Source organism: Scyliorhinus canicula, chromosome 6, assembly GCF_902713615.1.
Source record: "Scyliorhinus canicula chromosome 6, sScyCan1.1, whole genome shotgun sequence".
NCBI classification, from domain to species: Eukaryota; Metazoa; Chordata; class Chondrichthyes; order Carcharhiniformes; family Scyliorhinidae; genus Scyliorhinus; species Scyliorhinus canicula.
The window spans coordinates 210,194,858-210,257,880 of NC_052151.1; the positions used below are offsets into that span (position 1 = coordinate 210,194,858).

The window sequence follows — 63,023 nt, forward strand, 5'->3', positions numbered from 1 at the left end:
TGGCAGATGCAGTATAATTTGGATGTATTGTAGAGATTTTATATCAGTGTCGCTATACAAGGGGTCAATGTAGATGCAATACAACTGAGCAAGCACTAGAGGGAGCATGGGAGAGGGAGAATGAGAGACAAACAGGAAGTCAGCCTGACTTGACAGGAAGGGGAGCTGGGGAGCAGAACACAGATAGACAGCTCAGATGTAACATAGTAGAAGGACTGGAGAATGAATGAACTGAAAATAAAGCATCTACTTCAACTGTAAGACTACAAGCTTTATTCAGACACAAGGAATAACACATGGTACCAGGCAAGTGCAGAACATTTACTATAATATTACCCATGATGCCGACAAAGAAAGACCAAAGTGGCAAGAAAACTCCAACCGGACATTTGACGTGGGAAGACTTCGCTAATTCGATGATATTTGTTGGAACCCCACCGCAGCTGAACACAAATGGTAATTTAAGTAACAACTGGAAATATTTTAAACAAATGTTCGAGATATGTCTAGTTGCAAATGATTTGAACGCAGTCTCTGACGCAACGAAAATAGCGCTGCTACTAGCAACAGTGGGTCATGAAGCTAGAGAAATTTATAATTGCTTTAGATACTTCAACGGTGAAGACAGCACCAAATTCGAAGTAATACTGAAAAAAATTGAAGATTACTGTATGCTCAGAGACCAAATTGCACAGGGAATGAGTGATGCAAAACTCAAACAATCATTACCAGAACACAAAGAGTTAACTCTGGAAATCACGATTGAAAAGTCCAGATCGAAAGAAAAAAGTAACTTTAACTTCTAACAAAGAAACATGCGCTGAAATCCACTTTAAAATGGCATCTGAGCATATTTTACAGTCTCTGGGGAACAAAAGACAAAAATCTGTGTCTGTGCATGCGCAGGAAACTGAAGCCGCACATGCACAGTTGAAATCAGTTGTTTTACGCGAAAACCGTTCTGCGCATGCGAAGCGGTCAGTGAAGGAAAATCGGTTTGCGCATGCGCAATCGATTCCTACACTTTATGTCACGATCATATGATGTCAGAAGATCCGGACCGTGCCCACTTAAAAGGGAAATGCCTGAAAATTGAAAAAAAGAGTTTTACAGCTACAAAATCCAATTTTCTTACCTCGAAAGTCATAACAATGTCTGGTGTTGTAAGACTTCTTACTGAACTTATACCATCAGTTGTAAATAACTTTCATAGCAGCCTTAAACAAGCAGTCTGCACCACCCAAAGTGAAGAGCACGATAACAACTCCAAAACAAAAAGAGGTGATTTGTCTATCGAACAATGCTACTCAGACATGGCTGAGTTGGCTCAGTTATTCGGATATGCTGATCACAGCATCAGTAACACTGTTGCAAAGTTCAACACGACTCTACTCATGGTAGATGAATCCAATACCGTGATGCAGTGGCAGATCGACGATACTACATTGGATGACAGCAACCTGTCAAATAGCCAAGAAGAAAACAATGCCACATAGAAAGCACAGAACGACTCCGTTGAGAGCACAGATCGACTCCACAGAGAGAACGCTGCACTACTCCACAGAGAGAGCGACGCATCCCTCCACAGACAGCTCATTGACAGACTCCAAAATGGAAGCAAGCAAAAACTCCATAGCGAACGCCATGCATGAACAAGGTCTACCCAGGCAGCACGGTGGCACAGTGGTTAGCATTGCTGCCTCACGGCGCTGAGGACCCGGGTTCGAATCCCGGCCCTGGGTCACTGTCCGTGTGGAGTTTGCACGTTCTCCCTGTGTTTGCGTGGGTTTCACCCCCACAACCCAAAACATGTGCTGGATAGGTGGATTGGCCACGCTAAATTGCCCCTTAAATTGGAAAAAATAATTGGCTAATCTAAATTTAGAACAAGGTCTACCCACCGCATCTGAGCAACCAGAAGCAAACTATGAAAGTCTACCAAGCTCACACAGTCAAGAAGAAGACAATGTAAGTCTACCCACTGTATGCAAAAACAGTGACAATGTGATCTTAATCGACATACAGGGTGTGCATGATAACAGCGTGACTGACAGATCTCAGCTTATCTGTACAGAAGCACTCAACAATCAGAGTAGGGCCACTCTTGAGTCCAGAGAGACCACGTCAATTGAAACCTCACCCCCTCTAAACTACCCACAACAAAATGGAATCTTCAAGATTTTGACTCCAGAAGAGGAGCACCAAGACCCACAAGAGAATGAAATCTTGAAGATTTTGACTCCAGAAGACGAGCACAAAGAGATCACAGATGAAGCAAATAAACCAGAAATGACTCCAGAAGAAAAGCACCAAGGAAGCAAAGAAGAGGAATCAAATCCACCACAAGTGACTGATGGCACTGATAATACTAAATTTTTGCAGTCCAGAGGTAATCATCAGTCGAACACCAGATAACTTAAAAGAGCCGTTTTTATTCACCGTGGGGCTGCAACACAGCTGTAACTCAGAGTTACAGCAAGTGAGAAAGCAAACTTCTCTCAGCTACAGTTGACTATATATTCTTACAAAACCCATCAAGCTTTCAATCATTAGTGATGCAATTAGCTCATTACGCCCCTCCTTTAAGTAATTTTTTTCTGCCCATGATTAGTAATACAGTTAGTCTCATAGCATAGTAACTCTTTATCAAAAAGTCCTAAGGAGTGAATCTTCCCCCGGCTGTGTTTCGTTCCCATCACAGATTCGCACAGACAATCAAGGTTGTGATAACGCCTTCTCACAGGAACAATTCATTTCACAAAGCTGGTATACAAATCTGACATTTCATTACCCATCAAGCTCTGATTTAACTTGACCAAACTCTCATTCAATTTCCCATCATGCTCTGATTCTAACTTGAGCCAAACTCTCATTCCCCCCTTTTATCATTTCATGATAACTTCTAATCCATAGCCACTTGTCTCGGTCTTTCCCATTCTATCTGCACTTCTATAATTTTCCTCCTTCCCTCTGCATCTCCTTTCTCATCCATTAGGCTCACTTCATGTTGCTGTATTAACTGTTGGGGAATTACTGCTTCACTGACACTTTTACACAAGCATTTCATTACGAAGCTAAATATGATTATTACAAGTATTACAACTCCCAGGACCCTAATCCATTCACCAGGTAAGACCCCCATGATCCGCCCAGATACGTGCTTATATGTAATTCCCTTTTCTGCCTTGCGTTTACGTTACACCTTGTCCATTGAAGGGTTAATGTTTGATCCTTTTCACTTTCCTGCCTATAAGGGTTGTTCTTCACTAACACATCTCTCCCTTATACTTTTGTCTTGGCGGTACTATTTTATGCCTGTTTTTGCAATTATAGTCCCAACTACATCCAATCCGATGGCAGGGCAATCTTCCTTCAGTTCTTCTATCAAGGAGCAGGGTTTGGTGCGGTCGTCAAACGTAGGCCGAACATCCGTCCATCGGGGTCATGTTCCTGGATCCTCCTTCCTCAGGGTCGTTGTTGATGCAGTATAAAGTGTCCCGACACAGGTGATGGACACGTTTTCTGCTGCCTCCACAGGTTCTTTGCTTGGCCTCCCCATTTGTCTCCAAGAGTCCCATCAGGATCATGGTGATAAGTAGGTACTTCATCCTACAGGTTGGGTGGAGCTGTAACTAGGGCTTGGAAACAAAAAGGTTACTTTTCATTTTACTTTAAGGCCTTACAATGATGGATGTGGGTTCAGGCATTTTTCCCCAGTCCTTTCCTAATCCAATTACGTGTCAGGACATACTCTCCTGGATTAATAGTGACAGAAGGGAGGTATTTCCTCATAAGCGGCTAGCACCCGTGAATGGAGGCCTTTCAACACCTTAGTTAAGGATATCACATAGTTGGCCATTTCAGTAGTCATTGTTTTCTTGATCCCAGGGGTGCGAAAGGTCTGCCGTATAGAATTCCGGCGGGACTCAGTCGTGTCTTTCCGGCCGGGGTTGCACGTATCTGGAAGCGGCAATAATTTGAGCCAAGTGGCTCCAGTCTCTAGTCGCTGCCTGTAGTTTTGCCAGTTTCGTTTTCAATGTCTGATTAGCTCTTTCTACCATTCTCGCTGCCTGAGGTCAGTACGCGCAATGTAATTGTTGTTTTATTCCCAGCTGAGTACAAAATTCCTTATTGATCAGTCCCACAAAATGAGGTCCGTTATCAGAGTTTAATCAATGTGGAATCCCAAATCTAGGAACAATTTCTCGCGTCAAAACTTTTACCACCATGGAAGCTTTGTTATCAAGAGTGGGGTAAACTTCTATCCACTTACAAAATATATCAACAATAACCAATACATGTTTATAACATTGGCATCTTTCCAACTCAATGTAATCCCTACCCTATCCCTGTAACCCAATAACACCCCCCCCCAACCTTTTTGGACACTAAGGGCAATTTAGCATGGCCAATCCACCTAACCTGCACGTCTTTGGACTGTGGGAGGAAACCGGAGCACCCAGAGGAAATCCACACAGACACGGGGAGAACGTGCAGGCTCCGCACAGGCAGTGACCCAGCAGGGAATATCAATATTGTTGATTTCTCATGTTGACTTTGAGAGTGCAAATTAAAATATTCATCATCACTGGGGTCTTGAAACTGTAAAAATTGCAGTTATTTCTGAAAGTTATTAATTTCTAGCAGTTCTGCAGGGAAGAAGTAAACAAACAAGTAAACAAATATTATGCAAATTGGGAAGTGATTAAACATGACCATAGAACATATAGAACATAGAACGATACAGCGCAGTACAGGCCCTTCGGCCCTCGATGTTGCACCGACATGAAAAAAAAACTAAAGGCCATCTAACCTACACTATGCCCTTATCATCCATATGCTTATCCAATAAATTTTTAAATGCCCTCAATGTTGGCGAGTTCACTACTGTTGCAGGTAGGGCATTCCACGGCCTCACCACTCTTTGCGTAAAAAACCCACCTCTGACCTCTGTCCTATATCTATTACCCCTCAATTTAAGGCTATGTCCCCTCGTGCTAGCCACCTCCATCCGCGGGAGAAGGCTCTCGCTGTCCACCCTATCTAACCCTCTGATCATTTTGTATGCCTCTATTAAGTCACCTCTTAACCTTCTTCTCTCTAACGAAAACAACATCAAGTCCATCAGCCTTTCCTCATAAGATTTTCCCTCCATACCAGGCAACATCCTGGTAAATCTCCTCTGCACCCGTTCCAAAGCTTCCACGTCCTTCCTATAATGAGGCGACCAGAACTGTACGCAATACTCCAAATGCGGCCGTACCAGAGTTTGGTACAGCTGCATCATGACCTCATGGCTCCGGAACTCAATCCCTCTACCAATAAAGGCCAACACGCCATAGGCCTTCTTCACAACCCTATCAACCTGGGTGGCAACTTTCAGGGATCTATGTACATGGACACCAAGATCCCTCTGCTCATCCACACTACCAAGAATTTTACCATTAGCCAAATATTCCGCATTCCTGTTATTCTTTCCAAAGTGAATCACCTCACACTTCTCCACATTAAACTCCATTTGCCACCTCTCAGCCCAGCTCTGCAGCTTATCTATGTCCCTCTGTAACCTGCAACATCCTTCCGCACTGTCTACAACTCCACTGACTTTAGTGTCGTCTGCAAATTTACTCACCCATCCTTCTGCGCCCTCCTCTAGGTCATTTATAAAAATGATAAACAGCAACGGCCCCAGAACAGATCCTTGTGGTACGCCACTCGTAACTGAACTCCATTCTGAACATTTCCCATCAACTACCACTCTCTGTCTTCTTTCAACTAGCCAATTTCTGATCCACATCTCTAAATCACCCTCAATCCCCAGCCTCCGTATTTTCTGCAATAGCCGACCGTGGGGAACCTTATCAAACGCTTTACTGAAATCCATATACACCACATCAACTGCTCTACCCTCGTCTACCTGTTCAGTCACCTTCTCAAAGAACTCGATAAGGTTTGTGAGGCATGACCTACCCTTCACAAAACCATGCTGACTATCCCTAATCATATTATTCCTATCTAGATGATTATAAATCGTATCTTTTATAATCCTCTCCAAGACTTTACCCACCACAGACGTTAGGCTCACCGGCCTATAGTTACCGGGGTTATCTCTACTCCCCTTCTTGAACAAAGGGACCACATTTGCTATCCTCCAGTCCTCTGGCACTATTCCTGTAGCCAATGATGACCTAAAAATCAAAGCCAAAGGCTCAGCAATCTCTTCCCTGGCTTCCCAGAGAATCCTAGGATAAATCCCATCCGGCCCCGGGGACTTATCTATTTTCACCTTGTCCAGAATTGCCAACACTTCTTCCCTACGCACCTCAATGCCATCTATTCTAATAGCCTGGGTCTCAGCATTCTCCTCCTCAATATTATCTTTTTCTTTTGTGCCTTTTGTGGGATAATGCAGGACAAGACCAGGAAACAGTATTTACATTAACTGAAACTTTGGCACAAATTCTTGAAAAGTCTCGACAGCTGTTGCAATTTGGCAAACACAACATTGTTACAGTTCTTCCATTTTCCCTGAAGCATCCTACATTCTTTATTCTTGTCTAACAATGGGAAGCAAACACCTTGAGCTGAAATTGAACACCCTAACAAGGACTTGAACCCAGCACTCCCCGATTAAAAGTCTGAAGTTCTACCAACAGAGCTACCAGGGTCCATTCAGAAAACATTCTCAAAGCTCACTTCAAACTCTCATATTGTAACTTCTAAATTACTGCGGATGTGAAATCTGAAAGAAAAACAGGAAATTATGGAAAATCTCAGTGGGTCTGGCAGCATCTATGAAGAGAGAACCGAGTTAACATTTCGAGTCTGGGTCACTCTTCATCAGAGTAAATCATTCAATCGTTGCTCACAGATATCGCTGACAAATATTCAAAATGTTATGGTTACACCGTGCCACTAGGTTCTCTATCTCCCTCCTGTACTCTGACTCATCGTTGTTGGAGGTCCAACCCACTACGGTCGTGTCATCAGAAAACTTGTCGATGGAGTTGGAGCCAGAGTCGTGTGTGTTATGGGGTATAGTAGGGGGCTAAGTACACAGCCTTTTGGGGCCTCAGTATTGAGGACTATCGCGCAGGAGGTGTTGTTGTTTATCCTTAATGATTGTGGTCTATGTATCAGGACGTTGAGGATCCAATTAGGGAGGGAGAAGCCAAGTCCTAGGTTTTGGAGTTTTGATCTAAGTTTGTTGGGATTATGGTGTTGGAGATAGAGTTGCAGTCAATGAATAGGAGTCCTTGTTTTCGAGGTAATCCAGGGAGATAGTGTCTTTTGTGGACCAGTTGTGGTAGTCTGCGAATTGCAGTGGATCAAGGCATTCTGGGAGTATTGAGTTGATTTGTCTCATGGCCAACCTCTGAAGGCAATTCATAATGATCGATGTCAAGGCCACTGGATGTTAGTTGTTGAGGCACGTTGCCTGTTTGTCACCGGTATGATGCAAGTGGGAATGTTGGGAATGTTGGAACGCAGTAGGGAGAGGTTAAAGATGTCTACAAACAAACCCACCAGTTGGTCCATGCAGGATCTGAGTGAATGACCAGAGAGTCCGTCAGAACCCCCTGCTTTCAAGGAGGCTAATCCGAGTTCGGAGGCTGTGGCGGAGGATTGGGCATGCCCGTGGCTGCTGGGGCAGTTGACAACGGTTTGTTTATGTCCTGCTCGAAACGAGCATAGAATGCATTGAGTTCATGGGGAGGGGTGCGTTGTTGTTGGAGATTTAACTTGTCTTTGCTTGGTAGCCCGTTATGTCTTTTTAAGCCTTACCACAACTGACAAGAGTCCATGTAATTAGTCTGTGACACCAACTTTGTCTGTCTTGTCTCTTGGCATGTCTGATGGTTTGTGGAGGTCGTATCTAGATTTCTTGTATCGGTCAGGGTCGCCTGTCTTGAATGCCTCAGACCTGGCCTTCAGTAGGGAGTGAATCTCCCAGTTGAACAATGCTTTCCAATTGTGGAACACACCAACTATATTCTTTGGCATGCAATTTTCTCCACATTTGCAGATGAAGTCTGTGACGGTGGTGGCACACTTAGGTTGGCCGCTGTGTTCTGGCACGCAGAATAAGTAATCAATTTAAGAAATAATTGTTTGAACCTCGTCATAACTGTTAGATGCCTCCTCCAACAGGGAAACATAACCTTCCTATGCCTGCTTCGTTAAATTACTTTGCATGGGTAATGTTCACTTTTCTTTGGACACTCCCAACAAGATTGCTACTTCTTTCTTTTCGAAATTTCGGACGACCTGTATGAATTCAAATATATCGTCACTGGATTCCGTTCTAAGATTATGCTCCCCTCTAGTTTCTGGCTGCTCTCCTCTAATTTCCAGTGCCTTACCTGGAACTCCCTCTCTTGTGATTTTTCCTTTCCCGCTCTTGCTTTTTTCTCTCTCTGTAATTCCAACCTCTTCATTTCCATCTCCATTTATTTTCCTTTTTGCTGAATCTCTATCTCTTTTTGCTGCATTTCGAATTGTTTCATTTGTAACTGGATATTAGCTAATTCTCCTGATGGTTGCCATGGCCCAGGCTGTGTTTCTGGTATTTCTTTGAAATTTAAATATTGAACAATTACTTCAGTTATCTCTATCTTCCTAACTTTAGCTGGTACCGCTATTTTAAGTTCATCTGCCAATTCAACCAGCTTGTCTTTCCGAAGCCCCTTTCAATTAAACCAAAGACAATTCATCCACTTGAAGAAAAATGTCAGCAGCCTCCACCAGGAGCCATTCTGTTATATTGGTATCAACGTGGTGTCTCTTCTTAATTCATACTGTAAACCAAACTTGGTCATCTACAGTTACAAAGAACCCAGAACCAACACCCAAAATAATGTTGTGACACTCTGGACTACAGCATCATCAATTGGAGCTCCCCCCCCACCCGCCCTTTGACCCAGAATCACAACACAATTGAATTCACAGAAAAATACCCAAAGTCTTTAGCACTTCGTCACTAGGTTTGTAAATATAAATAATTACCTTTCATTTATAACAAGAACTATTATTAAGTATGCAGCATATACAACTGGTTAACTATTAATTCATTCCTAATCCCCCACTTTAACTTTCCCCTTCCCCACCCTCTGCTCACACAAGACAGAAAAACACATAGAGGAGAATACAGGGATAAAAATAACAATGGAACTGATAAAACTCACAGCCTTAATTGGAAACCAAAAAGAGAAAAGAGAGTGTTAAGAAAGTGGTTTAGCTGTTTAGAGGAGCAAAAGGAAGGACTGGTCTTACAGTTCCAAGTCAGGATGATGTGTGTCTCGGAAGGGAATTACAGGTGGCGGTTTCCACATACAATTGCTTCCCTTCTCCTTCTAGATCGTAGAGATCGGGGTTCTGAAGGGATTGTTGAAGGCGCTTTGGCGGGTTGTTGCTGTCACCTTGTACATGGTACACACTGCTGTCAACGTGTGTCGATGGTGTGGAGTGAATGTTTATTGTGATGATGGAGGTGATGCCAAGAAGCTTTCTGTTCCAGAATGACACCCAGCTTGTATCATTGGAGCTTCCCTCATCCCAATATATTCCATATGATTACCTCTGAGGAAAGGATGTGCTTTTACTTCTGAATGTGAACAAGTTAATTTTTTTGGAAGATGATTCTTGGAAACAAAGGGAAGAGTTACTTATGGATTGTGTGCAGGGGAGGGGGCAGGAATTTGATTCAAAACTGATGAAATGGTGACGTTTGTAAAGGAAGAAGCAATTGGCACAATGACTATTCTCTATGTATAGGACAAAGAAAGGAAGCAGGGAACCAGAGTAGCTCAGAGCCTGTGAGGGCGAGGCAGAGATTTCAAATCATATTCATTGTGTCCTGGTCTGGGCACCATCCTCGCAGAACGAGGTGAGCACTTTGGGAAGGATGCAGATAAGGGGGAAGAGGATTTTCATTGGTCCATTGATACAGGTATTCTCTTGCGCAGATAGATTGAGAAGCTGGGGTTGCTCTCCTTACAGAGGTTTGATAGGAAATATGATGGAGGTGATCAAAATCCTGGGGTGATTTTATGAAAGAAAGAGGATGGAGAGAAATTGTTCCCATTGCCAGGCAGATCGAAACTTAAAGGACACAAGTAAAAGCTGATTGGCAATACAGTCAACCGTGAGATGAGAGGAAACTTACTTTACATAGTCTGTGGTCCGGGTCTCAAATGCACCTCATGTAGGTCCGATTCACTCAGCCGTAAACTGACTGAGCAACTGAGGAGAGGTGTTGGAGGGAAATGATGAGGAGATTGGTGCGTGCCATTAGCTGGCAAGGAACAGAGACTGACAGAGCAGTCCAAATGGACAACTGCAGCTTTAATTCTGTGAATTCTTGGACTGGATTGTCCCAGATAAAGAGAGCAGCCAGATCTCAGGGGAAGAAGCTTGAGAGGGCACTCTGAGGTTAGAAATGTAATTACTGAATGGTTCTGAAGGTTGAAGTCAATCACTGAAACGGTGTGAGATCTGGAGGTCGGACTCACGATGTTTGAAGGAACATGTCCATTGCTGTTTAACACAGATTGTAATTCTGACTTGTTATTCTATGGAATCAGAATTTTCCAGCCATGTGGTAGAGAACGTGGATCGAAGTAAATCTCAGAGCTTCGTACAATCCCTCAACAGGGAATTAACACAGCTGCCGTAATGTAGTTTATCAAATATTGAGATAAACAGTTTGAACAATTTTGCAATCTCTAATCCGTGTGCAGATCCAGGAGGGGGAATATATAACTGCCAGATATAATTCAGAGACATATTCTGCAAACGGGAAAAATTCACTTCACACAGAAAATGCATCGACTAATTCAATGGGTCAGGAAAATATTCCAAATGATCCTTGCCGTTCTTGGTGTTCCTGGTAAGCATCTGAAGCCAATGTGGCTGCGTTAATCTCGGTATGATTTGGTTTCTGCTGTTACACTGTGAAAGATAATGTTACATTTGATAGATTGGTCACAGTTGTTCAGAGTTTCCTGAGTTTTTGGTGAATTATCTACTTTGTTGTTCCAACTGTTTCTGAAGCACTCAGTAATATAAAGGTGTTGCATTGATTATCTGTCCTGTTGAGTAAAAAGCTTAAAGCAAGAAACTCTCTGAGAGGAAGGTTTTACAAGGATAATCTGTCCATGTACAATAATGCTGAGTATGGTCACTAACTGGAGTTACCCAGAATTATTTTACCCAATCAATATGCTCACTACAAAGGCTGTTTTGGTGATGTGAAGACCAGAGTTGTACACAGTGAGCTTTGACCTAGCGTTCACTGTAGGTTAAAAGAGCCACTCATCATGTAGATCATGTAGTGATCTTCCCGTAAATTTCGGTCACTGTTGCATTGTCATCGGAAACGTCATTTGTGCATCTGCAGCATGGTACACAAACCACAGGGAGTGATCTGAACTGAATCCAATTCTTCTATGTGGTGGCTCTGTGGCGGGAGAAAGATCTCCTATTGCAGAATGTAATGCAAGTCCACGATGGGTTCCTACCAAAGGACTAGTCAGAGAGTAGGGATAAGTCTCTAAACTATCGCTTTCCAGCGAAAATATTTTACATTACCATCTGCCTGTTAGGAAAGGTCTAGTTGCCCCCTCTCACATAAGCCAGCTGGAGGCAGGTTGAGAGCGTAGTTGAGGTGGTTTATGCTGTGACCCGATCCCAACCCAGACTTTTGTGATGCTGTTTTCCTTACTGTTGGGTTAATGAACAGAGATTTCCATCAGTAATGTCCAGTCTCTTTTCCCCTTCTGTCTATTACAGTTAATGTAGTGGCCATTGCGATCCTGTCTCGGGGAAAGTGTGACCTCTCCATCTGCACCACTCGCTACCTGGTGGCTATGGCATCGGCAGATCTCCTGGTAATTATTACTGAAGTTATACTAAACCGAATCGAGGATTATTATTTGCCATTAACTTTCTTGAGAATCACCCCTGTGTGCAGTGTCCGCTACGTCCTGCTCCGTATAGCCACAGACTGTTCTGTCTGGTTCACCATCACTTTCACTTTTGATCGATTTGTCACCATTTGTTGTCAGAAGCTAAAATCTAAATATTGCACCAAGAGAACCGCGTCTGTGGTCCTAGGAACAACCGGCACTTTGCTCTGTTTGAAAAACATCCCCATTTACTTTAGATTTGAACCTAGCAGGATTATTGACAATGTACCCTGGCGATGTAGTAATAAACTGAGCTATTTCAGGGACCCCAGATGGATTGGATTCAGATATTTTGAAAAGATTTTAACCCCATTGGTACCATTTGGGTTAATTCTGTTGCTCAATGCTCTGACAGTCAGACACATTTTAGTGGCCAGTCGTGTCCGTGAGGGATTAAGGGGTCAGAGAAGGGGGGAGAGTCAGAGTGACTCAGAAATTCAGAGCAGAAGGAAGTCTGTCATTTTACTCTTCACCATATCTGGCAGCTTCATACTCCTGTGGTTTGTGTATATTTTGTATTATTTTAATGTTGATGATTACTGGGATGACGGTGCTAAATACACCTTTGAAAAAGTTACATACATGCTGCGGAATTTAAGCTGCTGCACAAACACATTGATTTATGTGGCGACTCAGTCCAAGTTCAGAGAGAAGTTAAAGTGCGCGGTGAAATATCCGCTTACAGCAATTATTAAATTAATAACGAGAAGAACTGGGCGCAGCTCAAATATCCCGTGTTCAGGGCAAGAGGAGAGAACAGGAGGAGGGGAAAGAAAAGGCATGGAGATGTAGGAAACAATGAAGAGCTGTTACCAACGGGTAAGAAGGAACAGAGAGAGACAATGGGGAGAAAATTAGCAGCAGATATCTTATACCGAGTAGAGAAGTGAGCCAGGAAAAGGGGCAGACATCGGCGGACCTGGAAAAATGAGCAGCAACAAACAGACAGAACAATAAGGTGCGGGACAAGAATAGATGACAGTATCTGATGAGCTGTAGTAACTATGCAGGCGGAGTCATAGAGCCAAAGGGCAACAGGACAATGGCGAGAGGTGGAATGAGCTGGAAATTCCCAGGACGAGCCATGTGGGCAGGAAAGTAGTGAAAAAAAGACAAGAGCTGACATCCGGAGGAGCGGATTTAAAGGAGCCAGGAGCAGAGACAGAACAACCCCAGAAGAACGGGAAGTGAAGCAGCAGAAACTTCCTCTCTTACACCTCCTCTCTATTCCCAACTCCTCAAATCTTCTGAAAAATAAAGTAAAACAATTTCTGACACAAGCAAAATGTCGAAGATGCTGGACGTCATGGTTTGTTAATATATGTTTGTGAATCTATTTAGTAACTAATAGTAACAGTTTAGTGAATCAGTGTCCTCTGTGTTTGTCCCACCTGATCACTGGATGTCTCTCTTTCTCATCCCCCTCACTCTAGAAGCAGGCCGTGTTTGGGTGACTTTGTGAGGAGGCCGGACAAGCCCAGTTGAGGGCCACAGGTGGGGCAGCTGAGAGCTGGTGCAGAGTTTGGGTTTGGGTGGGAGGAACTCTTTGGGGGCTGGATGCTCGTCAATTCCACCCCTCTTCTTAATTCATTAGAATTTAGTGTAGAAGGGGGCCACCCTGCCCATCGAATCCACACCGGCCCTTGGAAAGAGCACCCCACTTAAGCCCACACCTCCACTTTATCCGTGCAACCCAGTAACCATTTTGGACACAAGGGCAACTTAGAATGGCCAATCCACCTAACCTGCACATCTTTGGACTGAAAACCCACACAGACAAGGGGAGAACATGTAGACTCCACACAGACAGTGACCCAAGCCGGAAATCGAATCTGGGACCCTGGTGCTGTGAAACAACTGTGCTAACCACAGTGCTACCGTGCCGCCCCTGAAAAATGTTTCTGATTAACTGGTCTGCAGGCTGCTGGGATTTGACCCCGGGATGACTTTCTGACAACATATTCACACTGCCATCTTTTCTCACCTTTATTTAGTTGCCTGACTGCCTCCCTGTCTCTGAGTATTCGCTGCTCCCACTCGCATTCATTCCATTCTTTAATGCAGATTCGACTACCCCAAAACAATTCTTCCCAGCCTCGGCACTCTTCCCCCACCATCCCCCCACACCCCATAACCTCAAAGTCATCAAACCCATTCCAATGTTGAAGGATAGGGTCCATCAAAGACACTTGTGAATGCGTTATCCTTAGCTTATATTCCTTTCCCTTTACTATTATTGTATGATTAATTTATTAATTGATTTATTTTATTAAGTTTAAAATAATAAAAGGGGGGAGATGTTGGATTCAACAATTTTAGAGAGGGGGTCCTTTAAAATATTAGCCAAAATATCCTGGAAAATAAAATGATACTTGAAAATTATTGAATTTGTAGAAATATGAGTAAGTTATAAAATTGGCTAATCTTTTGGCTAATATTGTCCATGACTGTCTCAAATGTTAAGAATAATATACTGCAAGTACTCTTACTGATGAGGGTACATTCAACGAGTTTGAAACAACTTTGTAACTGAGACCAGACGTGATGTAGGGAGTTTGAATGTGGGACAATAGTCGTGGAAAGGTAATTAATTTGGAGTAATTGATTAAAGTCTAATTAACCAATCGCCTGTTAAGTGACTGACACTTCCTGAACAGGTCAAGGGGGTCTCAGCTCAGAATTAGAACCAATGAAACTAAGTAAGGGGCTAAACCCAGATAAGGATTTCCTTAAGAATGTGATCCGTTTGACTGATTAGAGAGAAGAATTTTAGCCGGAGAATCCTTGAAGCATTCATGAAAATCACTTTCAAAAAGGCCTTTTGTTGAAATGACTTTTAATTTGTAAATCTGGAGTCACTTTTATCTTGAAGGTTTTGATTTCACTCGTTGGTGTCTCAAGGACATTTCCAGACATGCAGGAAAAAGTCTTTCGATTTAATTTTGTATGAATATACTAAAATGTGTTCTTAAAGAAATAAACATTGTTTTATATTTATTCAACCGGTCTGAGACCTTATCTATGAACGAGAGATAAGGGGAATCTTACTGATGGTATAATTGATCTTCTCCAGGTGGAGTAATTCCGATAGGCCAGACAGCCAGTCTGCTGCTTTGGGTGGTGCTGCTGATCGCCAGCCGAGCAAGATTCTCCGGCATGCGATTAAGGAAGCAAAGGCAAGGGCGTCAGCCCTCTTCCCCATATGAAGTTCTGGCTGGTCCGATACCCTGAAAACTGCCACTCTTGGGCACGGCTCCGCCCTCACCCCCACAACCCTGGACTTTGCCGCAAAGAAGACTGTTCAGAACCTGACAAGTCTGAGGCAGGCCCAGAACATGTGGGGATGGCTGGCCGGGCCTCCCTGGCACCATTCATATTTATCCTCCACCTCCGGAAAGAACCTCATTCAGGTTCTCGTCAGGTGTGCTCTGTGCACAAACTTAAAGTTGCATGAGGCTGAATCTTGCGCAGGAGGTGGAGATGGCCCTGCTCAGTGCTTCACTCCACAGTTATCACCCTACTTCCGTTCCTAATTCTTCCTCCCATTTCTCCCTTGATCCTTCCAGTGAGAAGCACTTTCCTTTTACAAGTCGTCCGTACATGTGCCCATAGTTCCCCTTTCCCAGACTGTCTGTGTCCAGTATCTCCTCCAACATCTCTCAGGGCCCTCGTGTACTTCATTGTCTCTTTGCAGAGAAAGTTTTTAAATTTACAAATGTCGGAGTTCCTGTCCGTTCGGTAGTACCAGTCTCTCTGTCAGCACATCTCGGGTCACAAGTCTGTCCCCTGTGTAGAAGTCCCAAACCGTCAGTGTCCCCTCCCCCATCCTGTCTCCACCTCATGAAGGTGGCATCTCGCGTGGCTGGTGGAAACCTGTGGAAGCTGTAGATGGGGGCCAATGTGGACACCTCGGTTAGACCAAAGTGCTGCCTCATTTGGTTCCAGGTTCTCAGTGTTGCAACTACCATTGGGCTGGTTGAGTGTTTTGCCAGCGGTGATGGGAGCGCTGTTGTGGTGAGGGCTCATATCGTTCCTGTGCAGGAGGACTCCTCTATCCTCACCCATCCCCTCATTCTCGCGCCCGCGGCTGTTGCAAGTTTGCCTCTTTTTTGCATACCCTTCCAGCCTCTCGCAGGATAATCGGCAACGGTTCAATGGCCAGGGCAAACAGGAGTGGAACTGGAAGTAGTCAGATCTGGACGCTCGCCTTGGGGGCGTAATGAGGTGAATCCCGCCCTTAGCCCAAAATGCTCCAGTACCTATGTGGTATTTCCATTCGACTCTGTCAAAGGTCTTTTCTGTGTCCAAGGAAATGATCACCTCTGGTGTTCACTCCCCAGATGGGGTCAGTACCACATTCAGCAGCTATCTGATGTTCGAAGTTAGCTATCTGCCCTTGAGGAAGCCGGTCTCGTCACTTTGCGACCACCTCAAGTACGCAGTTCTCCAGTCTCTGGGACAGGATTTTTAACGAGCATGTTTGCATCCACATTAAGCAGAGAAATGGACCTGCAAGATCCGCATTGCCTTGGATCTTTGTCTTTTTTGTGCAACAGCGATATGGTTGCTTGTGTTAGCGTCGGAGGCAGAGTACACCTCGCTAGCGAGTCTGCGAACATCTCCCGCAGGTGTGGGGCAAGAGCTGGCGCAAATATTTCATGGAAGTCTGCCGGGAACGTGCTGGGTCCCGGTGCCTTTCACGCCTGCATGGAGCTGATGCTCTCCATCACCTCTCCCATTCAGATTGATGCTTCCAGCTCCCTCAGTCTATCATCCCCCACGACTGGCATGTCAAGAAGCCGTTTCATCTCAGAGTCCTTGTTGGGGGTTTGGAGGTGTACAGTCCCCTGTATAAGACCTCGAAAACTTTGTTGACCTGTTTTTGTCCAGCCACCAGTCTGCCTGCGCTATTTCCCTTGTGGCTGCCTGATTTCTCAGCTAGTGAACCAGCAGGTGGCTAGCTTTGTTTCCATGTTCATAAAATGTCTCCAGTGTCTGGTGTAGTTGGTGCACTGCCTGGAAAGCAGGTTAAAGGCCATTTGTAGCCTTCTCCTCTCGGCCTGAAGCTCTACGGTTGGGGCGTTGGGGTATCTTCTGTCGACCTCCAGGATGGAGTTGATCTGCTGTTGCTTAGCCACCCTCTCTTCCCCATCTCTGCGTGCCTTATAGGCTATAATTTCTCCCCTAATCACCGCCTTCAGTGCCCCACAGAATGTGGAAGATGAGAGACTTCCCCGTTCTGGTTGTTAGCACGGTACTCACTTATGGTCGGTGATGTTTTCTGTTCAACGTCCAGAAGGGGCGTTGGGCATGACCTGTCTCCAACCTTACATCCATGTAACATGGAGATTAGAGTCGCAGAGTATGCTGCTCTGTCTATTTCTGGAAGCACCGATTTCCCCACCACAAAGAAGTCTATGCAGGTGTGGACCTTGTCAACTGGTGCGAAGAACGAGAATTGCTTCTCACCTGGGTGCATGAACCGCCATGGGCCCACTTCCCCCATCTGCTCATCGACCTCAGGAAGTGTAGGGGCAGCAGGGTAGCATGGTGGTTAGCATAAATGCTTCACAGCTCCAGGGTCCCAGGTTCGATTCCCGGCTGGGTCACTGTCTGTGTGGAGTCTGCACGTCCTCCCCCTGTGTGCGTGGGTTTCCTCCGGGTGCTCCGGTTTCCTCCCACAGTCCAAAGATGTGCGGGTTAGGTGGATTGGCCATGCTAAATTGCCCGTAGTGTCCTAATAAAAAAAGTAAGGTTAAGGGGGGGGGGTTGTTGGGTTACGGGTACAGGGTGGATACGTGGGTTTGAGTAGGGTGATCATGGCTCGGCACAACATTGAGGGCCGAAGGGCCTGTTCTGTGCTGTGCTGTTCTATGTTCTACGTGTAGTCAGACAATCATCCCCGTTTACTTTGATGGCTCCAAAGTGGAGATGGTCGATAGCTTTCAGTTTCTGGGGTGGGGGGGGGGGGGTGTGGACCACCATCATCAAACAGACTGTCCTGGTCCATTCACGTTGATGCAACAGTTAAGAAAGCCCAACAATGTCTCTACTTCCTGCGGAAGCTAAGTTCAGCATGTCTGCATTGACTGTCACAAATGTCTACAGATGTGCCACAGAGAGCATCCTATCTGGCTGCATCGCAGCTTGGTATGGCAACTGCTCGGCCCAAGATCGCAAGAAACTGCAGAGTGGTGAACTCACACAAGCTTGCCACACTCCAATTGTTTCTGTCTTCACCTCCCGCTGCCTCAGTAAGGTAGGCAGTATTATCATAGACCCCCCCCACCCAGGCATTGCCTTCTTCCAGACCCTTCCATCAGGCAGAAGGTACAGAAGTCTGAAGACCCGCACATCCAAACATAGGAACAACTTCTTCCCCAGTTACCAGACTCCTTAACAACTCCCCCTCAGACTGACCTGTAAGAACACTATTCACGATGCTCTTGCTTATGTCATATTTGCTCTTGTTTTTGCCCTTGTTTCATACTGTAATTAATTGCTTATTTGCCGATGTACTGGAGAGCGCTGGGAGTGTGACGAGGAGTGAGCCTCCAGTGCCGGAAAAGGTCAATGATCTACACCGGGCAGCATGAGAGAGCAGACACCAATGCCCCCCCTCCCGCCCCACCCACTCTCCATGCGACCCCAAATGCCCCTCCACTCTCCTTCTCTCTTCAGCACCCCCCCCCAAACTCTTCCTGCATACCCCTCCCTCCCACCACTGAGCCACGCATGCGGCTAACAATTGCCTCTCTGTCACCGCAAGAGCTCTCCCGCAATCGCCGGGAAAGGGCCCACAGTGACGGAGGCATGTCGGACATAATAAAGAATCCTTACCACCTTCGAGGAATGGGCCCCAGAGGTGACGGGGGCGGCCAGGGACAGAGCGGTCACCAACAAGGATGCTGGCAGACACCGCAGAGGTGAGGAACCACTGGGCTTCATCTATCAGACGCGAATTGTTATTGCTTTACTGACTGACCCATCCCTCCTCCCACTGACCCTCCAGCTAACGGCGCCAGCCCAAGCGGGATGGCCCCCTCTCCAATCTCCCATGAGACCACCTGGCAGGAGAGCTCCGAGGAAGACACAATTGAGGCGTCACAGCTGTCATCCTCAACCGCCATCAGCCGACATACATGCACCTCGGTGGGAAATTTTAGTGGTCAGGCTTCTGGGGTACAATCTGGTGAGCACCACACTGCCTCTGGTGTAAATCAGATGGAGGCAGTAACCCCCAGGTGAGACAGCAGTCGGAAGTCTGCTGGATCCCAGGACCCAGCTGGGTTCCAGCCTGAAGCTGAGCCTGTAGAAGCGGTTTCTCCCGGAGCTGATGGAGATGTTAGGGAGCGGCTGGAACATTCAGAGGGAAATATCAGCCACACTCCAGCAGGTCTATAGGCGCTTAGAGGAGTCCCAGAGGCTACCGGCGCAGGGGACGTCGGCGGCAATGTGTGGCACTGAGGCCAATACTGCCAGGGTGCCGACCGCAGTGGAAAGCATGATGTCATGTCAGCATCATTGGTGAAGGTGTCCAAGGCATGGCGCAGTTGGTGACAGCCATGGCTGAGGGTCTCGACAGACTTGTTGGGGGGGGGGGGGGGGGTTGTTACCAACTCCAAGCTGACATTGATGAGGTGCTGCGGGACATGCCCTGCTCTCAGATGGGAATGGCCGAGGTACTGCAGAGCATGCCGCGATCACTAAGGAGCATCGGCGAGGGCGTCAACACGATGGGGAGCCGCCAGAACCAGATGATACAGGGGCAGCCGGGACATGAACTAGCCATCCCTCCCTCCCAAGGTGAACCCAGGCACCCTATGAGCACCGAGCGAGGGGGCACTGGGTGCCAACCCAGACCCATCCCAAGGAGTGGCGATGGTGGTCACCAGCTCCTGAGTTTCACCCCGCTGATGTGGCATGGCTGTGCATGTGCCGCCAAGTCAGCAGGGGCATTCTAGTCCCAGTGGACACCCGCCAGGTGCATTGAAGGCCACGGGACGTGTTAAGCAGCTGACTGCTTCCACCTCGGATGTGGATCCTGGGGACAGCACGGCAGCACGGTGGTTAGCATAAATGCTTCACAGCTCCAGGGTCCCAGGTTCGGTTCCCGGCTGGGTCACTGTCTGTGCGGAGTCTGCACATCCTCCCCGTGTGTGCGTGGGTTTCCTCCGGGTGCTCCGGTTTCCTCCCACAGTCCAATGATGTGCGGGTTAGGTGGATTGCCCGTAGTGTTCTAAAAAGTAAGGTTAGGGAGGGGAGGGGTTGAGTTACGGGTATAGGGTAGATACATGGGTTTGAGTAGGGTGATCATTGCTCGGCACAACATTGAGGGCTGAAGGGCCTGTTCTGTGCTGTTCTATGACACACCTTGATGTAGTGGTAGAGCTGGGAGGGCAAAGAACGAGGATCATGGAGTGCACTGGCGGAGGATTGTCACACACAATAAACACTCAGGTGCACAACCAGTATGATGCTTTTGTCACTTTCTTCCACACTGTCGGCTGACCTCTGAACCCATGGCCCATCACTGAAGGCATCTCCCGCTCCCAGTGGCACTCACCCACCCTCCAGCCGTAGACATGTCCCTGGAGCGGTGTCCCATCCCCCGGGTATCCAGATGCCGGCTGCTGCATGTGGTGTTGCCTCCTGCTGTGTTCAAGCACAGTGTCCATGTGTCAAGGTGTGATTGGGATGCTAGGCAATGACTCCCACATGCTACATGGCCCGCCTACCCATCGGAATCCACTTGATTGTGTGAAGCGCTCACTTAACCATGATTGCCAATTTCCTATTAGCAAAGCTTTCAGCTGCACAGCCAGAGGCCACAGCAGTTGATGGGGGTGATGGGGTAGGGATTGCCCACGGAACAGGTACTCAGTCCAGGGTTGGCATGATTTTGCCTCAGGTGGTTGCCCCCCCTAGTGCCTGCACCCCCTCCCCCCCCCCCCCCCCTTGGCGTCCCACCCCTGCGGATCATCCTCTTTGCCTGCGAGCAAAGATGGCTACTCACCTCTCCACAGAAGCCCTTCCGCCAGGTTCACTCGGCGCCCACATGACCACTTGCTGGGGAGGCCATTGGTTGTGGGGTGGCTCTCATTAATTGTATGGAAATTGAGCTTAAGTGGTGATAATTGGTTTCAGGCCACGGCAAGATCCCGGTTTTGCTTAAGGGAGCGGGCCAGTTGCATCACAAACTGTTTGGCGCCTGCCGCAATTCTCATTTTTGGCCTCTCCCGCTTTTCACTAGCCTCATTTCAAGAGCACAAAAAAGCCAGAGAATCACACCCATTATTTTCATTTGGCATTTGGATTCGCTGTTTTTGAGATCGACCGTGTTTGTAGGTATGTCAAGTTACACAAGAGGTGTATTCATTTGCATAAGAGATGCATTCATGTAGGAATGGGATGTCTTCAGCCAACATGAAGCTCCGCTTAACTCAAATTTGTGGGTAAATCCCCTGGGATTCAAATCATTGGAATTTTGGTGCACCCCATTAACTGAACATTTATCTTGTAATTTCTGCTTTACAAGTGCTAATTGTGTGCCTAGTTTCAACATGGCAATAGAATGCACTGCAAAATAGTTAAGAGCTCTTAGAAAATGTGTTTTTGTTGCAACTAACTCTTCCACTACTGAATATGTATTATTTTCCAACAACTATGCAGTGATTAATGTCATTTCTGAATTGTGATTTAAGGGCCAGGTCCTTCTCGCCCTTGAACCGTCTGTCTATCATCCCAGGAGATATCCAACACTGGCATATAATTCTGTGCTTGTCGTCTTAATCTGATGACAGCTGATTACAATGGATTACCACTTCGCATTTCTTTATTTCTAATGTCCACTGAATACAATAAAACTTCATTCTTTCTTACACCAAAGTGAGAGGAGAATAAAAAGACTGCATATAATCAGAAATATGAAGTAATTTCCACTACAGATTGTCATTTTGAGTTCAGAGAATTCTTATAAGCCGTTCTCCTATGTAATGGTTTCGTTCATGTCCGTTGAGGGCTCTTGAGCATTGGAGAGCTTCGGGCAGGCTTTTTCAGTCTGCAAGAGTGTCTGTAAGCAAGGCCTGTTTTACTACTGCTGCTTCTGTTTTCATAATTATTACTGTTACCACTGTTCTGCTGTTCCTGTTATTGCTAAGCTTTGTTATTTATACATTTATTATTTTAAAACATTTTCAAATTAAGGGGCAACTTAGCGTGGCCAATCGACCTACCCTGCACATCGTTGGGAAGTGGAGGCTAGACCTACGCAGACACGGGGAAAATGCAAACTCCACACGGACAGTGACCCGGGGCCAGGATCGAACAAGGGCCCTCGGCGCGGTGAGGCAGCAGTGCTAACCACTCCGTCACCGTGCCATTATTTATTTACGTAAAGAAGTTCCATCTTTTAAGCATTTGACACCCTCCATTGTGTATATCTTTCATATACAACAATCCATCAAGAGAGAGTGAGCTGTGAGGAGGATGCAGAGATGCTTCAGCGAGATTTGGACAGGCTGAGTGAGTGGGCACATGTATGGCAGATGCAGTATAATGTGGATAAATGTGAGGTTATCTGCTTTGGTAGCAAACATAGGAAGGCAGATTATTATTTGAATGGGTGTAAATTGAGAGAGGTGGACACTCAGCGAGTCCTTGGTGTCCTCGTGCATCAGTTGCTGAAAGTAAGCACGCAGGTACAGCAGGCAGTAAAGAAAGCAAATGGTATGATGGCCTTCCTAACAAGAGGATTTGAGTATAGGAATAGAGATGTTTTACTGCAATTGTAAAGGGCATTGGTGAGGAAACACCTGGAGTACTGTGTACAGTTTTAGTGTCTTTACTGGAGGATGGATGTTCTTGCTATGGAGGGAGTGCAGAGAAGGTTTATAAGGCTGATGGCGGAACTGTCGTATGAGGAGAGGCTAAATCATTCATTATATTTATTGGAGTTTAGAAGAGTGAGAAGGGATCTCATAGAAACATACAAAATTCTAACAGGATTCAACAGGGTAGATTCAGAAAGAATGTTCCTGATGGTGGGGGAGTCCAGAGCTCAGGGTCATATCTTGAGGATAAGGAGTTAACATTTTAGGACTGAGGGGAGGAGAAGTTTCTTCACCCAGAAAGTGGTGAATTTGTGGAATTCACTACCACAGAAAGTAGTTGAGGCAAAAAACATTGTGTAATTTGAATAAGGAATTAGACATAGCTCTTGGGGCTAAAGGAATCAAGGGATATGGGTGGAAGGGGGTGGGGGGATCAAAGTATTGAACTTGATGATCAGCCTTGATCATAATGAATGGCGGAGCAGGCTCGAAGGGCCTCCTCCTGCTTCTATTTTCTATGTTTTTAGCTGCAATTTAGTTCAATACAGCAGCGTTACATTACAAGCACATGGTCCCATGCATCAAACTGTCTTCTCTCCACAAAAAATGTTGATTCTAGTGTTCAGATCACAATCCGTGTTTTAGTCTCACAATACTTCAGATGCAGATCCCGAAATTTCTCCTGTCCATTTACTGAAGTGTACTTTACACTGGATCACTCAACTTCCACAACCTGTTACTCTTTTAACAGGCGAGTGAATTTACCAGGTTAACTTTATTTGACACATTGCAGTTCTTTAGAAATTCACCCTTCAGTGTGTAAATGACAGCAATATCAATAAGGCAGAGTCTGCATTTAATAACGTACATTGTTTCAACAACTGCTGCTTTCTTCATTAGAGAAGACAGAAAAGCACTGATCAATTTCCTTGATGCACAAGGGGGGCGGGGGGAAAGAACAGAGTCCCAAAGGATACTCCCTGGGTGACATCAGACACTGGATGGCGGTCCCTTTTTGACGTTGGGATTTATTCCAGCTGAATATACCCTGTCCCCATCCTGAACCTACACAGGTTCACTTCCCAGCAGGGTCACTGTGCACTGATACAACAGGAATCTGAGTACTTTACCCCCAAACCCAGGAATACTGTGTAATTGTCAGTGCCCCACTGCAGCCCAGACTGATCCCCACCCTGGGTCCTTCCTGTCTGGACATTTCCCCAGGGCCTCATTGGGGAACATCCAGCCCCGGATCTCCTGCAGAAGCAGCGCTGTGGGGCCGGGAGGCGGAGTCTGGTGACCCTGTTGCTGGGCCTCTGATGTCACAATGGGAGATGACACTCACTCAGCTCGAGCTGGGAAACAGCCAATGGGATTTCAACCTGGAGCCCAGCCGGTTAAAGGGGAGGGACAGGAAATCAGAGAAAAGGGTTCAGGAGAATCAGAGGAGGGATGTTTGTGAATTGTAATGTTCACACTGACATAGTTAGTCCAGGTGTGGATTCCCGCAGTGCCTCCAGTTGTCTTTTTCCATTTGAACTGAACTGATTCCCCCACAGCCTGGAACAGATTAAAGATTAAACAGGAAATAAACAGGTTGAAATGAAAAGAACAATGAGGGTGGGGTTAATATTTTGATAATAATTACAGCCAAATATTGCCTATAAAAGTGACTGAATCCCATTTATGATTTATCCATTAAATTAAACACCAACACAAAAACTTACCCAATCCACTCCAAACTCTTACACATCCAAATGAGACTGCCGAGAACAGGGATGGTTTGGTCTGTGAAGTGGTTTGATCCCAGTTCCAGAATCTTCAGTGAATGGTTTGTTCTGAGAGCAGAGGTGAGCTCCGGGGCACACAAATCTGTGAGACCGACATTATCCAACCTGGGAATAATGGAAAGAGAAATAACGTGAAATAATAATGTGAACCCCTGATATTTATTAATAACACGACCATTGAAAACTGTAATTATTGATGCTATGATATGCTATTTATCAATAACACTATCAGGAATAATAAGTTAGTGTCAGACATCCAGTTAGTATAATAATCTCACACAGTCTGGTACTTACCCCAGTTTCTGCATTTTAGAATCTGGATTCCTCAGAGCCTCAGACAGTATTTTCACTCCTGAATCTCCCAGTTTATTATTATTCAGGTTCAGAACGGTCAGTGACCGGTTTGTACTGAGAACAGAGACGAGATCCTCAGCACAGGAATGTGAGACATGATTTTTGTACAACCTTGGGAATAGACAAAGAAATAACAGGAATCACAGTAAATTCCCAAGTGTTTATTATTGCTTCTACTAATATTTCACATTTTTAAAAAACACCATCTTTCATTCTGTTACTTACAGCAGTTTCTGTATTTTACAGTCCGGTGTCCTCAGAGCCACAGACAGCAGCTTCACTCCTGAATCTCCCAGTTTATTATTACCCAGGTTTAGTTCCATTAGTGACTGGTTTGTACTGAGAATGGATGCGAGATCCTGAGCACAAGAATCGGTGAGAATGTTTTCATAGAGCCTGGGGATTAGAGAGAGAGATAAATTACAGAAATCAGTTCAAACTCCCATGTTTTTATTATTCAGACCAAGACATCCAGTTGTTATAAACACAATCCTTCAAACTTTGCTACTTACTCCAGTTTCTGTAGTTTACAGGCCAGGTCCCTCAGAGCCACAGATAACGCGGTCACTCCCGAATCTCCCAATTTATTATTACCCAGATCCAGATCCTTCAGTAATCGGTTTGCACTGAGAAGCAAGGCGAGATCCTGGGTACAGGAATCTGTGAGAGTGTTACTGTTCAGCCTGGAGATTATTGAGAGAGAGGTAACGGAAATCAGAGTAAATCCCCAGTATCAATGGAGGTGATTTTCCAGCCTCGTTGCGCTCTCGCTCAAGCATAACGAGGCCGGTGAATAGCGGGAGACACCAAAAACGAGATCCGTGCCAGGCGCCAAACAGTTTGCGATGCAACCGGCCCGCTCCCAAATCAGGATCTCGCCGCAGTGAGGCGAGAAACCAATTATCACCACTTTAGCCCTATTTCCATACAATTAACAAGAGCCACCCCATATCCAACAGCCTTCCGTCATTCACCGGCCTGTCCAGCAAGTGGTCACACTGTCTCCTTTTGAAAAACGTGAACCTGGCGGAAGGGCTTTTGTGAGGAACTGAGGAGGTGAGTAGCCATCTTTGCTCACCAAAGAGCCCGGGGTTGCCGGGTTTGCCATCCCAGTGCTCGGTGGGGGCGGGTGGGGATATGCACTGGGGGGGCAACCACTCACAGCACCACCATGCCATCTCCTGGATAGTCTATCCATTCCGGGGGCAACCTCTGTCACTGCCCGTCTGGCCCAACGACCACCCATAACCCGCACCGACTGCAGAGGCCGCTGGCTGCGCGGCAGAAGGCTATTGCCAACAGGGAATTGGCAACCGTGTTTAAGTGAACACTTCACAAATGTCAAGTGGATTCCATGGGTGGGTCATTGCCTAGCATCCCAATCACACCATGATGCCTGGACGATGTGCTTGAATACTGCGGGAGGCAAAACACACACGCAAACATCCAAACAACCAGGGAATTGGACACAGCTCCGGGGACATGTCCACGGCTGGAGGATGGGTGAGTGCCGTGGGGGCGGGGGGGGGGGGGGGGGGGGGGGGGGGTTGGTGCATGGAGAGGGTCAGCCCACATTGCAGAAGGAAATGACAGAGGCATCATAATGGTTTTGCGGAAAGATGTTTAATGGGTTGTGGAAACCCACTCCCGATGGTGCCGCCCCCACACCACCACCCCTCTCCGGTGCCCGGGGTGATCGTTGATGTGCTTTCCCCTCCGAGCTGTACCACTAGGCCTTGGTGTTTCCCCAGGATACACATCAGTGGTGGAGGCTGCCAGCTGCCTAACTCGTCCCATGGCCTTCGATTCGCCTGGCTGGAGGGCCCCGGCTCACTTGTTGGCGGCACATGCACAGCCATGCCGCCCTGACCCATGTGCTGACTGCAAGATGCGGCCTCATCAGAATGGTGGAACACGGGGGATCTGATGACCGCCATCCCAGTCCATGGGACAGGTCCAGCTTGGCTATTGATATTTACGGTTTCAGGCATCCTTCCCGATCGGTGCCCATAGGGCCCTGGGGTTCACCTTGGGATAAAGGTGCAGCTGGTTAGAGTCCCGGCTACCCTGCATCATCTGGCTGTGCCAGCCGCGGCGCTTCCCCATGGTCTGCACCATAGCTTTGATGCTCTGAGCGATGCTCCTCAGTGACTGGGCCATGCCCTGCAGCATCTCAGCCATGCCCTCCTGCGACAGAGACAAGCTCCGCAGCACCTCGGCCATTTCCATCTGAGATCGGGACATGTTCCGCAGAACATCATTCAAGGCCAGTCTGGTACTGGGTGACATCCCTAAGCGAGTCGTATGTTCTTCCGGGACCCTCAGCCATGGCCGTCACCAACTGCGCGACGCCTCGGACACCTTCACTCATGGTGCCGACGTCGTGCACCAGGCTTTCCACCACGGTCACCACCCGAGCAGTGCTGGCCTCGGTGCTAATCACTGCCTGTGCCATCTCCTGCGCCCATAGCTTCTGGGGCTCCTGCAAACAACTATGGATCTGTTGGTTTGACACAGACATCTCCCTCTGAACGCCCAGGTTGGTCCCGAACATCTCCATCAGCTCCAGGTACTTCTGTACCACAGGCTCAGCATCAGCTGGGGCCCCGATGAGTCCTGGGTCCAGTAGACTTCCGACTGCTATCTCGCCTCGGGGTTCCAGTCTCCACCGGATGTGCATCATCAGTGGTGTGGTGCCCACCAGATTGTGCCCCTGAAGCCTGTCCACTAACATCTTCCAACAATATGTGTATCTCTTGAGGGTGGGGATGATAGCTGTGCCGCGACGACATTTGCATCCGTGGAGCTCCTCTCCACGGTGTTCTCCTTGGAGTCAGGAGAGGGGCCGCCCAGGATGGGCCGCCACCTAGAGGACCTGTGGGAGAATGGACATATGGTCAGTGGGAGGGATGGATGGGTTTGTCAGTAAGGCAATAACAACTGAGGTTTGGCAGGGCCTCTGGAACCCGGTGGCTCCTCACCTCTGCGGCATCTGCCAGCCTCCGCGTGCCTGACCGATCTGTCCTCGGCCACACTGGTTACCTCCAGGGCACGCTCCTTGAAGGAGATGAGGATTCTTGTGTCTAGCACCCCTCCCCCAATCTGGGCCCTCTCCCAACGATTATGGGAGAGCTTTTCCTGAGGAGACACATGCTTGGTTCACAGTGGTGTGAGAGGGGGTGTGAAGGGAGGGTGAGTGTTTCATGGGGAGTTTGGGGGGGGGGGGGGGGGGGGGAAGGGAAGTTGGTGCCTACTCACTCATGCTACCTGGTTTAGGTCGTTGACCTTTTCTCAGCATTGAAGGCCAGTCCTCCTAGTCATACACCGAGCTGACAGCTGCCACCACCTATTCCAGGCAGCACTGGCGGCCTTGTGGCTGACTCTCTGGGACCCTCGGGGGGGGGGGGGGGGGGGGGGGGGAGGAAGAGAGGGAGGGAGGAGGACAGGACATCTCTCAAGGCCTCCACGGTATCTAGCAGCTTCCCCAGGTCAGCATCTCTGAATCTTGGGGCCGGACTCCTGGGTGCCATTGTTGCGGGCTGGTTGGGGTTGGCTCAGCAAGTGCTGCTCGGCCTCGTTAGCGGGGGGGGCTGGTGAGCCTGGTCCTGGTGAATCAGCTGGCGAACCTTCATTTGCGATGAGGAACCCATGAGGCTTTGTTAAGTGGACCAATTAACATTGAATTGCATTGCCGGCCTCGCTGGGCCGAGTGACGGGAAGCTCGCGGCAATTTCTGCTTGCTATCACACTGGAAATGTTTCCGGGGAATTGCGCCCAATGTTTCTTAATTGCTATTGATATTTGAGGTTTCAGGCATCCAGTTAATATAAACACAATCGCACAGAGTTTGATATTTACCCCAGTTTCTGTATTTTACAGTCCGGATTCCTCAGAGCCACAGACAGTAGTTTCACTCCTGGATCTCCCAGTTTGTTGTTTCCCAGTCTAGACACAAGACAGAGTGAGAGAAACAAACTGAATCAAACCCTGGATCTGATAAAACTCTCTCTTTCTTGGATGTAGACAGAGACAATGAAAAATCTCAGAAAATTATTAACCAGGTTTTCCTGTCACTGACAACAAATCACTTTGTTCAACTCCCCATATAACGAAGGACTATGGCTAAAATCAAGGGCGGACGTTAATGAACATCAGGCAGGTGATTGGTTGGTGAATACTCATGTTTATTGTCCCTGTAAACTGATGCAGTCAGCCAAGCTTCAAGAACAACAGGCGGTAACTATTAGCAAGGTGGTGGAGACTAACAGGTCGAGAAGAAGTCCCACAGACATTGGTCCTGTTTAAGTATTTTGCGTAATTAGCTGGGAGGACAAGGAAAAAGACTGAAGGGAGGAAAGGCACACTGCTAACCAAGGTTGCGTGTTTCGATGTATCCAACACAGGAAGGACAGAATAGAAATTTAGTAATGATGTTGGATTCTCTAATTGGGGGATAAATAGTGTCAGTTGTAGCCACAAACGAGAGCCTGTTGGGTAGATTACCCATCAGGTGTGAGTCAAGGCACCCAAGGCTCATGGCAGCCATGGATTTATTTAGAAAGGAAAGATAGGGATAATCCAAGTACTGTGGTCTATGCTGTGGAGAATTGACATGGGGAGGCACAGAAAGCAGACATTCTGAGGGAAAGAGTTAGTAGCAAAATTAGAAAGAAAGCAGGACCTCATGGATAATAATAATCTCTGGCTAATTGCCTGAATAACATGCAAATTAGCTTAAAGACAGTCAAACATTTAGCTAAAGAGTTGGTGTGGGATAGAGGTATTCATGGCCATAGGGCATTGGCATCAGTACTGCGACAGGAAGGAGGTTGACTAAGCACACTTGAGCCAGGATGGATCCTCTTGGAAAGGCGTAATTGGGAGGCAGAAACGGATTTTAAACTTGTGATCTGAGTGGGCAGAGATGTACACAAATCAAAACCAGCTGAATATAAATGAAATAGCAAAGAACAGCCCAGGAAATTTAAAAACTGAAGATGGAAAGAAAATAGAATTATGGAAGATGATTCAAATAAAATAGGAGCTGTAAATACAATGATTTGAACTGTGCAGTAATGCACGCAGTACCCATACTTTAACAAGAGAACAGATGGCAGTAATACATTACAAAGTCTCCTACATAGGAGGAATTAGCAAGGCAGGACTACCACAAAATCAGGAGTCAGGATTCAACATTGCACAGTGGAGCATATTTGGAATGTAAAAGTAAAGATGGAGAAGCCGCAGTTATTAGGGAAAACATGATATCATTACAAAATAAAGGGTTGACCATGAGCAAGACACAGAGTCATGTAGATGGAAATCAATGATGGCAAAGGATCAATTAGATTACACCAATAGGGATGGTCAATAAACCACTTAATAGAGCAAGAGAAGTTGAGGAAGAAACATACAAGTTAGGCAAATAAGCAACATAAAAAATAGAATAACAATCATGAGGTATTTCAGCCTTCCAGATGTTAATTGACCAATAAAGTTCAGTGAGGGGGTAATGGAATGGATTTCCCACAATGTAAAGAGGACTCCTTTCTAACCCAACATGTAAGATGCCCAATAGGTGAAAATGCACTGCTGGATCTAGTGATGTGAATGAGCAAGAGTAGAGAGAAGTAGTAAAGGTTGTGGGGGAACATCTAGACAACACTGAACATGATATTTATATACTTTCAGATAATAATGAAGAAGGATGCAAGTATTTTTAGATTCTCATGTCCAACCATATTAACTATAATTTACTATAACTAAATTGTCAGACCCTTTTAGGTGACATGTATTTGTTAGCACAGTAAGAAGTCTTATGTCACCAGGTTAAAGTCCAACAGGTTTATTTGGAATCACTAGCTGTCGAGTGCAGCTCCTTCATCAGGAGAGTGAAGAGGTAGGTTACACAAACACAGCATATAAAGACAAAGCCAATGATGTAAGATGATACTTTGAAAGCGAGTCTTTGCAGGTAATTAAGTCTACAGGTCCAGACATGCAACTGGAGAGGGGGATATCACAGGTTAAAGAGGTGTGAATTGTCTCAAGCCAGGACAGTTGGTAGGATTTCGCAAGCCCGGGCCAGATGGTGGGGGGTTTAAATGTAATTAAATGCGCCGTTGCGCATGCTGAAGGCCGCCTTGGAGAACGCTTACCCGAAGATCAGAGGCTGAATGCCCTTGACTGCTGAAGTGTTCCCCGACTGGAAGGGAACATTCCTGCCTGGTGATTGTCGCGCAATGTCCGTTCATCCATTGTCTCAGTGTCTGCATGGTCTCGCCAATGGACCACGCCTCGGGACATCCTTTCCTGCAGCGTACGAGGTGGATAACGTCGGCTAAGTTACACAAAGTACTGTGTACTTGGTGGGTCATGTTCTCACGTGTAATGGTGGTATCCATGTTGATGATCTGGCATGTCTTGCAGAGGTTGCCATGGCAGGGTTGTGTGGTGTTGTGGTTGCTGTACTCTTGAAGGCTGGGTAGTTTGCTGCAAACAATGGTCTGTTTGAGGTTGCATGGTTGTTTGAAGGCAAGTAGTGGGGGTGTGGGGATGACCTTGCAAAGATGTTAGTCTTCATCGATAATGTGTTGAAGGCTCCGAAGATGTCTGGCCTGGACTTGCAAAATCCTACCAACTGTCCTGGCTTGAGACAATTTACACCTCTCTAACCTATGATTATCCCTCTCTCCAGTAGCATGTCTGGACAAGACTTAATTACCTGCAAAGCCTTTCATTCAAAGTATCACCTCGCATGATTGACTTTGTCTACATATGTGCTTGTAGAACCCTCATCTTCACTCACCTGAAGGAGCTGCGGTCCAAAAGCTAGGTGATTCCAAACAAACCTGTTGGATTTTAACCTGGTATTGTAAGACTTCTTACAGTGCCCACCCCAGTCCAACGCCGGCATCTCCACTTCATGCATTTGTTGCCCATAAGGATTAGTTTAAAATGATCCTGTCACTAAACATCATTCCTAATGCCTGCATTGAAACTGTTTCTCTCTAGTTCAAATTAATTATTTGTCTCCCTTCACTACAGAGCAACAACATAATCCATGACTGTTCTACAATTTTCCCATGAGTTAGTTGCAAATAGTTACCTCAACACCTGACATTTATGCAGTATGGGCCCCAGCCGCTGGAGGCCTTCACACTGAATGCAACAGTTCTCCAAATCAAGCTCCTTGATTGTATCACAAGAGACAGTAATAAGAGACAGGACCACACAGTCAATCGGTGTCAGTTTCAAGTCAGAAAAACTAAGTGTCTCCACGGATCCCACTGTGTTCTGAGCCAGTGCTTTATTCTGAGACTCAAACAGGTAGTGGAATGTGTTCAGGAGGTTCCTTTTGCCAGTTACTGTCGCTGTGTTTCCAATCTGTTCTTCAACCTTCTCCTTCACCCAGTCAATCACTCGGCAGGTTGTTTGATGAAGAAATGGACCCAGAAACTCCTCCAGGGGCCGAGCTGACTGTGGGGAGGAGAGACCAGCAACAAAACGTAGAAATATCTCAAATCGACCATCTTCCTCGCTGTGGGCTTCATTGAGGAGTTTCCCGATATCCCCGGGATCTGCAGTCAGAAATTGTACGATTGCAGCTACAAACTCCTGGATGGTGAGGTGTGGGAATGTGTAAACCACACTCTGGACAGAATCATCTCTCTCCAAAAGTTCCATCAGGAACCCAGACAGGAACTGGGAAGGTTGCAGATTGTACTTGATCAAATCTCCATTTCTGAACACAATCTTCTTCTCGGAGACTCCTGTGAAGGCCATCTCACCAAGCTTCAGAAACACATCACGGGGGCTTTCAATCTCTCGGCCATGGTTTTTCAGAATGTTGTAAATATAGTAGGAATATAGTTGGGTGATGGTCTTGGGAACTTGCTGCTGTTTCCTGTCTCTTTGTGTAAAGAAGGGACCCACTGACAGACCGAGGATCCAGCAGTAGGAAGGGTTGTAGCACATGGTGTACAGGATCTCGTTCTCCTCCACATGTTTGAAAACAGCTTCTGCCACTGTCTGATCGTCAAAAAACTTGTTGAAATATTCCTTCCGTTCATCACCAACAAATCCCAGGATTTCAGCCCAGACACTGATCTCCGCCTTTTCCAATAAATGTAATGCAGTGGGGCGGCTGGTCACTAGCACTGAACATCCTGGGAGCAGCTTGTGCTGTATTAAACTGTACACAATGTCAGAAACTTCACACCAGCATTCGGGATCTGTGCACAAGGACTGAGGTTCTGTATTTCTCCGATTGTCAGCAAAATCAATCTTGTCATTGAATTCATCCAAACTATCAAATATAAACAGCAATCCCTCTGGATTCTTCCAGAGTTCTCCCAGAACATCCCCAAAGTAAGGATACTGATCCAGTATCAGATTCCTCAGGTTTATTCTGCAGTTAATGTTGTTCAAATCCCGGAATTTAAAACTGAAAACAAATTGAAACTTTGGGTATATTTTCCCAGTGGCCCAGTCATAAACAATTTTTTGTACCATTGTTGTTTTTCCAATTCCCGGGACTCCACTCACTGCGGCTGAACTCCCAGATTTGGATTTTCTCTGGGAAAAGCTGCTCTGGAACAATTGATCAGTTCGAATTTTCTCCAGTTCTCTCCGGAGTTGTTTTTCTCTCCACTCTTCATGGTGTCGGCCTCTTGCCAGCAGTTCATGTTCTACAAGTGTCCGATCTCGAACAGTAGAAATGACCGTCAGCTCAGCGTATCGATCAACCAGCTGGGAAATCCGAACCTTCTCCTTTATTAGGATAGTGTTCACTCTCAGTGTTTCAGTTTGTTCCCGGAGTGTCTCCTTGTGTTTCTGCTGAACATCTACAATTAAAACAGAAAGAGTGTTAGCTGCGTAAACATTAAAAGCTCCTCAATAAGATCTTGTTGATAGATAAAATTCATTTTACAGTTTCAGTTGCATGTTCTGCAGGAAATGAAACTGGTATTGAAAACGTTGCATGAAAGTGAGCAACGACCAAGAAAAGTTTCAAAGTATCACTTGTTTGAGCTATTTACTGAATATGGAGATTTTAAAAGTGATATTCTCAGTGTGATGGTTAATACTTTCCAACCTGCCCTTGCAATAGCGACCTGGTTACACAACAGTAAATGCTCTAAAGTACATTGCACTGGGGTGGCTCCCGGAACCAGTTTTAAAAATACCGACAAACAGGTTAAGTTGCAAAGGAACACTGTTCAAGGGAAATGCCTCCAATTACAGCCTGTTCGGCCCTGCTAATAGGCGCAGTTTTGAACTGATCCACAGGAAGCGTGGGAGAGAAGTAATCTGCGATTGGAGGAAAGCGAACAGGAGCAGCAGGGAGTCAGAGCCCAGGGAAATAGTGTGTCAGAAGCATGGCTCAGACAAACAAGCGAGACCAAGAGCGGGGCCTGAAAGGAGCAGTGAGTCAACGAGTGTGGTCCGGGGAGAGCACTGAACCAGAGAACTCGGCCCGGAGAGAGCACTGAACCAGAGAACTCGGCCCGCGGAGAGCACTGAACCAGAGAACTCGGCCCGGAGAGAGCACTGAACCAGAGAGCACGGCCCGGAGAGAGCACTGAACCAGAGAACTCGGCCCGGAGAGAGCACTGAACCAGAGAACTCGGCCCGCGGAGAGCACTGAACCAGAGAACTCGGCCCGGAGAGAGCACTGAACCAGAGAGCTCGGCCCGGAGAGAGCACTGAACCAGAGAACTCGGCCCGGAGAGAGCACTGAACCAGAGAACTCGGCCCGGAGAGAGCACTGAACCAGAGAACTCGGCCCGGAGAGAGCACTGAACCAGAGAACTCGGCCCGGAGAGAGCAGCGATCCAGAGAACTCGGCCCGGAGAGAGCGCTGAACCAGAGAGCTCGGCCCGGAGAGAGCACTGAACCAGAGAACTCGGCCCGGAGAGAGCACTGAACCAGAGAGCTCGGCCCAGGGAGAGCACTGAACCAGAGAACTCGGCCCGGAGAGAGCACTGAACCAGAGAACTCGGCCCGCGGAGAGCACTGAACCAGAGAACTCGGCCCGCGGAGAGCACTGAACCAGAGAACTCGGCCCGGAGAGAGCGCTGAACCAGAGAGCTCGGCCCGGAGAGAGCACTGAACCAGAGAACTCGGCCCGGAGAGAGCGCTGAACCAGAGAGCTCGGCCCGGAGAGAGCACTGAACCAGAGAGCTCGGCCCGGAGAGAGCACTGAACCAGAGAACTTGGCCCGGAGAGAGCAGCGATCCAGAGAACTCGGACCGGAGAGAGCAGCGATCCAGAGAACTCGGACCGGAGAGAGCACTGAACCAGAGAACTCGGCCCGGAGAGAGCACTGAACCAGAGAACTCGGCCCGGAGAGAGCACTGAACCAGAGAGCTCGGCCCGGAGAGAGCAGCGATCCAGAGAACTCGGCTCGTAGAGAGCAGCGATCCAGAGAACTCGGCCCGTAGAGAGCAGCGATCCAGAGAACTCGGCCCGGGGAGAGCACTGAACCAGAGAACTCGGCCCGGAGAGAGCACTGAACCAGAGAACTTGGCCCGGAGAGAGCAGCGATCCAGAGAACTCGGCCCGGAGAGAGCACTGAACCAGAGAACTCGGCCCGGAGAGAGCGCTGAACCAGAGAACTTGGCCCGGAGAGAGGACTGAACCAGAGAACTCGGCCCGGAGAGAGCACTGAACCAGAGAACTCGGCCCGGAGAGAGCACTGAACCAGAGAACTCGGCCCGGGGAGAGCAGCGATCCAGAGAACTCGGCCCGTAGAGAGCAGCGATCCAGAGAACTCGGCCCATAGAGAGCAGCGATCCAGAGAACTCGGCCCGGGGAGAGCACTGAACCAGAGAACTCGGCCCGGGGAGAGCACTGAACCAGAGAACTCGGCCCAGAGAGAGCACTGAACCAGAGAACTCGGCCCGGAGAGAGCGCTGAACCAGAGAGCTCGGCCCGGGGAGAGCACTGAACCACAGAACTCGGCCCGGGGAGAGCACTGAACCAGAGAACTCGGCCCGGGGAGAGCACTGAACCAGAGAACTCGGCCCGGAGAGAGCACTGAACCAGAGAACTCGGCCCGGAGAGAGCACTGAACCAGAGAATTCGGCCCAGAGAGAGCAGCGATCCAGAGAACTCGGCCCGGAGAGAGCACTGAACCAGAGAACTCGGCCCGGAGAGAGCAGCGATCCAGAGAACTCGGCCCGGAGAGAGCACTGAACCAGAGAACTCGGCCCGGAGAGAGCACTGAACCAGAGAACTCGGCCCGGAGAGAGCAGCGATCCAGAGAACTCGGCCCGGGGAGAGCACTGAACCAGAGAACTCGGCCCGGAGAGAGCAGTGATCCAGAGAGCGTTGGCGGGGGCAGCAGCGATCCAGAGAGTGTCGCCGGGGGCAGCAGCGATCCAGAGAGCGTCACCGGGGGCAGCAGCGATCCAGAGAGCGTCGCCGGGGGCAGCAGCGATCCAGAGCGCGTCGCCGGGTGCAGCAGCGATCCAGAGAACGCCGCTGGGGGCAGCAGCGATCCAGAGAGCGTCGCCGGGTGCAGCAGCGATCCAGAGAACGCCGCCGGGTGCAGCAGCGATCCAGAGAGTGTCGCCGGGGGCAGCAACGATCCAGAGAGCGTCGCCGGGGGCAGCTGCGATCCAGAGCACGTAGCCGGGTGCAGCAGCGATCCAGAGAGCGCAGCCCAGGTGGCACAGTGCAGAGATCTGGGCCCAGGGGAAGCAGAGAGTTGGCACCAATTTGTGGAGAGACTGGCTGGGAGACATGTGTGCGAGCCATTGTGGAGCCTCTGGTCAAGGGGGTAGTGATGGGTGGAAATATTTACTGCTGTGTGGGGGAGATTGATTATGTGAGAGTCAAGAATGTTTTTCACAGTTAGTCTGAGAGAATGTTAATGTGAAAAGGAGTGTGTGTGTGTGTGAGAGAGAGAGTGAGTGCAAGAGAGTGTCTTGAGTGTGAGAGAGCAAGTGAGAGAGAGCCTGAGTGACAGAGTGTAAATGAGTGTGCGCGAAAGTGACTGTGGAGGCGAGCAGGAGTCTGCCTTACTTCCAGTCTCAGCTTTCCAACTCGCTTCCATCCCAACACATACACTTAAAAAAAACATTTTTACTCAAGGTGTTGACAGGGTAAACATTGAGAGGATGTTTCCGCTCATGGGAGCGTCTCGGATCAGAGGGCATAGTCGCAAAATAAATGGGTGCCAATTTGAGACAGGGATGAGGATAAATTTATTCTCTCAAGAGGGTTGAGCGCCTTTGGAACTCCTTGCCACAGAGAGCTGTGGGGCAGTCCTTGTATATATTGAAGGCCGAGATAGATAGATTCTTGATCAGTAAAGGAATCGAGGGTTACGAGGACATGGAACTATCACACGGAACATTTTCCTATACTGGTGTGGCAGGATGGAGGAGTGGGAGGCAGCAGGAAGAACTGTTTAACCATCTCGCTTGAGCCGTTCCAGTGTGGGATTGGCTTGATTGACCTCATGGAATCTTCCTGCTGAGCATCTGATTTGTTTATGAGAGGAATGGTTTCTCGGGGACAGGAAACCCTAAACATCTGGCTCAAGGCTGTGTCCCTTGCGGTGAGCCCAGAGCGATCGTGCACACACAGGTTTGCATTATGATTCATAGAGTTAACGGCGTCCTGGCTGGTCTGTATGAGATATCATAGACCGCCGCTATTGGGGAGATTGGGAAAACATTTCTCGCAAAGTCCCGCACCTGCATATACCTCAAATCTTCATACTTCTCGCCAAACCCCTCCAAACTTGCAAATCATTCCCCCAAGAACAAATCCTTCATTTCCTTAATCCCCCTCCCATCCCATCCACGAAACCTCGCATGCATCCTCCACAGCTCAAATCAGTGATTCCCCTAATCTGTATCCCTCGTGACCTGGCCACCAGCTTAAATTGCTGTCCAAACTGCCTCCAAATCTTCAACGTGGCTACCACCACTGGACTCACCGACTACTTACTTGGGACCAGCGGAAGCGGTGCTGTTACCAGCTCCCACAACCGCGCGCCCCCCCCCACCCCCACAAGAGCCCACATCCATCTTCACCCACAGAGCACGCCCCGTCCTTGCTCCAGCCCCGCACCTTCTCTGCATGCACCACCCAATAATAATACAGCATGTTTGGTAGGCCAGCAGCTCTCCGCCTCGTCCCCGTCCCTTCTGCAGTATCACCCTCCTAATCCTTCCCTCCCCAAACAAACGAGGACATCAGCCTCCTGAAGATAGACTTCGGCAAAAAGAGCGGCAGACATTGGAATAAAAACAGGAATCGTGGCAAAACATTCATTTTAACTACCTGTATCCGGCCCGCCAACGACAGAATGAGATTGTCCCATCTTGACAAATCAGCCTTCACCCTCCCCACCAAACTAGTGAAATTGAACTTCCTAAGCAGGCGGAGCAGGGAGGGGCGTGGCCTCCCAAACTTGCTATATTATTATTGGGTGGCGAATTCACAGAAGGTGCGGGTTTGGAGCAAGGTGGGGGTGGGGGATGCTCTGTGGGTGAAGATGGAGATGGGGCTGGAGCAAGGTGGGGGGGGGGGCTGCACTGTGGGGGAAGATGGAGGTGGGGCTGGAGCAAGGTGGGGGGGGTGCTCTGTGAGTGAAGATGGAGGTGGGGCTGGAGCAAGGTGGGGTGTTCTGTGGGTGAAGATAGAAGTGGGACTGGAGTAAGGTCGGGGGATGCTCTGAAGATGAAGATGGAGGTGGGGCTGGAGCAAGGTGGGGGGGTGCTCTGAAGATGAAGATGGAGGTGGGGCTGGAGCAAGGTGGGGGGGGGGTGCTCTGTGGGTGAAGATGGAGGTGGGACTGGAGCAAGGTGGGGGGGGTGCTCTGTGGGTGAAGATGGAGGTGGGGCTGGAGCAAGGTGCGGGGGTGCTCTGTGGGTGAAGATGGAGGTGGGGCTGGAGCAAGGTGGGGGGGGTGCTCTGTGGTTGAAGATGGAGGTGGGGCTGGAGCAAGGTGGGGGGGGTGCTCTGTGGGTGAAGATGGAGGTGGGGCTGGAGCAAGGTGGGGGGGTGCTCTGTGAGTGAAGATGGAGGTGGGGCTGGAGCAAGGTGGGGGGGGTGCTCTGTGGGTGAAGATGGAGGTGGGGCTGGAGCAAGGTGGGGGGGTTCTCTGTGGATGAAGATAGAGGGGGGCTTGTGGGGGGGGTGGTTGGGGCTGCGGGTGCTGGTAACAGCGCCGCTCCGGCTGGCCCCAGGGAAGTAGTCAGCGTGTCCAGACGGAACAGCAGCCCCTTACCCACACTCTGACTCCCGGTGGGAAGACCGAGACCGCAAAATACTAGTTTACACGTCGAAAATGTCCCGAATCTTTGAAGCAACTCCATTATACTCCCCATCGATGTGCTCGGCTCAGAAATATACAGCAGCAGATCATCGTCATATAGGGACACCCAGGGCAGCACGGTGACGCACTGGGTTAGCCCTGCAGACTCATGGCGCCGAGGTCCCAGGTTCGATCCCGGGTCTTGGTCACTGTCCGTGTGGAGTTTTCACACATTCTCCCCGTGATTGCATGGGTTTCGCCCCCACAACCCAAATATGTGCAGGCTAGGTGGATTGGCCACGCTAAATTGCCCCTTAATTGGAAAAAATGAATTGGATACTCAAAATTTATTTCAAAAAATATAGGGACACCCCATTTCCCCATTTTCCTCCACCCGCCTCCCCCTTTTATCCCTTTCCACAAGCTCTTAAGCGCAATGGCCAAGGGCTCTATAGCTGGGGTAAACGGAAGGGGGAACATGGGGCACCTCTGCCTCATACCCCGGTGTAATGCAAATTTGTGTTGTGTGCGGACACACTTGCCATCGGCTCCTTATACAGCAGCTGCACCCACGCTACAAGCTTTCGCCCAATCCTGAATCTCTCCAGTACCCCTTTTCTGCATCCAATGCCACCACCACCTCAGTCTCCCTTCCCTCCGTCGGAGAAAGCATCATATTCAACAATCTCCTCACATTCGTGAACATGGTCTTCCCTTCACAAACCCCATCTGGTCTTCCCCAATCACATTTGGGAGACATCCTTCCAACCTTAATGCCAACACTCTGGCCAGTACCTTGGCGTCCACATTCAGCAGAGATATTGGCCTATACGATCCACACTCCACCGGATCCTTGTCCTTCTTCAATGAGATGAAAGCCTTCTCCATTGTTTGCGGCAAGACACCGTACCATAGCGTCCTCGAACACTCCCACCATCAATGGTGCCAAATCTGTCCCTCAATTTTTTACAAAATTCGACCGGGAACACCACGGGTCCCACCGCCTTCCCTGGACGCATCCTCCCAATCGTCACCTTCGCCTCTGCTCCCCCACCAGCTCCTGCTACCTTGCCCTTTCCTCCTCTCCCAGCCTCAGATACTCCAGCTATCTCGAAATTCCCTCTTGTCCCACTCCTCCTCCGGCGGTTCAAAACTACACAGGTCCCTATAAATTCAACAAATACTTGGTCTGCACCAGAGCCACCACCGACTCGCCCGCCTTGTCCCGTCCCCAAACTATGACCTTCGCCGCAGCCTCCCTCTGGAACTGACCAGCCAACATACGTCCTGCCTTCCTCCCATACTCAAGACAGCCCCCCTCGTCCTTCTCTACTGACGCACCATTTTCCCCGTGGACAATAGGTTGAAACTCTCCTACAACTCCTTCCTCTTTGCCAGCAGCCCCGGGTCCCCCACCTCCACAATCTTTTCTATCAGTCGGTGCCGTTCCTCCCTCTCCTCCCTGTCCAGCTTGGTTTTAAACGAGATCACCTCCCACCTCACTACCCACTTCTGAGCCACCCAAATTACCTCCCACGAGCAAGTAAATAACATATACTCCTCAATCACCTTCCCAATCTTGTCACAGAAGCTCTGGTCCACTAATAATCCCACATCCATTTTCCATCCCGGCCTCTGGGCTACCACCTTCTCCAAAACCACATCCATTCAGTGAGGAACTTGACCCGAAATCACAATTGCAGAGTACTCTGACCTCTTAATCCCAGACAATAGTGCCTTTCCCACCACAAAAAAATCAATCTTTGAATACACCTTGTCCTAAGCATCAACTGATCCTTCACCCTCAAAAGGGTCTCCTGCAGCATTACGTCGGTCTTAAAACTCTTCATGTGCAAAGACGCTCAATCTCTTCACTGGTCCCCTTCCACATTCCATGTCACTATTCTGACCGGGGGTCTCTCACCCCCTCCCACCCCTCCTATCCGCCATCATCATAACCACAGGCCTGCCCCTCTGGCCTGATCCACCCAACCCGTTCGTTATCGTCGACCCTCCCAGAATCCCTCCATCGACGTCTTCTTGCAAACACCTCTTCCAGTATTGATCCCCACCCTTCACACCTCCCAGGCTCATCGAAACCTGCTTGACCAGGCTCCAACAAGCTTGGCACCTCCCCCCCCCACCCACCACACTCCCACTCACTAGCTAACCTTCGCTTGCTAGTGCGGAGATCCCTGCCAGAGTCCCCCTCCTCCCATTCCTTTCCTCAATAACCGGGCCCGGCCCCCTCACCCCACCAATTCCCCACATTAAAGGCCAGAGCAAAACCGCACCCCCAAATAAAGACAAATCCAAAACACAGTGCACATGTAAACAACTATAAACAAAGGGAAACTACACTCCCCCATTCAAAAGAAAAAGAAAATCAAATAACCCACCCCTGTGAAATACAAAATGAGAAAAAGACTAAAGCACAATCTCCACCCCTCAAACCAAGTCCCAGTCCCATCTCTCAACTCAGTCCCAGTCCTTCAGTCTTCACGAAGGCCTCCCCCGACTCAAAATAGAAATCCCTCGGAGTTGTGCGTCACTCTCAACTTTACAGCATAGACCAGGCATTGTCAAACTCGGGGGGCGTGACCCGCGGGTGGATCGTGGGCAGGTGTCGGGAGGGTCTCGGAGCCATCCGTCGCGGCCCTCCCGATCACGCAAATCCACACGCAACAGCCGGCTTTTAATAATGTCGGCTGCGAGCGTCCTTCAAAATGGGCCAGGAACATGCGTGCCCAATCATCGGTGCGCATGCGCAAACCTATGCGCATGCGCTCCAATGATTGGGGACGCATGCGCAGTGCAGCCGCATTTTTAAAAATCTGGTCGCAGCATTATTTTCCAAGTTCGGGAGGGCCAAAGGGACCCAAAACCATTTTTTCCATTTTTGTCAGCAACAAACAAGGCAAGAGAAAATGATGGATTGCACGGCGTGGGCCGCAAAGGTCGGCCGGCGTGGGCCGCAAAGGTTAGCCAGTTGGTAGAAATGGGTCCCCGGAAAAAAAAGTTTGAAAAACACTGGCATAGACCACTCCAAGCCTCAAGTGCCGCCTTCACCTGTCTGATTCGCCTACTTAGCCATCAAGTTTTGGTATAATTGTATTCCCACACCTTCCCACTTCACCTCTCGCTGCTGCTTCGCCCAACTCAAGATCTTCTCATTCACATAGAACTTATGGAAGCTGATTATGACCGCCCTTGGTGGCTCATTAGCTTTCAGCTTCTGCCTGAGCACTCGATGTGCCCCGTCCAACTCATAACGGTAGAGTTCTTCCCCCTCCCCTACCAACTCTCCCAGCATCTTTGCAAAGTACTCTGTCGGCCCAGAGCCATCGGCCCCCTCAGGCAAGCCCACAACCGCAGATTTTGCCGCCTCGACTTCTTCTCCAGGTCCTCTACCTCAGCTTTGAGCTCTTTGTTGTCCTCCGCCACCCTCCACAGTTCCTCATCCATCATGCTGAACTGGTCGCTATGCTGCGACAGAGTCCCCTCCACCCCCTTCAGCTTCTCTCCTTGCTCCCACACCTCGACCGACGTCTTCATCGCCGTCACCTTTTCTGGGGCAATAGCCTCCTCCACCCACTGTTTCATTGCAGCCATCATCTCCCTCCGCAGCTCCTCCATGTGCTTGACGAACTGCCTCTCAAACTCCCCCGCCATCACCTCGGTCAGAGTTTCCATTATGAGGGGAACTGCCCCACCCAGTGACCCAACCTCCACCATCTTCCTTTCTGTCGGAGTCACCAACTCACTCGACAGCGGACTGCTCGCCCCCTTCTTTCCAGCGCCCTTCTGGGTCTTCAACATCTCGCACCGTCCTGATAATTCCCACACCAGCTTATTCACTAAGTACCCCTCTAAGGCATCAGAAAAATAGAGGTCCAGCTTTTCAAACTAGATAGAAGAAAAAATCAAAAGCTTGCATGTGAGAAAATAAATAAGTCCAATAATAATAAGTCCAAAAACCAGATACTCTAGCAGGAGCCACCTACGGTGTGACCTACATGCGGTCACAAGTCAGAATCTGACACAACATCTTAAACAAATGCTCCAGTCAATCATTCAGATTCTCCAAAGTTAAATTATTTTAAATCTCCATTTCATTTCTTACCTTTAAGGTGACTGGGTAATTCAGATCCTCTTCTAATATTCATGTAATCAAATGGATCAGATCCTGTTGAAATAAATTAACTTCCATGAAATCAGATCTGCTCAATATTACAGTAATATTTGCAGTGTTTGAATCTGAAATTCAATTCACTGTGATTTTACCGTACCAAGTTCCTGTATTTCTTGCAGTATTTTGTCCAACTTTGGGACCCCATGACGAATTTTCACAAAGGATTCCCACATCACCCTTCGAGCCTTAGTGCCTTTCTCCATCACCAGATTTATGAGAAGTTTGGAACTGTCTGTCCGGTTTCCCTTCTCCACAAGCTCAGTGATTTTCTGTAAAGAATAATAATGAATATACAGAGTGAAAAATAAACTGTGAAGGAGAAGGAAAGCATGTACTCAATGATGAGATTTCCAAGTTTTTTTGAACTAAAGTTGCCAGGTGTCTGAGTCATTTCAGGCCTTTTGAAGAAGGGGATTCAAAGCTCACTCCCAGTGAGAGACATCCAGTAAGTTTGGGAGCTGGGAATTTGAAGCTGGGTGGGAAGAGGCGCCTTTTATCCCTTGATTTGCTGCACTCAAATTTCCAGTGAGTGGCCTTGCCCTGCTGTATGCAAGTGACTACAAGGGAGAAAGCTGATTGGTGAGCAGCAGGTCAGACAGGCAAGTCCTTCACATCAGGAGCGGAGCAGGAGAAATCCAGAGTGCAGTCTGGGAAGGTAAGTGGTATTTGTGTCTGTTACTTCAAATTGGGGAGGGAAAAAAAGGGCAAGTGACATCACAGTAAAGCTGTGACCCGATTGGCTAGTAGGGAATCTGTCTTAAATTTGAAATAAAACATTAAAAAAATTAATTAAAACTAATTAATGAACTAGGTAAAGAGTAACGAAACCAGAGGGCCGAGATTAGTATTTTGCATTTAATTTTACAGTACAAACTAGCGCCAGGGACCATATAGTTAATTGTAACTTAATATAACAATAATTTAAGTATTTATTTTAAATTAATTAACTAGTGCTTAAATGTCACTCAGCAGGGTGCAGTGCTCCAACTGTGACATGCGGGCAATCCATGACGCTTCCAGCATTCCGGTCGACGACATCTGCAGAAAGCAACTCCTCACAGACTGTGTGGTTCTGTTGGAGCAGCAGTTGGATGCACTTAAGAGCATGCAGGTGGCGGAAATAGATAGGAGTTATAGAGACGTAGTCACACCCAAGGTGCAAGCAGACAGAATACCATTTTGGATACTGTTTGGGTAGCCTCTCAGGGGAAAACAACAGCAGCCAGAACAGTGGCACCACAAATGGCTCTGTTGCTCAGCAGGGGAGGACAAAATACAGGAGAGCGATAGTAAGGGGCACAGATAGGTGCTTCTGTGGACATGAAGGAGACTCAAGGATGGTATGTTTCCTAACTGGTGCCAGGGTTAAGGATGTCTCTGAACGAACACAGGACATCCTGAAGGGGGGAGGGTGAACAGCCAGAGGTTGTAGTATACATAGGTGCTAACGACATAGGCACCAATATCCTGGCTGGGAGGTTGCTAGAGTTACTCGGGAGGATTTAAACTAGTATGGCAGGAGGGTGGGAACCAGCGCGTTAGCTCAGAAGGTGTAATAATTGAAGGGGAAATAAAGAACAAAAGTAAGAGAACAACATCACCCTGTCTGCTCAAACGCAATGGTTTGAAGTGCATTTGTTTCAACGACAGAATGTAAAGCAGATGAACTTAGTAAAAGTGCTCGATGATGTTGTGGCTATCACAGAAACTAGGTTAAAGGGCAGGATTGGCAGTTGATCGTTGGAGGATATAGATGCTTCTGGAGAGATAGCGGAGGATGTAAAAGGGGTGGGGGTGTAGCATTACTGGTTAAGGAAAATATTATAGCTGTACTGCTATAATCTTTATGAGGACACCTCGGAGGATTCATACAATAAGACAATCTGGGTAGAGCTCAGGAACAGGAAGGGGGCAATCACAAAGTTGGGCGTTTATTACAGCCCCGCCCCCAACTGCTAGCGAGAGATAGAGGAGTAGATAGGTAGAGAGATTTTGGATAGGTGCAAAAGTAACAGGGTTTTTGTGGTAGGAGATTTTAATTTCCTCTAAATTGACTGGGACTCACTTGGTGCTAGCGGCTTGGATGGGGCAGAGTTTGTTAGGTGTATCCAAGAAGGCTTCTTGATGCAATATGTAGATGGCCCAAATAGGGTTGGGGTAGTACTGGACCTGGTATTGGGGAATCAGCCTGGACAGGTGGTTAAGATTTCAGGAGGGAAACATTTTGGGAGTAGTGACCGCTATTCCTTAAGTTTTCAGGTACTTTTGGACAGGGATGAGAGTAGCCCTCATGTTAAGGTGCTAAACTGGAGAAAGGCAAATTACATTAGACAAGAATTGAAGAATTTGGAATGGGTGTGACTGTTGGAGGGTAAATCGCCATTGGACATGTGGTGGGAGTCTTTAAGCGACAGTTGATTAGGATTCTGTAAAGTCACGTTCCTGTGATAACGAAGGATAAGTGTGGGAAGTTCAGGGAGCCTTGGCTAACGAGGTATATTGTGAACCTTGTCAAAAATAAAATGTAGGCTTTTGTGCGGTCTAGAACAGTGGGGACAGTCAAAATCCTCGAGGAGTATAAAGAAAGTAAAAAGGTATTTAAGCGGGAAGTTGGGGGGGGGGGGGGGGGGGGGGGGGAGGTCATGAAAAGTCCTTGACAAGTGGATTAAGGTGAATCCCAAAGCTTTTTATTCATATGGCTGAGTCACTTTTGATTGGAGAAATTAAGCCCCATTAAACATGGAGGAGTCCATATTCATCAATTAAAAGAGAGCAGTAATCAGAAGGACATTTTATTGTCTATCTTTGGTCTCATGCCATGAGATTTCATGTGGTCCAGTTCAATATTTAGGACTCTCCCTGTACCAAATACCACTGGACTGTCATCTCTGGTGGATCCATCTACTGCGATAGGATATACCCAGGAATAGTAGCAGAGGAGTCTGGGATTCATTCCTGGAGATTGATCGTCAACAGCTCCATTATCACTGCAGCATGTGACTCCTTGTATGTTATAAGATGATCTGGACAACACCTGTTTTTTTCTCCTCCTTTGTTTATTAATCTTGCAAGTTCTATAATGTTTGAAACAAACTCATCCTATGTCTCTCCCACTTACCCGATGTTCTTGTCCACTGAAAATCCACTCATATGTTAACAATGAGTTGACTCCATCCACCCCTTCTTCAATTGCCTGTTCCAGTCTGTCCCGGTAGAATTTTGTCAACTGGAATAGCTGGTAGTCATCACACTTCATTATGAAATCAATATTGGCAGAGCTCGGATCTGTGAACACAAAATGGAGAAAACCAAACACACTGGGTGGGTGGGTGTGATCTATTGGTCCGCTGCACCTAAAAAGCAGCGCGCCTTGGCACGACGTGGCTGGTTAATGCCAGGAGACCCCGCTCCCAGGATCTACCCAGCTTGCCACACCTTGCGATCTCGCGAGACGTCACGTTGTGAAGCCCGCCCATTGTGTGCGGGATCACTTTTTGGCAAATCTGCATATTAAGGGCATCTATCCCCTTTACATTGGGACCTGATCGAACGGCACTCGTGGGGGTCTCCCAGGGGATCGGAGGCCCCAGGGTGCTCAGGGGTATCTAATACATCTGAAGGGTGTCCGTGGGCCGAGACGTCATTTAAAAATGGCATCCCAACCCCTCCCTGTACTGAAGAGTCGAGGCGAGCAGGGTTCCTCAGTGCAGGAAACAGGACTAAGTGCTGCCTCAGCCACACATTCCCCACTGAGGCCCCATATATTTTTAAAAATAAATTTAGAGTACCCAATTCATTTTTTTCCAATTAAGGGGCAATTTAGCGTGGCCAATCCACCTAGCCTGCACATCTTTGGGTTTGTGGGGGTGAGACCCACACAGACACAGGGAGAATGTGCAAACCCCAGGTGAACAGTGACCCTGGGTCTGGATTGAACTCGGATCCTCGGGGGCGAGAGGCAGCAGTGATAACCACTACATCACCGTGACGCCCCTTTCCCCCCCTTTTCTTTTTAATTTTTTTAAAAATGTATTCACTGAAATTTTATAAACATAATATTTTAAACACAAACAGCAAAGATAGAAAAGTACAAAGACAAAAGTTACACACAAATCTTTCATCAAAATTGTAACATAAAACTGAACTCCAACATAAAATTAAACTCCGAAAAGCTGACTGTGTCTACCTTTCAAAAAGGAGCTAAATGGTTGCCACCTCAGATAAAAATCGCCCCACTGACCCCCTGATGGTATACTTAACTTTCTCCAAGTGTAGAAAAGACATCAGATCACCCAACCAGGCAGAAGCACGAGGCGGTGTGGGAGACCTCCAGCAAAGCGATATTCACCTCTGGCTACCAAAGTAGCAAAGGTGAGAACATCCACCCCTACCCCACAGTGAAATGCCAGTGAGTCCAAGACCCCAGTTATGGCGACTGGTGGATGTAGGACTAGAACCATCCGAAAAATCTCCAACATCGTATTAAAAAATGAAACCCAAAAGCTAGCAAGTTTGGGACAAGACCAAAACCGGTGAGTATGGCTAGCTGGTGCAAGCAAGCATTTATCACACTGGTCTTCTAAACCCTGAAAAACCCACTCATCCTCGTCTTGGTCCAATGCGCTCTGGATAGTACTTTAAACTATATTAGACTCAGGAGGAAGTGGAGTTCACCCTGTAGAGGGCTTCCTTCCAAGCATCAGTAAGCACAGGATGCAGTTCCCTCCCCCACTTCATCTAAAGGGACTGGATCTTACAAAATGATAAGGCCATATAGATTGGAAATAGACCAATCATCAGGCTGTGCCAAGGGGAAAACCTTCCTTAGCAAGGAGGGGAGTGGGGCGAAAGGAAATGTCTGACAGGATTTGAAAGTAACGAAAATGAGGTTAGAAGGCAGATGACATTTGTCAGCCAGCTCCTCAAAACTGGCAAATCTGCTCTCTACGAATAGATTCCCAAAATCCACAAGTCCCTTGACCTTCCAAGACTTAAACGACAGGTCCAAACCCAAAGGCAAAAAGTGGTGATTATTACAAATAGGGGCTAAAGAAGACATGGAGAAATTTGAAATGTTGCTGAAACTGCTTCCAAATCCTGAGGTAGGAAATCACCAGAGGACTTGAAGATGATCCCGCAGGGGAGAAAGGCAGCGGTGCAGTAATTATAACATGGGGAGAGGAGGCGATGCATGAGCGTGCTTCCATTTTGCCCAAACCGAGTCAGGGTCGCTGAGCCATTGCAGGATCTTTTGAATGTTGGCAGCCCCAACAGTAAAACAAATGATTATAGAGGGCCAATCCTCCCGATCCGGTCTGTCTGGAGTAAAGCACTGTGGACTCTGGGGCTTTTATCCGCACAAATAAAAGCAGGAATCACTTTGTTGACCTTAATAAAAAATGATTTTAACAAAAAAATAGGGACACATTGAAAGAAAAATTGATTGTTTGGATCCTTCCTGCCCAGACATAGAGAGGCTACACTGCAGATCCACTTTGACATTACTGATGAGCATTTTGAGTAATTTAATTTGTGAAGTGAGTCCCAATTATGGGTTATATGGACCCCCAAGTAATGGAAACTGGTGTCAGGAGGCGAAACGGGAATGATGTTGAGTTTCTCTAGTCGGTGGATTCACTGGAAAACATTTGCTCTTACCCCACATTTAGTTTAAGACCATAAGACATAGGAGCAGAAATAGGCCATTCGGCTCATCAAGTCTGCTCCGCCATGGCCGAAGGCTTTTCATCCCCATTCTCCTGCCTTCTTCCCATAATCCTTGATCCCCTTATTAATCAAGAATCTTTTTTTTTTTTAAATTTAGAGCACCCAATTCATTTTTTCCAATTAAGGGGCAATTTAGCGTGGCCAATCCACTTACCCTGCACATCTTTGGGTTGTGGGGGCGAAACCCACGCAAACACAGGGAGAATGTGCAAACTCCACACGGACAGAGACCCAGAGCCAGGATCGAACCTGGGACCTCGGCATCGTGAGGCAGTAGTGCTAGCCATTGTGCCACCGTCCTGCCCCCATCAAGAATTTGCCTATCTCTGTCTTAAAGACACTCAGTGAGTTGGCCTCCACAGCCTTCTGCGGCAAAGGGTTCCACAGATTCACCACCCTCTGGCTGAAGAAAGTCTTCTTCATCACAGTTTTAAAGGATTGTCCTTTCAGTCTGAGGCGGTGCCCTCCAGTTCTAGTTTTTCCTTCAAGTGGAAACATCTCCACGTCCACTCTATTTGGGCCTCTCAGTATCCTGTAAGTTTCAACACATCCTTCTAAACTCCCAATGAGTACAGACCCAGAATCCTTAACTACTCCTCATATGGCAAGCTATTCGTTCCAGGGATCATTTTTGTGAACGTCCTCTGAACCCTTTCCAAGGTCAGAACACACTTCCTTAAGATATGGGGCCCAAAACTGCTCACAATATTCCAAATGGGGCCTTATACAGCCTCAGAATTACATCTCTGCTCTTGTATTCTAGCCCTTTGACATGACCGCTTACACTGCATTTGCCTTCCAAACAGCCGACTGAACCGTCATTTAAGAGAATCTTGAAATAGGACTCCCAAGTCCATTTGTGCTTGATTTCTTAAGCATTTTCCCATTTAGAAAATAGTCTATATCTCCATTCTTCCTTCCAAAGTGCATAACCTCACACTTTTCCACATTGTATTCCATCTGCCACTTCATTGCCCACTCTGCTAGCCTGTCCGTCCTTCTGCAGCCCCCTTGCTTCCTCAATACTACCTGTCCCTCTACAGATCGTTGTATCATCTGCAAACGTAGCAACAGTGCCTTCAGTTCCTTCTTCCAGATCATTAATGTATGTTGTGAACAGTTGTGCTCCCAAAACCGATCCCCGAGGCACACCACTATTCACTGGTTGCCAACCTGAAAATGTCCCTTTATCCCCACTCTTTGCCTTCTGCCAGTCAGTCAATCATCTATCCATGCCTGGATCTTCCCCTTAACACCATGGGCTTTTAACTTATTTAACAGTCTCCTATACAGCACCTTGTCAAAGGCCTCCTGGAATTCTACATAGATCGCATCCACTGGTTCTCCTTTGTCTTATTTCCTTGTTACCTCCTCAAAGACTTCTGTCAGACATAACCTCCCCTTGACCAAGCCGTGCTGACTCAGTCCTATCTTATCACTCACTTACAACTATTCCGCAATCCCATCATTAATAATGGACTCTAAAATCTTATCAATGACCAAAGTCAGGCTAAATAACTCTCCGCAGCACCTTGCATCCCTCCTCCAAAGCCATCCCCAGATCCTCCTCCCACTTGGCCTTAATTCCTTCCATGGACACCTTATCCTCCTCCATGATACTACTGTAAATCGTCAAAACAACCCCACCCTCCAGCCCCATCAGTGACACCACCTCCTCCAGCAACGAAGGTGACTGTGCCACCGGAAAGTTCGGGAAGACCTTCCCCACAAAATTCTGCACCGTAGCTGAAGCCCTTTTCATGCTGGAATCCAAATTTCACCCCCAACACCTCCAAGCTTGCGAACCGCCACTCCAAAAACAAATCATTCATCTCCTTGACCCCTCTCTCCTCCCATCCCCAGAACCGCGCATCCATCCTCCCGGGCTCAAACCGATGGTTCCCTCTTACCAGCATCACCATAGAACCTGCCCTCAACTAAATGTGCTGCCGGAATTTCCAACATGGCTACCACTACAGGACTCTCGAAATACTTCCTTGGAAACTGGTAGCAGCGCCATTGCCAGTGCCCTAAATCCCAACCACTTGCAGGAACCCGCCTCCATCCACACCCACAAGGCCGTCAAGCTCCCTACTCCAGCCCCGCACCTTCTCTTCATTCACTGCCCGACAATAGAATAGCAAATTCGGAAGGGACACCCCCCGTCCCCTCCACCTCTAAGTTGTCGTCCCTGCAGTTACGAGTGACCCTCAACTTCACTGGGCAGACCACACCAAACCACATATTGCGTTGAAACAAGGCCGCCTTATTCCAACCAAAGTCCAGCAGTTTATCGCCAGCTCTGTTGCAAGATCCTGGTATATACGTATACCATCGTACTTCACCTCCCGTTTCAGCTCCGCCCAACTCAGCACCTTCTCATTTACCTAATAATTGTGAAAGCGGATGATATGGGCGTCACGGTGGCAGAGTGTTTAGCACTACTGCCTCACAGCAGCGAGTACCTGGATTCGATCCCAGCCCCAGGTCACTGTCCATGTGGAGTTTGCTCATTCTCCCCGTGCCTGCGTGGCTCTCACCCCCACAACCCAAAGATGTGCAGGGTAGATAAATTGGCCACGCTAAAATGTCCCTTATTTGGAAAAAAAAGAATTGAGTCCTTGAAATTTATATTTTAAAAAGTGAAAGCAGCCGATCACAGCTCTCAGTGGTTCATTCGGTTTTGGTTTCGGCCAAAGTGACCGGTGGGCTCTGTCCAATTCGGAGTGGGAAGGTTCCTTCTCGTCCCCCATTAACTTGTGAACATCTGAGAAATGCTCTGTGGGTCTCTGGCGTTCTAGCCCCTCCGGCACACTCACATTCCTTAAGTTCTCCCTTTGTGACCTGTTCTCCAGGTCATCCATCTTGGCTCTCAGCGCTCTTGTCACTATCCACCACCCTCCACAGCTCCGCACTCATCAAGGTGACTGTCCGCTGTGTTGCGACAATACCTCCTCCACCCCCTTCCATCTTCTCTCCTTGCTCCCACACCGCCAAAGTCTTCTTTCATTAGGGCAAGGGTCTCAATCACCCACTCCTTAGTGAGGTCATCATCTCTGTCCGATGCCTGTCGAAGTGTTTTGAAACCTGTCGCTCAGTCAGTTGTGACCACTGAAGGGAGAAGGGCCTTATCAAAAATAGAAAAGTCAATTCAAGAATATACATGGTGGACATTTGAAAAAAAATGAACACACTTTGCTGTTTGGGTGCAGAAAACACCACAGGTCTAGCAATCATTAGGGTCAGCTACAACCCGAGAGAAAGACAATTGTATGCTTTTATGAATTACGATTGCCGTGCCTCTGGCCCTACTGTTAAAACTGGAGTGGAAGACATGTCCAATGGAATTCTTACAAAACCTTGCCTGGTCCTTTATATGCAGTGGGTTTACTGTAAGAAAACAATTCCAGAGTTTAGATTTTTAAGATGGGCAAAAGCCCTAGGCCGCTTTACTGGGCCATTCAGACCTGAAACAGGACCAAACAAATTGGTGGTCTCCCACAACTACTCAACCCGGAGTCAGCCATTTCTAAGGAGGAATACCAGGCAAGGGATCTCGGAAATAAACTGAAGAAACCCACCCAAGATGGCACTGTAGCCAAGTCATACAACTCGACAAAAACAGAAAGGACTCACAAACACTGCCAGCCAATTGGCCCTACCCTCCCCACCGTAATAATGTCCCTTCGTAACACTAAGAAACAATATCCTATCCCTAAACCTCATAGAACATAGAACATAGAACAGTACAGCACAGAACAGGCCCTTCGGCCCTCAATGTTGTGCCGAGCCATGATCACCCTACTCAAACCCACGTATCCACCCTATACCCGTAACCCAACAACCCCCCCTTAACCTTACTTTTATTAGGACACTACGGGCAATTTAGCATGGCCAATCCACCTAACCTCAATGAACCAAACCCCACTCAGTGTACAATCTAAGCTCATATTCACAAACTGTTTGTGAAGAGCTGCAGTAAACCCTCCCTCACTGCTTTTGTTAGCTAACTTCATCATTAGGCGAGTGACTTCCGACCAGAAAATGTCATAAACGCCCATCTTATTCACATTCTTAATAACATTCAAATATCAAACCCAACAGCAACTGTTCACCAGTCAACACAATAAAATAGACACGAACAGGCATTAAACAGATAGATGCGAGTGTGGAATTCAAAACACAAACAGACCATGATCTTATCGAATGACAAAGCAGGCTCAAGGGGCCGAATGGTTTACTTCTGCAACTATTTTGAATGATGGATGAATTTTCCATTCTCACTTCTCCATTCATCTTTCCTGTCAAACCATGGTTCTTGCTGGGTTCATATCACAGCCATTCCCTGCCCTTTCTCCTGAACCTAAAACTGAGAAATGCCACTCCTGCTCCAGCCCTGCAGCTAGACATTGACAAGCCTCATTTTCCTCCTTCGTCGACCCATTACAGAACAATCCAGACATCACAAACCAGTGGTCTGTTTTTCACTCCAGTGCCTCAGTCTTAACATACCCACTATAAACATGCTTCTGTGTTACTACTTCTGAACATTGTACAGTCCACATTCCTACCCAGAGATGATCCCACGAGTTCTAGGATGTTCTACACTCCACCAGGGAGTTAACTTTCCATTTGTGATCTGCCAAGCGTTGTAGTAGAGTCTGACTATTTCCCCAACAAGGTCATCTCCAACCACTTTCACCCTCCTATACCCTTGACTCTCCTATCTTTCACCCCCATCCCACACAAGATGGTCTCCTGATCCCTTATGTTCCACTGTTGCTCAGAAAGACCCTGTTCTGATTCACTGCCTCTGTCCACCTCACAGTCCCATATACCTATTAGACTCCCTCCACTTGTGACTGTGATGACCCTCTAGATGGTCACTCCCTCAGTCTTTTTACTCAGTCCCTGTCCTGTTCCCTCTCCCTGTGTGGGCTTGCAGATTCTTAAGGTTCCTCTGTCAAGGCAGAAATTATATTTTAAAGTATTTTGCGAACCTACCCATGTCCATTCTCAATCTTCTTGAAGATGTTGGATCTTCTCCCTCATTTGAAACTTCAGCCATGATATTGACAGGAATTCGCAGATTCTGATACTCTGTATTAGGTATAATATCAATAGAAGGATGAGATGTAAATATTAAAAGAAGGAGAACGTTAACTTTAGGTGAAGTGATGCACAATGATAACTTTAGGATATATTTCAAAACTTTACAATCCCCAAATGTCATGGCGATATTAATGAATCCTTACACACCTTTACATAATGTTCTTTACACAACACCAATTAGTTTTAGATCCTTTACTGTTCCTCAGTTCCACCCACATGGTCGCCACTGGATGTTTTCCCCTCATTATATCCTCTCTCACCAATAATTTTGACCCCTATCCTTCAATACCTTTGCTTACCAAAAATTGATCTTGCTCAGATTTAAAATTCATAACTGATCTAGCATCAATTGCCGTTTGTGAAAGAGAGCTCCAAATCTCCACCACCCTTAGAGTGAAAAACTGCTTCCTAACATCTCTCCTGAATGGTCTGGTCCTAATTTTATATGTCCCCTAGTTCTAGAAACTCCAACCAGTGGAAACAATTGATCTTTATATATCCTGTCTTTTTCTGTTAGCATCTTGAAGACTTTGATAATATCACCCCTTAACCTTCTAAATTTTAGAGAAAACAGGCCTAATTTGTATAATTTCTCCTCATAACTTAACCCCTGAAGACCAGGTATCATTCTTGTAAACCTATTTGCACTCCCAAGGCCAAAATATCCTTCCCAAGGTGTGGTGCCCAGAACTGCTCACAGTACTCAGAGCAGGGTCTAACCAGGGGTTTGTAAAGCAGCAGCATAATTTCTGCAGTCTTATCCTCCAATCCTCTACATAAGTCTAGCACTCTATTTACATTCTTGATTGGGCAGCACGGTAGCATAGTGGTTAGCACAATTGCTTCACAGCTCCAGGGTCCCAGGTTCGATTCCCGGCTTGGGTCACTGTCTGTGCAGAGTCTGTACGTTCTCCCCGTGTGTGCGTGGGTTTCCTCCGAGTGCTCCGGTTTCCTCCCACAGTCCAAAGATGTGCAGGTTAGGTGAATTGACTATGCCAAATTGCCCTTAGTGTTGGGTGGAGTTACTGGGTTATGGGGATAGGGTGGAGGTGTGGGCTTGGGTCGGGTGCTCTTTCAAAAAGAGCCGGTGCAGACTCGGTGGGCCGAATGGCCTCCTTCTGTACTGTAAATTCTATGATAATTAGTTTCTACACTTGTTCAGGTTATTTTAAAGACATGTGCACCTGAATGCCCAGGTCTCTTTGAACATCCATTGATTCTAGCTTCATATTAGAAAGTACCCTGATCTATCCTTTCTTGGTGTAAAATGGATAACCTCACACTTGCTTACATTGAAATCCATCTGCCACAGGTTTTTTGATTCACCTAGTCTATCAATATCCCTTTGTAATTTTATGCTGTCATCTACACTGTCGACAATGCCACCCAACTTTGTCATCAGCAAATATGGTATATGACTTTTTATGTCATTATCCAAGTCGTCCATGAATAATGTGAACAATGGAGACCCCAACACAGAAGAGGATTTGAAACAAATCAGGGATTGATTTCAGTTTCCAGCATCTTCTAACAAATGGAAAGCTAAAATAGAGATAAAGGATCGTCTCGCCCTTAAAGACGGAACCAGGATCGCAACCAGATGATCTATCAATCTCACAAAGTCCAGGGACAACACTGTGAATACAACTATGGAAAGAATATGTTGGTGGCCTAAAGTACCGTATATACTCGCGTATCCTTCGATCTCGCGTATCATGCGACCCCTAATTTTTCGGCCCAAAAACATGCTTTTATAGTATACCTCATGTATCATGCGAGTCATTTTTTTGACATGACAGCTGACACTCGGGTAAGCTTTCCGCTTAAAACTGCCGAATGAGAAACAGCTGTTTTGCTGTTTCTAATCACGGAACTAAACCCGATAATAAACAGTCACGGTACCCAACAGGTGACACAATCCACCCTTAGCAAAAATGGAGAAAAGATCAGCGAAGAAATATACAGCCAAATTGAAACTGCAAGTTGTTGCCGAAGCGGAACAAAGCAACAATGTTAAAGCTGAAAACCTGTTTGGTGTCGGAGAAAGCTGTGTCCGAAACTGGAGAAAGCAAAAAGAACAATTGATGACAAGTCCTTCCTATAAATGTGCAAATCGCGGGTCGAAATGTCATTGGCCGCAGTTAGAAGATGAAGTCTCAAAGTGGGTGTCCGAAAATCGGGCAAATGGTTAGATAATAACACGATCTAAAATAAGACTTTATGCTTTACGAGAAGCTAGATACATGGGCATTCGTGAGTTTACTGCAAGTTAATGAAAAGACATAACTTTGTGTTAAGAAGAAAAACAAAAATTGCACAGAGACTCCCAAAAGAATTAGAAGAAAAAGTGTTAAGATTTCATAGATTTGTTATCAAACATCGCAAAGCTAACAGCTATAATTTATCGTGCATTGGAAACATGGATGAGACACCCGTGAATTTTGATATGCCATCAAACTCAACCGTTAATAAAGTCGGTGATAAAAGTATCTTTATCAAAACTACAGGGCATGAAAAGACACATTTTACAGTTGTACTAACGTGTATGGCAGATGGGACGAAACTTCCTCCAATGGTCATCTTCGAACGGAAATTAATGCCCAAGCTAAAATTTCCAAGTGGTATCATTGTCCATGTCCATGAAAAAGGTTGGATGAACGATAATGGCTGCATGATTTGGTTGAAGACAGTTTGGGAATCAAGAGCAGGTGGTTTACTACGCCAAAAAAGTTTACTTGTTTGGGATATGTTTAGGTCACATCGAGTGGATGCCGTTGTGAAAGCTGTTCGCAAAGCGAACACCGATATAGCGATTGTTCCAGCTGGCTTGACTAGCGTCGTTCAGCCACTTGACGTATCCATCAATAAGCCATTTAAAGACAATCTAAGGAAGAAATGGAATGACTGGATAATGGAAGGAGAGAAATCATTTACGAAGGGAGGGAATATGAAGGCTCCGGATTTGGCTCTATTGTGTTTGTGGGTAAAAGAGGCATGGGCTGGGATAGATGGCGATTTGATCGTTAAAGCATTTTAAAAATGTGGAATAGCAAATGCTTTGGATGGAAGTGAAGATGATGCTTTATTCGAAGATGTAGGAGAAGAGGATGAAAATATTGAAGACCTGGAAGATGATCAGTATGACGACTGCCTCGATGAAGAAGAATTCCAAGCTTTATTTGACGATGACGATGACAATGAAAGCGAATTCGAAGGATTTTAGTTCACCTGCATTAGTTTGTTTTAATGATGTTTTTACATTTTAATAAATGTTAAATAACCAATGTTTTCCTGTTTCATATATCATTATGTTCAAAAATAAATACCTGTATAACAGTTTCATTAACTACTGGATGCTATGTGACTTATCTTGGCCAGCATTTCACACCCGCGATTTTTGTACCTCGCGTATCATGCGACCCCCGAAATTTAGGCTTCAAATTAGGTGCTCAAAAGTCGCATGTTACGCGAGTATATACAGTAGATGGAGATGTAAAGCATCATGTGAGAATTATCTAGTTTGTGCCCAAAATAATCCAGAGCTCTATGCCAAGTAAGGAGAGCTTAGACTCACCAGGCCAGTAAATGGGCCATAGACAAATTTACAAATAGACTATGTGGGCCCATTGCCACCATGGAAGGGGAATTACAAATATTTTGGTCATCATTGATGCAGTTAGCAAATGGATTGAAGTATTCACTACCAGCACAAACACGACAATCATTTCGACAATTTGGCACTTTTAAGCTGCTACAAGGGGATCTTTGCATAATACCAATTAGTTTCAGATCCTTTACTTTTCCTCAGTTCCACCCACAAGGTCTCCGCTGGATGCTTCCCCCTCATTATATCCTCTCACATCAATGAATTGATTCTCTATCTAATCAATCAGGCTATTCAGGCCCCCTCTGCCATTCTCCTGATCCTCATCCTGTACCCGTGTGACCTGCTATATATCAAGTTCCCAGACTGGATCATCCCGCAGCCATGTCTCAGTAATGGCTACTATGTCATAATCTCCAATTTGAATTTGTGCTCATTTAATTTATTACTTGCACTCCATACATTTGTGTGTAGAACTCTTATGTGGGCAATACACTCTACCTGTCGCTCAGCACTGATGCTTTTCACAAAAAATATTTTACTTCAGCTTTTTTTCAAATGTATACAAAACAGAAACAAGCAAACAACAGCAACTGTAAACATCACACAATTAACACTATTCCACTGTACTGCATCATCCACCCCTACTTTGTACACCCAGCACCACCCCAAAATCCAAACAAGACAATGAACTGTCCTCCCACTCCCACCCCCACTCCCCTCTCGCTGATGTGTTAGTGCCCCTTAAAGAAGAAGTCAATAAACAGCCTCCACCTTGTGGAGAACCCCTCGTACGGCAAACTGGATTTTTTCTAGGATGAGGAACTCTGCCGGGTCGCTCACCCATGCCCCCACTTGTCAGCAGCTCCGCGTCCCGTCAGGACAGCAAGATCTGCCTCTGGGCTATCAGGGAGGCAAAGGCTACCTCGTCAGCCTCTCTCCCCACCTGCCGGATCCTCCGACACCCCAAGTATTGCCACCCAGGGGCTCGCCACTGTCTCCACTCCCAAAATCTTCAACATTACGTTGCCAAACACTTTCCAGAATCTTTCTAACCGCGGACATGCCCAAACCATGTGGACACGGTTCGCCGGTCGCCCTGCACACCGCCCTCATCTATCTTCCACCCCTGGAAAAAACGGCTCATCCGAAACCACGTCATATGAGCCCTATGCACCACCTTACACCTTACGAGACTCAGTCTTGCACCGAACCAGGACGAGTATATCCTCTGCAGAGCCTCACTCTGCACTCCAGCTTGCATTACCCCTCCCAACCGCTCCTCCCATTTGCGCCGGACCTCCTCCATTGTGACACTCTCCCTCTTCATCTGCTCCCCATATATATCTGACACTTCGTTCTTTCCTATCTCATCCTCGGACAGCAGCTTGTCCTGTATTGCTGGAGGTGACAGCTGCGGGAATGAACCAAACTCCTTCCTCAAGTTGTCCCTCACCTGCAGGTGCCTGAACCCATTCCTCTTTGGCAGCAAGTACACCTCCTCAAGCTCCTCCAACTCTGCAAACTTACCCACCCCACAAATAAGTCCCGAAAATAATCTATCCCCAAATGCCCCCACCCCTGAAACCTCACAACCAGCCCCTCCAGGACAAACCTATGTTTCCTACAAATCAGCACCCACAGGGACATGCCTTCCATCCCAAGTGCTGCCACCATTGATTCCACACCCTCAACACTGATACCACCACTGGGCTCATGGCGTAACTGGCCAGCAAGAATGGAAGAGACGCCGACAATAGCGCACTCAGACTTTACACAAATCCTCCTTCATCCGTCCCCACACCAATCTCAACCCCACCGCTTACTTCGGAACCATAGCTAAGTTCGTCGCCCAATAATAATAGTGCAGCTCCAATCACATGCCCCCGCCTCGCTCCCTCACCCCCAGTGCAACTCAAATACTGCGAGTGAACATTATTGGTCCACACACGCACCTTACAAGTCCTGAAATAAATCTCACCCAGTCGACAAACACCTGCCCAAACCCGAACCGTACTAGCACCTCAAATAAGTACGGCCGCTCCACACAGTCTGAGGCCTTCTTCGCGTCCACAAACACAACCACCTGCACCACCCAGCCTGCTGAGGGCATCATCACGTTCAATAGCCTCAGAATATTGGCCAATAGAGTCCTAGATTGGATTGAAGATTGGCTGACTGATCGAAAGTAGAGGTTCGGGATAAATGTTTTTTTCTCTGGCTGGCAAACTCCAACTAGCGGAGGTGTCTCAGGAGTCAGTCCTCAGACCTGAACTGTTTACAATCAATATAAATGATCTGCAAGCAAGGACAGATTTATGAATGATACAAAAATATTTGGGAAAGCAAGCAGTGAAGAGGATATAAAGATTTTACAAATGGATACAGATAGGCTGGAGTTTGGGCCCAAAATTTAGCAAATTAAGTTAATGTAGGTAAGTGTGAGGTTATCCATTTGAGCCAAAAAAAATAGAGAGGCAAATTATCTAAATGGAAAGCAGATTCAAAATGCGTCTGGGAAGGGGGATCTGGGTGTCTTTGTTCAGGAATCACAGGAAGTCAGTATGGAGGTGCAGCACGTAATTAAAAAGGCAACTGCAATGTTAATGTTTCGGACTGGAGTATAAATGTAGAGAAATATTGCAATTGTATAGGATGTTGGTGAGACTACATCTGGAGTATTGTGTCTTGATGTATGAGGAGACATTAAACAGTTTGGGCTTATACGCGCTGGAGTTCAGAAGGATGAGAGGGGATCTGATGGAGATATATAAAATACTAAAAGGGATTGATAAGTAAATGTAGACCAAATGTTCCCCCTTGTAGGGCAATATAGAACGAGAGGTCACAGACATCAGTTGAGAGGGGGTATACTCCAGTGAGTATAAGCCCAAACTGTTTAATCTATCCTCATACATCAAACCTTTCATCCCTGAAATCAACTGGTGAATCTCCTCTGAACTGCCTCCAATGCCACCAGACCCTTCCTCAAATAAGGAGACCAAAACTGGACACAACTGAGATGAGGAGGAACTACCTCTTGAGGAGGGTGGTGAATTTGTGGAACTTGCTGCCCCATACTGAATGGAATCTGAGTCGTTAAATGGTTTCAAGAAGGAAACAGATAAATTTGGGGATTTAAAAAACAGGTTAAAGGGATATGTTTCTAACTGCAACGGTTTAGGAAGGCATCTCATCACCACCTTCGCAAGGGTAATTAGGGATGAGTAACAAATGCCGGCCTAGCAAGTGAAGCCCACATCCTGTAAAAATGAATTTTTTAAAAAGAGGAAATTGCTCAGCTGAAATAACTGAAAATGGAAATGACAAGTCCAAAGCCACAAGTGCCGAGTTCAATTAAGAGGAAGATAAAGCCTGAACCTTCAAGGAGGTGTTAAATATTTTTTAGTACTACAGACAAAATTTCTAATTCACTGGTTCCATCTTTTCCAGGTTGCACTCATCCGATTTCACTGGCATTTATTGGCCATCCCTGATTGTCATTGAACTAAGTGATTTGCTGGACTGCTTCAGGGGGCAGTTAAGAGTCAACCAAAGCCACAAGTGCTGAGTGTCTGGAGTCACATGTAGTGTAAGTGAGGCAGATTTCCTTCCCTAAAGGGAAAAACCTGATGGTTTTTTCCAACAATTGTTTCATGGTCCAGACTGCTTTTTTCATGGAATTCACTTGCACCACCAGCCATGTGGGATTAGAACCCCATTCGCAGGATTACAAAGTCTAGTAACATACCATTACACCACTGTCTCCCCACAACTACTCTGAAGTAATTTTTGAATAATTTTATTAACAGTATAAATAACTATCCAAAACATTCCATATTTATATTCTAATACCCTATATTAATACAATAACACTTAATACTGTAACATTATACTAATATCTTAAACCCTATATTACTGCTATCACACAATATACAAACATAGGAGCAGCACTAGGCCATCGAACCTGCTCTGGCCTTCAAGATGATCATTGCTGATCATCCACTTCAATGCCTTCCTCACACACTATTCCCATGTCTCTTTATGTCACAGAACAAAGAACAATACAGCACAGGAACAGGTCCTTCGACCCTCCAAGCCTGTACCGGTCATGTTACCACCCTTGACCAAAACCCACAGCACTTCTTTCTGCCATATCCCACTATACCTATCCTATCCATGTATTTGTCGGGATGCCTTTTGAACACCGTTAATGTATCTGCTTCCACAAACACCCCTGGCAACGTGTTCCAGGCACTCACCACCCTCTGCGTAAAAAACCTGCCTCGCAGATCTCCTCTAAAGTTTGCCCCACAGACTTAAACCTATGTCCCCTGGTGGCTGACGCCTCCACCCTGGGAAAGAGTGTCTGCCCATCCCCTCTATCCATGCCTCTCAATCTGTAAACCTCTATCAGCTCACACCTTAACCTGTCATTCTAATGAAAATAGTCCGTGTTTATTCAGCCTCTCCGCATAGCTAACACCCTCCATACCAGGCAACATCCTGGTAAAACTCCTCTGCACCCTCCCCAAAGTCTCCACATACTCATAGTGCGGCGACCAGAATTGTGCGCAGTATTCCAAGTGCGGCCGTACCAAGGATCTATACAACTGCAGCATGACTTGCCAATTTTTATATTCGATGCCCCGTCGAATGAAGACAAGCATTCTGTATGCCTTTTTGATTATCTTGGCCACTTGTGTTGCTACTTTCAAAGATCTGTGGACCTCCATGCCCAGATCACCCTGACGTTCTATATTACTAAGAGTTTTGCCATAGACGGTACATTTCCCCTCTTTGTTTGACCTACCAAAATGTATTACCTCACATTTGTCTGGATTAAACTCCATTTGCCATTTCTCTGCCCAAGTGTCCAACCTATCTATGGCCTGCTGTATCCTCGGACCATCCTCAACACTATCCACCACTCCACCAACCTTGGTGTCATTCACAAACTTTCTAATCAGACCCTCTACATTTTCCTCCAACAGTATCCCAGCACAGATCCCTGTGGAACACCACTAGTCACAACCATCCATTCAGAACAACACTCTTCTACTGTTACCCTTTGCCTTCAGTGACCGAGCCAGTTCTCTATCCATCTTACCACTCAGCTGTGATCCCGTGTGACTTCACCTTTTGTACCAGTCTGCCATTAGGCACCTTGT

General features: G+C 47.1%; 1 protein-coding gene across 4 annotated transcripts; it reads right to left on the reverse strand.

Annotated features, from left to right (window-relative positions):
* Positions 1-23,637: 23,637 nt before the first annotated feature.
* LOC119967847 (NACHT, LRR and PYD domains-containing protein 3-like) lies at positions 23,638-54,242 on the reverse strand. Of its 4 annotated transcripts, XM_038800892.1 has the most exons (12): positions 54,141-54,242; positions 52,088-52,263; positions 46,528-46,694; positions 43,507-43,678; positions 43,341-43,403; positions 32,051-33,788; positions 28,801-28,887; positions 25,455-25,625; positions 25,168-25,338; positions 24,883-25,053; positions 24,526-24,693; positions 23,638-24,358 (listed from the first exon to the last, which is right to left on the reverse strand). In XM_038800892.1, exons 2-12 carry the CDS (start codon positions 52,104-52,106, stop codon positions 24,271-24,273), a joined length of 3,015 nt encoding a protein of 1,004 aa, XP_038656820.1. In that variant the 5' UTR covers positions 52,107-52,263; positions 54,141-54,242; the 3' UTR covers positions 23,638-24,270. The 4 variants fall into 4 exon arrangements, with proteins under 4 accessions (XP_038656820.1, XP_038656819.1, XP_038656822.1 ...); XM_038800891.1 differs by lacking the exon at positions 52,088-52,263 and having other exon boundaries at positions 54,141-54,231; XM_038800894.1 differs by lacking the exon at positions 54,141-54,242 and having other exon boundaries at positions 51,956-52,093.
* Positions 54,243-63,023: the final 8,781 nt, after the last annotated feature.

Coding starts and splice junctions, on each gene's coding strand:
- LOC119967847 (XM_038800891.1), bottom strand. CDS start 54,204: ATGGCTGAAGTTTCAAATGAGGGAGAAGATCCAACATCTTCAAGAAGA. Junction 43,679..46,527: donor TCAGTGGACAAGAACATCGG/GTAAGTGGGAGA, acceptor TATTCTTTACAG/AAAATCACTGAGCTTGTGGA. Junction 25,339..25,454: donor TGTAAACTACAGAAACTGGA/GTAAGTAGCAAA, acceptor TCTAATCCCCAG/GCTCTATGAAAACATTCTCA.